This window comes from Tachysurus vachellii, chromosome 26 (genome assembly GCF_030014155.1).
Source record: "Tachysurus vachellii isolate PV-2020 chromosome 26, HZAU_Pvac_v1, whole genome shotgun sequence".
NCBI lineage: Eukaryota > Metazoa > Chordata > Actinopteri > Siluriformes > Bagridae > Tachysurus > Tachysurus vachellii.
The window spans coordinates 11784395-11856483 of record NC_083485.1 but is presented as its reverse complement, the minus strand read 5'-3'; the positions used below and the strand labels follow the sequence as shown (position 1 = coordinate 11856483).

General features: G+C 38.6%; 5 protein-coding genes across 9 annotated transcripts in view; 3 read left to right on the top strand and 2 right to left on the bottom strand.

The window, feature by feature from the left end:
* Nucleotides 1–11009, top strand: part of flrt1a (fibronectin leucine rich transmembrane protein 1a) — a 58368-nt gene extending 47359 nt beyond the window's left edge. For both annotated transcript variants that reach the window (XM_060863649.1, XM_060863648.1), the window contains exon 3: nt 6811–11009. In XM_060863649.1, coding sequence (XP_060719632.1) covers nt 6961–9054 — 2094 coding nt within the window. In that variant the 5' untranslated portion in view covers nt 6811–6960 and the 3' untranslated portion in view covers nt 9055–11009. The remainder of the gene's footprint in view (nt 1–6810) is intronic.
* A 17573-nt stretch (nt 11010–28582) lies between these two features.
* On the top strand, nt 28583–41516 carry stip1 (stress-induced phosphoprotein 1). The gene is made up of 14 exons (XM_060862950.1): nt 28583–28708; nt 32694–32903; nt 33867–34008; nt 34511–34652; nt 35067–35232; nt 36225–36351; nt 37242–37344; nt 37601–37721; nt 37877–37973; nt 38614–38738; nt 38849–38885; nt 39075–39178; nt 39556–39728; nt 40347–41516. The coding sequence occupies exons 1-14, from the start codon at nt 28700–28702 to the stop codon at nt 40417–40419; spliced, it is 1629 nt and encodes a 542-aa protein (XP_060718933.1). The 5' UTR covers nt 28583–28699; the 3' UTR covers nt 40420–41516.
* Nucleotides 41517–44606: 3090 nt separating this feature from the next.
* On the top strand, nt 44607–54316 carry im:7154036 (fermitin family homolog 3). Its single transcript, XM_060863191.1, has 15 exons — nt 44607–44756; nt 45568–45692; nt 46106–46339; nt 46476–46592; nt 48530–48698; nt 49787–49889; nt 50006–50113; nt 50630–50758; nt 51578–51624; nt 51968–52092; nt 52472–52578; nt 52950–53165; nt 53334–53458; nt 53543–53684; nt 53814–54316. Exons 2-15 carry the CDS (start codon nt 45569–45571, stop codon nt 53991–53993), a joined length of 1926 nt encoding a protein of 641 aa, XP_060719174.1. The 5' UTR covers nt 44607–44756; nt 45568; the 3' UTR covers nt 53994–54316.
* A 1694-nt stretch (nt 54317–56010) lies between these two features.
* Nucleotides 56011–66714, bottom strand: kat5b (K(lysine) acetyltransferase 5b). 4 transcript variants are annotated; one of them, XM_060862812.1, is made up of 15 exons: nt 66644–66714; nt 66465–66531; nt 65059–65127; nt 63880–64016; nt 63504–63572; nt 62662–62832; nt 61880–61951; nt 60674–60736; nt 60037–60285; nt 59525–59614; nt 59087–59227; nt 58762–58855; nt 58418–58577; nt 58231–58312; nt 56011–57197 (listed from the first exon to the last, which is right to left on the bottom strand). In XM_060862812.1, exons 1-15 carry the CDS (start codon nt 66665–66667, stop codon nt 57063–57065), a joined length of 1623 nt encoding a protein of 540 aa, XP_060718795.1. In that variant the 5' UTR covers nt 66668–66714; the 3' UTR covers nt 56011–57062. The 4 variants fall into 4 exon arrangements, with proteins under 4 accessions (XP_060718795.1, XP_060718796.1, XP_060718797.1 ...); XM_060862813.1 differs by having other exon boundaries at nt 61880–61948; XM_060862814.1 differs by lacking the exon at nt 60674–60736.
* Nucleotides 66715–69765: 3051 nt separating this feature from the next.
* On the bottom strand, nt 69766–71178 carry LOC132841016 (insulinoma-associated protein 1-like). Its single transcript, XM_060863174.1, has one exon. The coding sequence runs from the start codon at nt 70959–70961 to the stop codon at nt 69798–69800; it is 1164 nt and encodes a 387-aa protein (XP_060719157.1). The 5' UTR covers nt 70962–71178; the 3' UTR covers nt 69766–69797.
* Nucleotides 71179–72089: the final 911 nt, after the last annotated feature.

Genomic DNA, 72089 nt, shown 5'->3' with positions numbered 1-72089 from the left:
TCTGTCATCTCTCGTCGCATCTGAATAATAACACTCCAGGACATTAACGAAACAGCGTTTGAATTTTAATTTGAAAGAATGAATATTACTATGTATTTGAATGCTATATTATGGGGCTTGTATTGCTCTTCCAGTGCCTTCAGAAATCCCTTGAAACCACCAGAACCTCCAGGTGTAACTCAATATAGTGTAGATATGAACTAAGCTGAATAATTCATGTGCAGCTTGCATAATGAGGGCATTTAATAATTGATCACAACTAATAATGCATTTAATAATCATTTCTACAGAAAATATCACAGATTAGGAACCAATACGAGTGTTTACAATTAAATTCTAATTCGTAGCGGATACAACCATTTAAAGTCGGGTTTTTATTAAACAAAGAACAAAACCCTTAAATACTCCCTAATATCCGTTCCTTAAAATGAAGTGGTACCGCTTTTTTATTCACTAGATTAGTCATTATAATATATTTAGTACTATAGTTATAGTATACATTAATATAGTTATATAAGCTTTTGCCTGCAAGTTTGGCTGTTACTTATTAGTTTTTGTGTTTAACTGTGTAGCTCCTCAGCCACTGAAGCTAATTTACGTGTGTGTGTGTGTGTGTCATTTACAGGATAGGTAGGACATACATCTGCTAGTTCATGTACAGCAATAATCATGTAGGACAACTCACAGGCACACACACACAGGCACACCTGTAAATCCCTCTTCTCTTATTTCTTTCTTTCTTTCTTTCTTTCTTTGTGCTTTGTACGTGTTCTGTGGGTCTGTGTGTATGTGCGTGTCTGTGTTTAACGTTCTTTCTGTGTGTGTCTGTGTGTGTTAGTGTGTCTGTGTGTTAGTGTGTTAGTGTGTCTGTGTGTTAGTGTGTCTGTGTGTCTGTGTGTATGTGCGTGTCTGTGTGTTTGACTTTCTTTATCTGTGTGTTAGTGTGTCTGTGTGTATGTGCATGACTGTTACTGTGTGTGTGTCTGTGTGTTAGTGTGTCTGTGTGTATGTGCATGACTGTTACTGTGTGTGTGTCTGTGTGTGTTAGTGTGTCTGTGTGTATGTGCGTGACTGTTACTGTGTGTGTGTCTGTGTATATGTGAGTGTCTGTGTGTTTGACTGTCTTTCTGTGTGTGTGTCTGTGTGAGTGTATGTGTCTGTATGTTTGACTGTCTTTCTGTGTGTGTGTCTGTGTGTGTCTGTGTGTGTTAGTGTGTCTGTGTGTAGTCATAACATGGGGTGAGATCGTACCAAAACCAAACTGTAAGACAGTGTGTGCACAAGAAGACAATCTTCACTTATCTCCAATATAATAGTGAGAGGTTTTATGAGGTGCACCCACATGTCTGCTTAATGAACTGCTCCTTGTCATTGCCCAATGTTACCCTCATCCGGTGAGAGGTGTTTTTAAGCCCTGAACCTCAGCCTCATGTCCGGTGAGGGTGACGATTCTGTGAGCTTCACTGTTTAATAAGCTCTGTATAAGGAAATGCAGATGTAGGAAAGTCTCCCTTGTGCTGCAGAATGCGACCAACATCAATACCGTTAGAAAGAAATCACAGCTGTTGATTCCCTGGGACATCAGTTTAGCCTGTGAGTAAGTGAGTAAACAATCTGAACCTTCTCAAGTGGCTGAAAGGAGCATTCGATCAAATCCCCAAACCGACGACCAACTAACATTACAGCGAGAAATGAATGAATAAATGATAATTCTGTAATCAGCAAAGCAGCTACAGAGAACTTGAACTAAATGGGTTTTTTGGAAACATCATTTTTATGTCACTGTAGATCACAAACTAATGTTACTCAGAGTGCACTTTGTCATACGATTAATTAAACATCATCGCTCAGTTAGCCAGTGAGACACTCTGACAGGTCGCGAGGGATAGGAATATAATTTGCCCGTGGCAGAGAGTAGCAACTAAACAGAACAGCTTGGCTAATCTGTACGAGTTTGTATGAGAAATGATTGTATTATCGATCATACAGCATGAGTTTATGCTAGAAAGAAATAATCAATAATTACCTACTGGCTACTCTGCTGTGTGGAAAGTATATTTTATTTGTACTCCAAGTGTAGTGATTTTTTCTAGGATTTAAAAAAAATGTAAAATTATTCATATGAAGTGGACATATAGCCGGACATGTCTACTGTACAGCTTTGGAGATCTTTAGATATTTCAATTTTGGTGTCATTTGTTTGTTTGTACATTTGTTTATTTTCTGGTTTATTTGTATGCGCACGCCAAACACAATCCTCGTTCCCTCATCTCCGGCAACGCAACAGCAAAAATACCGCCTTGGGCCCTGCCACACCACTGGGACTGTGTATTTCTTTGAATTTGTTTATTTGTTCTGATTTAAATTTGAAGTGAGTAATGAGTCTAGAGAAATGAATTGAATAAAGTTAAACAATTTATTTGCCTAGCTTTAAAAAAAAATCCTATTAAAAAAATGTTGCACCGTAGAATGCTAAAGAAGCGTGACTCCTGGATTAAATCCGTTTGAACCTAAAGTTGTTTGAAAGAAAGGCTAAAGCGACGTGATTAAGAGATGCCGAGGGAAGGAGGAACCGAGGAAAGATGAGCGGAGATGTGTATAATTTATCTCGAATGTGAAATTTGCTCGGGTGCCGCATGACTGTCGGAGTCGCCCCACTTAATGACAGTGACAGATTAATCACATTGGAGACTGATGCAGCATTTGAGGACACTGCAGTTACATCCTGAGAGCAGAAACCATGCAGTCCATTAAAGTATAGGATCCACATCATGAACGAATATTTATCGCAATTTGCAGAGACAAAGAAATGATTCCAGAATAAAAAAATGGGTTACCCTACAAGCTCTCTGGAGGAGACCAAGTTGGAACCTAGTTGTAATGGAAGCCTGCTGTTCTGCATAATAGCTTTAAGCGACTTTCAAACCAAAGATACGTTTATACATGAGTACATATATAAACTTTGTTGTCATCCTTCAGCTGCTCCCTGTTCAGAGTCGCCAAAGCGGAACCAAATATTTGGTTTTGCCTAAGGTTTTACGTTGGATGCACAGAGAGTTGGATGAACTGGAGCCAGTTTGACTAATTAACACTGCATTATTTGGTACTTTTGATGGTTGACTGTAACTGACATCACTTCCACTTCCCCATTGTGTACGCCAACGTAAAAGGGAATTGTGATTCCTATTATAAGTTTATTAAATCTTATTAAATTCGTAAATATAAGTTTAGAATTTTAATTAATTCCTGTATGTTCGCTGGTTAAAATAAAAGCACAAGCGTATACTTACATTTTGAGTGGTTTTTTGTTTTTGTTTTTTTTTTGGTTGGTTGATTTTTTTTTTTTTCAATGTAGGACGTTTGCTCATGCACACGAGGTAAAAAAAAGCCACAAGATTTTAAACCAAGGCCATGAAGTCATAATGTGTGTGTGCAGACTGTAGGCTATTTTATTTTTTGTTGAGTTGTTGATTTACCGTTCAGTGGGGCAACAGGTTTGGAGATGAGATCTTTTCATATCAGAAAAATGATTTCCATCATATTTCACCAAGTGTGTGTTCTTCATCTCATTCCTATTTGATTACTCTCACATATTATATAGTATAGTGTTTCTTGTTTGGTTGTTTGCTTGTTTCTGTGAGGCGTCCTGTAATTTCGCTGTGCTTTGGGAGCTCAAGAGTCGGGTCTGTCTGGTCGTTCGTGCTCTAAGGATTAATATTTAATCTTCAATTTGGTGAGGAGGGACATTGATTCAAATGAATTCCATGGCATCAGGTTTTCATGCACAAAACAGGCTCTTTCATGGACCAACAGGGATTCGGTTAGTAAATGCTGGACAGGGAGAAAGAGGAAGTAAAGCATGAACTGGGGCGCAATAGAGAGTAAGTAACTTTTATTACTGTTTAATGTTTAAAAAGCTTTCGTTTTGCTCGTTTTGTTTGAAAGCTCATTTTAAGGAAAGAGTTTTTGTTGTTTCATAATTTTTTAGAAATGTCTTTAAGAGAAACATATTACATTTATGTAAAATAGTTTTGGATAATTAAAGTTTATATCCTCTATTAAGAAACGTTTTGGAAACCAAAACATCTGATGTGTTGAACTCGGTTTCATTTCTGTTTGGACAGAGAATTGTTTATAACGAAGAAAAATCTTGTGGTTGATGATGTGGTCTTTTTTGTAAGATGTACAACATTTATGAAAGGAGTCTCCAGTGTCAGAACTTTGTAACATTCACAGGTTTTGTGCCAAACAGAGAACATTTACACTTTCCAAGACATGACAAAATGATGTTTTTTGTCTTTCATTAACTTCAGGAAAGAGAAGAAAATAGACTGTTGAGGAATTTAAGACACCTTCTGTTCTGACAAAAATAAAATTCTTGCAGTCATGCATCACAGTTAAGCTTCATTGACTTGAATTATTCAACTCCTGGATGGCAACCAAATAACCGAATTAGGCAGAAAATGAAAAGGAACAAAGAGACGGGCAGACGGACAGGCAGATGGACAGATAGATGATTCATCCGAGAATGACCGCTAACTTTCTTCAACTAGGTTCATGCTTCCTTTCCTTTTTCCTCCCACCATCTCATATTCTCACTGTATCACTTTTTTTCTCACATCCATCTCTTTTGTACCACAGTCCCTTGTGTGTTTTGATCAGCCTGCATCTTTCCATTGTGCATATATAAAAAGTTGTTATTTATGGACATGCATCAGCAGAAAGCAGCCTACTTGGCTTTATCTTCTGTTCACCATCAAATATGGCCATATCTTCCCATGCACCACTGTTCCCTTTCCGATAAACCGTTATTTTTATTTCATACACTCACGCGTGACACCTGGCAGCACCAGATATGGGTTTTATTGTAATGCGGTGAATTTTATGAGGGAGTGATAACAGGGCTGTGGATATGCTCTGTCTCTCTTGCTCAAGCCTGTCCCAGGGTCCCTGGATGTAAATTGATATAGGCCCAAGCTGCCCTCACACTGCCTGGATTATTGGAGGAGCATCGCATGGTGGGGATGCTCAGGCGACAGGCCGTCTGTACAACCCCTATTTCAGCTTGTCCCCAAGTGATTCATGCCTACTGCATTTCTCACACACCTGTCCATGTGTGAGATCCTTCAGTGATCGAATCTGGCTCTTCACTGTCGTGTAATAGAGTATACACATGCATTTACTTCATCACAACAGTAAATGCAATTTCTTTGACAAGATCCAAGGGTAGTTGTAGACGCAGTTGATTATTCAGAACACATTTTTATCAAATTTATGCTCTACATTTGTAGACTTTTTTCATGGGACTGGTACTTTTGACTCTTTTTACTCCCATAGTTGTAAATGTCTGTGCATGCCCAAAGGTGCATGGCCACTATAAAGCCAACAGGAAAACAATAAACTAGATTTGTTTTTATTGTATTGATCTATTGTTGGAAAATTACATAGAGACAACTTTTTTTCGTGCAATGCTGCAATACCTTTATTGTAAGAGTGTAACCGTCAGTGACAGCTTGTCGTGGTATTGAAAGGGAGGGCTAAACGTTTTACTACCTATCAGTAACTCAGCTTTACAATTATGAATCCATTACGGTTGAGCCTTATAGCTGAAGGTCTCACAGGCATAAAACTCTTACACCTACGCATAGAAACACTCACTGAAAGACAGGCAGCACTGTGATTGCTTTTTTTTTAGGGGAAGTGTTTTCAAGTCTGTAATTATGTTTTATCTCATCTGAATAACAATCATGGTAAATAGAGAAGCTGTCACTGGCCATTAGACAGTTCTTTCACTCAAATCACACTTCATATAGTTGCCATAGCTGTGTAAAATTTGTTTGTAGTTTGTAGGCATTTATAATAATAAAAAACTATCCACCTTTAGGTTTACTTTACTTTTAAGTTTTAAAGATTAAAACATATTTTTAGCAAGTTTTACCAAGTGTAATTATCTACGTGATTGTTAATAATAGGCTGTATGAATCCACAGTATGAGCTAGAATGAAATCAGCTCCAGCCTCTACTTCATACAATTCTATTTATTCTTTCGTACAACTATTACAGTAACTAAAATGGATGTCAAAAATGTATTGTTATTTTTTATGTTTAGTATATATTCTTTAAAATAAACAGATAGAGGACTTCCATGCAAACACAACATAAAAATTAACCTATTTAAGCTATATCTTTAATATTATTAATAGTTTTCCTACGAGCACCTGTTTAATCATTACGATCTCAACTCCCTATGCTCTGCAATCCCACACATGTTTCTCTGTTAATCACTCTCTCTATACCTCTCTCTCTGGAAACTTTTTTAGTTGTATAGTAGAGAAGAGACCCAAACACCCTACGGTCATCAGCGGATTCGTTGTACGCGGCCTTATCGCCTACCCTAAACACACAAACACGTACAGTACAAAACAAAGAGGTGCAAAACCACACATCCACACTCTCTAAAATATTGTTTACAAATGTGTTGTTATTGTTTACAAAGTAAAGTAAACTTGCTTTCAGAGTGAAAGGAATTTCAAATTCGTTGCTAGTCATTTGTAATCCGTAGTCATTTGTTACCTACAAAGATGACGTCATTGCATTTTAAAGGCATCAAATTTTGTTCTGTTGAGTAAATTCAGCATTTGTGCATAATTCAGTTATTAATAATTGTTTTTGATCTGTTACAGATTTAATTGAAAAACATATGCAGCATGTGGCACTTTAGGTTTTCATTGGAAAATCAGAGAGATCTTAGGTACTTATTAATTAAGTAGGTTTTAATTAATTCAAGCTTATTTCTCTCTCTTTCCTCAGGCTGGCTACCTTAGCCCTACTGTGGCCAAGCAGTAAACTTCTCTGAAGTTTATAAGGAGACCTACATTCTGGGTATCTGTGAAGTAGCTACACAGAAGATAAGGGCACTATATCAAGAAAACAAAAGAGGAAAGCTTAGACTTTGGAATCATGGCTCATGAAGTCATGGCTGAGATTCGTGATTGGCTCTTTCTTCTCCTGCTGTGCCTCACACTGTTGGCCGAGGTGCTGCAGTGTGCTGCAACTGCCTCACTGGGAATGGATGCAGAGGGGGATGTAGTGTGTCCCTCCGTGTGCCGCTGTGATGAAGACTTTATTTACTGCAATGACCGTGGTCTGAGTGCTATCCCACCACTCCCCCCATCTGCCTCCATTCTTTATCTTCAGAATAATCAGATAGATAATGCAGGACTTCCTACTTCCTTGGAGTACCTCACTACTGTGGAGGTTATATATCTCTATGATAATGAGCTGGATGACTTTCCCATGTATTTACCACCATCGTTACGAGAACTTCATCTCCAAGACAACAACATTCGGGTCTTACCAAGGGCTGCATTAGCCAGATTGCCTCTCCTGGAGAAGCTGCATTTGGATGACAACTCAGTGTCTACAGTTAGTATAGAAGACCAGGCTTTTGCTGACAATCCTCGTCTACGTCTGCTCTTCCTTTCCAGAAACCACCTTTCCAGTATTCCCTCAGGACTTCCAGCCTCTCTAGAGGAGCTCCGGTTAGATGATAATCGTATCTCAACTATTCCCACACATGCCTTCCGTGGTTTGTCTTCTCTGCGCCGTCTTGTCTTGGACGGTAACCTTCTGGCTAATCAGCGGATTGCAGATGACACCTTCTCACGCCTCTCAAACCTCACTGAACTGTCTTTGGTACGGAACTCCCTTCAAACTCCACCTCTCAATTTGCCTAGTGCACACCTACAAAGACTCTCTTTCCAGGACAATGCCCTGATCCACATGCCACGGGGATCCCTTGATGGCATGCGTAGTCTTCAGAGGCTGGACCTGTCCGGGAACAACCTGACCACACTTCCCAGGGGTTTGTTCCGGGACTTGGAGAGCCTGGGGCAGTTGCTTGTGCGCGGCAACCCCTGGCATTGTGGATGCAACCTGCGCTGGCTGTACGATTGGCTGGAAGCCAAAGGAAACACTATTACAGTCCGAGGACTGACTTGCCAGTCTCCAGAGAGAGTTCGTGACATGCCACTAAGGGACCTTACTAGCCAAATGGATGACTGTGAATTGGCAGCTGCTGGAGGTGGGGGAATAGGTGGAGTGGGTTTGCCTGGAGGGGGAGGTACTACTGGCAATAGAATGGGTGGTGCTGGAGTAACATTCACAACTAGTTTCCCTCCACAAGGATCTCTGTTCACTCTGCGGTCCAAGCGCCCAGGTCTGGGGCTCCCAGATAAAGGCTTAGACTACACACTGGGCAGCAGTGGTGTGGGCAAGAACCTGGCCTTGAATGTAAAGTCACTATCACAAGATAGCATCAGAGTTACATGGAGTGTGGCTCAAACATCTTCTTCTTTCAGGCTTAGTTGGCTCCGCCTAGGGACTAGTGCTGCAATGGGTTCCATTACTGAGACTTTAGTGAGGGGTGACCGAAGAGAGTATCTCCTTACTGCCCTTCAACCGGCATCCAGCTACATCATCTGTATGGTGCCCCTAGTCTCTGGCACTGGGAACAAAGCCGGAATGTCAGGAGGAAACACAGACACGGATGAGGCTCCAGTGTGTGCAAAGGCTGAGACATCTGATCCCAACCTGTCCGATGTTGATCAAGGGGATGATCGGGGCTCAGAGCAAATCAACTCACTTCCACTTGCTGGAATTATTGGAGGAGCCACTGCAATAGTCTCTCTTACCCTTATTCTTGGAATATTCTGCTGGTATGCCCATCGCGCCAAACGTTTTTCCTCAAGAGATCACTACAACCGCAGTAGCTCACGAAAAAGCAAGCATTATGACGACTACGTTGAATCAGGCACTAAAAAAGATAACACCATTTTGGAGATCCGAGGACCTGGATTCCAGATGACACCAATGGCTGCCAGAGAGACACTGCAACCCAAGCCAGTACAGGAAGACTACATAATACATACTATCTTCCCTTCCAATGGCACAGGTCTATACAAACCACCCCATCCCACAACTAATGCAGGCTATGGCACAAACCGTGGCTATAGAGAAGGAGGTATTCCAGATATAGATTACTCTTACACGTGATAAGCCTGATTTAGGGAACACTATTAAAGTATGGTACTGGATAGATGCACATTTTTTATCTGCATGGGGTCTACAGAACCCCGTTGTGCCTTCTGTCTCCATTCCAACCTAGCCTGCTGCTCATGGCACCAAGGAAGTTCTAAATTGGCCCAAATGCCTACTAAGAAATCATTTTCTATGTTTGGCACCAGGAAATGGCTATACCATTTTAAGCAGTGATTCCAACTGCCATTTCCACTCCCACCGCTATAACCTGGTGTGTCCTCAGCACTACTGCTTTATCTCTGGCTCCCTCAATGAGGTGGACTCAAGAGCAGTACAAACTGTATTTTACACAGAAATTCATTCTATTTAGAGCTCAAGTCATATGTGATATGGATAAATGGCACTTACTAAAAAAAGAACAAATTTGTATTTAAACTTTCATCTCCTGTGACTCTGATTAGTAGCTGCCCAACTGCTTCATAGTGTTGCTCCTGACATGTTGTGGAGGAGTACAGTACTGGATAGAGTGGCTAGAAAGAGAGAGAACACCATGGTTGAAAAGGATTTCTCAAAATCAATTGTTGTACAGGGAATCAAATAATATCTTGGCAGTGCAGCTCTTCGAGGACTAAAAGCTTGCTGAAGAAAACATGGGCTAACGTTTTGGTTCCCGTTTTTGTAAGTGACTTTGGACTTGGACATCTGGTGTCGGATTTAATGAGAGAGTTTTTGGAGTTACAAACAGTTGGTTGTGAATAGTGATGCACACTGGGTTTAAACACCTCAAAATGATCTTAATATGGTTGCAAGTTTCTTGCTGTCCAGTTCCTTTTATCATGGAGCTGCGGGGAAATGTGATCTGTAAGGTTCAATTAGACGGACAGATTTATTTAAAAAGAAAATTGCAACACTATTATTAATGTTAATAACACAGGCAAGGTGTGTAGATATCTGAATCCAACACAAAGACTTTTTGGAAGTGAAAGTATAAAAACATTGTGTTCCAGACTTGTTATGTATTTTTTCTATAAGTTTATTTATCCCATACTGCTGTCTTTTTTCTTGGTTTATATCTGTTCTATGGTTTAAATAATCTGTTTAGATAGAACTCGGTCAGTCCTGCTGCTGGTGACATTAAAACACTGTGGTTTTGCCTAGCCCTGTAACTCATGTAATGATTAAGGATTATTTTGTTATTATATCACTTTAAACTCTCCATCTGATGAGTTATAACCTATACTTTACTGTTGGTTTAGTCAAATCCTCCCCGAAGTCTGCCAGTGACTCCTTCAGACGACCCCTAAAAATAAATTAGTATTGATAATATTTCTGTTAATGAAAAAGCACTATGATGCCCCCCAACTCTTAACTATTCTCTTGATCTGAGGTCAGTTTTAATGTATTTAATCAGTGAAGGGAAGCTAATTTTATCTCAGCACAAAGAAGCCACCTCTAACCAATAACCTATCTCCTGGAAATGGAGTCCATTCAGTGACTGGTGGGTACATGAGCAGGACATCTGGGCAGCTGACACTTTCCTGTGTGATTACTCACAATAATTCATTTGGCTCTCCACACCCAGCTGTAGCAGATAAGGCTGCTATCTACTCCAAATAGATATAGCTGTAAATTAGAGGTAGGGTTGACTGAAATGAAAGATAGTGAAGAAAAAGCATACAAACCGCAACACTGTGGACCTACACTGTGGGAGAACATGGCACTTGTTGCATGACTCTGAGAGACAGGTATTATTATTTATTTTTCTGTTTCTTTCTTTCTTTTCTGTTTTTCACAATTTTTTTTCATGGTTGTAAGGGAATTAGGAAATGTACGAGTGGGTGATAATCATTTTTACATAGTAAAATAGCTTGACTTCAGGCATTCATAGATCCTATGTTTCTACGTTAAAACACATTACCATCACAATTCCTTTCCCTTCCTTTCCTTTCCTTTCTTTCCTTTTTCTTTCCTTTCCTTTCATTTCCTTTTCTTTCCTTACAATTTTCCCTTTCCTTTCCTTTCCTTTCCTTTCCTTTCTTTCCATTTTTTTCCATTCCATTATTTTCCTTTCCTTTCCTTTTGTACTTTATCTCAGTATCTCCTTGTCCTTTACCATTTCCGTTGTATTCCTTTCCTTTCCTTTCCTTTCCTTTCCTTTCCTTTCCTTTCCTTTCCTTTCCTTTCCTTTCCTTTCCTATCCTTTTCCTTTTCCTTTTCCTTTCCTTTCCTTTCTTTTCCTTTCCTATCATTCCCTTCCTTTCCCTTCCCTTCCCTTCCTTTCCCTTCCCTTCCCTTGCTTTCCCTTCCCTTCCCTTCCTTTCCCTTTCTGCTATGTCCTTTTTCTTTTTAGGATTTTAACATTTATTGTTTAAAACATGGAAGCAGATTAAATTTACGTATCAAGTATATCTGAATTGTCTGTGATTGTATTCGACATTACAACCTACTAGAATAGTCTTTTTTCGTGAAAAATGAAAATTGAACACGGTCCTTTGAAATTACAGGCATGATCTCCCTGTTTTCAAGCCTTTGTCAGATCATGCTATGTGTGGTTACTACTAATCCCATTCATGACTCCTATTTATAAAAAAAAAACGCAGCTTTGTTTAACAAAAGACTGTTCAGTATTTTTAACGATTACCGTTATAAAAATCTTCTCAGCAGTTATGTGGAGTATAAAATAAAGATATTCAGAGGCTTTCATAGCAATCCCACTGGTGAGAGCAGAACAACAAGCTTTGGTTCTGACTAAAATCCTTATCTCAGAGAACCTCCCTTGCACATGAAAAAGGTGCCATTCAAATATCTCACCTTTCCTTCCACACACACTTTCTTATAGTTGAAAGTCTCTTTGATGTATTACTGTAACATTCCTTCCCTTTGACATTGCAGAACAGGGCACAAGGGTTTCAACATGTTTTCATATGTTTGTTTTGTAACATTTGTGAGGACACATACGGTATGTTGTGTCTATGTGGGATTGAGGTGTTTGAATAGTACGGGGTCAGTCGTGGGTTTTCTTTTGTCTTTTTTTTTTTAAACCATCTGCAGATTCTGCACCTCCTGCCGACACGGACCAGCAGTTGTTCCACCTGCAACCCGTTTGCACAGATGTCTCCCTACATACACACACACATACACACAATGCCAAACTCAGCTATAGCCACACACATTCATATTGCTTCTGTCTCAATCTTGAGACCATGCCCTCACTTCCATACACTCTAAAAATAACACTGTTTCCCTTGTTTACGCTCATGGTGTAATGCCACAGTTCCATTGCATTGCAAAAGCATTTAGCTGAAGTCTCATTTTTCTCTTTTCCTGTTCATATCCTTTTATTTTGATTTATATATACATATGTTTTTTTTTCCCCTTAATATTGGTCTGTCCTTATTTATCTCTATCAGTCTGTCTCTGTTTCTGGAACGTTCCCTCAGGTGCTGCCATCAGCCCGTTCTGATCATCATCCCTTCAGTGCTATAATCATCACACTCTCTCAGCCTTGTGGATGAAGAGTTATAGCGCTTTCAATCTGTCTAAGTGATGTAGCCTGCCTGTAATGACATCATACCGATGGAGGCTACAGCACTTACGCAGAGTTTGACGAGCCGTCATAAGGACGTCATATCACACGCTTCAAGGTCTGGTTTAATTCACAATGGTACAAAAAAACATTTTACAGCCACTAGAGTCAGTCTAGCTGTGAAACCACTACACACTATATTACCCAGCACTACTATTGATACCAAAGTGCTTGCGTGGCGAAGGTGCCGTTTTATCAAACCTGCGAAACAGCTGTTTAGTCAAAATAGCTACTCTGTAATGCAACACCATTTTGTGCAAGGAATGCAGTCCATCACTGGGACATAAGGAGTGAAGATGCAATGCCTTCTGCTAGTAAATATATATAAAAAAAAAACATAATCGTTAAATGCAATGAAATGAAACCAATCATTTGGGAATGACTAGGCAAGGTTTCTTTTTTGTTGGACCTGCCACTGGACATTTTAGAAATCGTTCACTATAGCAACCATAGCAAACAAAGGGAATTTAAGAAGCATCAGAGCTACATGTGCTAGTTTGTTCCTAACAAATTTTCTGAATAATCTCCTTTACTGTAGCTTCTTGTTTTCTAAGTTTATGGATGGAAGACTAGTTCACATCCTTGGTGTATACCAATACCTCTCGAACAATATGAGTCAGTCAAGTGAGTGCCTCGAAAGTACAGCAAAAAGAGGTATTAGAGGGTTTTCTGTCAAAGAAAATTTTTTTTTGCTATATATAATGTCAATGCCAAATGATACAAATGAGGAGCACTCAGTGTCGGCACATTACATATATTGATTTTTGCAAATAGGATTATCCAAAATGACCCACAGTTGAGGCTAATAAAAAAAAACAACCAAAACTTCATAGCTGGCATGTGAATGGTGGCTTAACTCTTGAGGCTTTAGGCTACTCATTGTGAGGTTATGACTTCAAATCCCAGCCCTGCCAAGCTGCCACTGCTGCCCTTGAGCAAAGTGCTTAACCCACAACTGCTCAGTTCAATTGTAAGATATTTTGGATGAAAGCAGCAGTACAGTGGCCTCCATTGTTGTCATGGGAATTGAAGTCAAAACCTTCTGGCAGTATTTTAGAAACTTAAACACTAACCAGATCCAAGAGCGTCTTTGGAATGAAGAGATTATGTGTTTAAAATCGGAGGTTTTGGAGCATTAATCTTGCTGCAGGAGGTTCTTACAGTACATTCATGCGGCCAAGCAAGCAGTCAGATATGAAGCTTGCAAGACAAATACAGACATCTTCAATGTGAATGTGCACAGCTGGGCTATACATTTACATTCGTCTTTAGTCGATGCCTGGTCAGGGTTGTGGTAGTTTAATTTGCTAGTTTGTTTATATTTTGGAACGTAGAGCTAGAGTAATTCTAAAGCATCCTGGAGAGTTACAGTACAAACAAGATGAATAACCTCACAAGCCGGTTTGAGAAAATCAGTCGTGTGCACATTTCTAGTTTCATTTCTGATCTAGAGCGATGTATCTGAGGTCAGACCATGCTGACAATGATCGTGTTTTTTTTTGTTTTGTTTTTTAACATATTCCTATTATTTTTAGGGGCATAGTGCTGGTTCATATTTATTTAAAAATAAAAGAATATATAAAAAGACCCTTTCAGTTTAAGTCACATCCACATAGAAGTATACAGATAGTGGCATTATGTCACACCGCTACTCTGTTCCCACCGCCCCTTTGTTAGATAAATGAATAAATCCTAGGTTTTCACAAGACCTATATGTTGAGGCTTGATGAACTGGTCTGCTGCTGTCACTATGTTTCCTATACATGGCATGTCCTGTGGGAGGCTTTAAGAACCACTGTCTCATCACTGTCTTTGAAGAATGACTAGACACAGCAAAATGTATGCTGCAGGATATAATATACCAGTTATTTTAGTTTATTTGCCCCATTCCTAAAAATACAGTGCAACATGGACTGTTAAGTGTAATTGGATTTGTTTTTTTGTCTACCTTGCCAGAAAGAAAGAGATAAGTAGCTAAAAATATATAAATATATATATATATATATATATATATAGATTCCCCTCTACCATTCTTTTTGTACATTGCTGCTTTTGAAAACAGGGCTCTCTTCTTTTCCTCTGTTGGACTGGCTGATTTATGACTCAAAGAGAAAGGAAAAAAAGACTATTTTGTATAAAGTATGTTTTTTTTTCTATGTGATTAAAAAGAGATGTACTGAAACCAGCTCTGTGTTTTTTTTGTGATGTCTTTGAACGTGTAATTGCGGAGAGGTGCGTGTTAGTTTATTCATTCAGTGTGTTAATTTCAATGCTGTTTTGTTAGATATGCTTCTGTCTCTTTCTCTTCCACACTCAGTTCATGCATTCCCTGTTCTCTGATGCACGCTGCCACCAACATACACAACACGGAGCGACGACTGGTACGGAGAATAAAGGATTTTAAATTTGTTTTTAATTATTTATCATGACCATGTCATGGACCACAGTGACACAATGTTTGAACACTAAAATGAAAAATCCTTTTAGAAAAATGAGGTAAGTGGATATATAATAACCTGTATGTCGAGACGCATCTAAAATCTTTCATCCTGACATATTTATCTTGCTCTTACTCATCCTATAGCTCACACACATACACAGGTTTGTCTTGCTATCAATGTAAGGACCTTCAGCTGACGTAATTATTACTGCCGCTAATTAATACTATGCACCTAAGAATAAAAAATGAGGGGGAAAAAATAAACTATAGATATTTTAAATTAATAAATAAATAAATATTTGTATTTTTTATTTTATTTTATAGATTTTCTCATTTTGATCGGCTGAATGTTCCCACAAATTCAGGATTGTCAGATATTATGTAACTTCCAAGGGCATGAGTTGTGGACCCCATTAATATATAATAACATGAACCCCTCACACTTACACACGAACAGATTCAGTCTCACGCTAGATGCCACATTCCCATATTGTACACTACCCTCACCATGTACTCTCAATCCAATTTCTGCTTTTACAGCTCCCTTTGCTGATTCCTGCATGCAGGGGGGAAGAGAGGGAGGGGGAGAGAGAGGGAGACGTGAATATGAGAGTTGCTGTGGACGATGGCGAAAAACCAACATAGAACAAAAAAACAGGTTTAGAATTACATCAAGCAACACTTTAGGCTAGTAAGAGCGATGTTTCTGTCTATCTGTGCACCTGGGTTCTCTCTGAACAGAAGGACAGAGAGAGAGAGAGCGAGAGAATTATTATTCTGAGTCAACAGCCTCCTGGTCCATAGGGAAATAATCTGCTGAAAAATAATTCTTTTAGTCAACACATTTGGCTGTTCAGAAATGTGTTTCTCACCTCAGTGGAGGAAAAGCTCGCGTCATTGTTTCCACACAATCTCTCGTGTTTTAATGGCAGACTGCCTCATTCTGTCTCTAGCTCAGGCTTGATGCAGTGTTCCTTCCTGAACACAGCCATTCAGGTGTGTAAATACCAAAAATGACTGATTAAAATGCATCTTTAGAGGATAAATACATATGCAAACCAATCATTCTTGGCTGATTTCCATCGGCAAAACACACACACATACACACACACACACACACACACACACACACACACACACACACACACACCTCATCTGGAACGTGTATACTCACTTTCTCATCCACTGAGTGGATCTGTGTCTGAGTCGGGTTTCAGAGGGAGGTGATGTGTGTGAAGACAGAGTGTTCAACTCTGCAGTATGTGTAGCCTGTACAGATCAATTGAGACTAAAGATGCAACAAGACGAGCAAAATCCAACAAACAAAAGGTACAAATTTGGTGGAATTTTGTTTGTGTTTGGGTTTATTGCCATATCAGCTTCACAGGATTCAGCTTCATAGGATATTTCATTGCAGATACATATTACACATCAAACAATTTCAACTAAACAATATAAAATAATAGCTAGAATGTAATAAATTAAAACATTTTGTAAACTTGCCTTGACCAAAAAAAACTCAATTTTGTACATACATATTATAGATTTCAAAATGTATTAAAATTTTTATTTAAAAAACATGCTGTGATTAACCTCTAATAAAACAAACAATAAATACACATTGTTTTACAGACTTGTTTTACAAACCCTGCAGCAGATTTTGATTATATTCAACAGATGTTTGATTTGCCAGATGTCCAAAAAGCCTATAAAATAACATAAATGTTTGACCTTGTGATACACTTTGAGATTACAGACAGAAAAAACTCCTCTGTACTGGTGTATTTTACTCAAAAGGCTATAGCTAGCAATATAGTGGTAGGAATAAAGAAACATCAGATAAGTGTACAGTTACGTCTCCTACTGTACCACTTTAGAGTAGGATGAGGAGAAAAGGTTTTGCCTGCAAGCTATTCTTGGTTTGAGAGATGGAGCTTGGGAATTTCAAGTTTTGTATATTGGGAGTTTGTTGGCAGTCTATGTGGCTCTTAGCATCTCTGTGGTGGTTGTTAGCAAGCTTCAAATCATCAAACAAAAACAGTAAAATAAAAATGCACACAAAAACTAGTTAGTTATATGAACATATTGGTTCTATTAACTTATCTGGCCCCTAAATGACTGTGAACTCTGACACCTTTCCCTAATGGGATCATTTTGTAGTAAAATTAGTTGATATATGAAATGCAGCTTAAAATAATAATACATAGGACTTAAATTTTAGATGTTAATGGGACAGAAGCAGCTGTGCAACTGGTTCATTCATTCATTCTCTACCGCTTATCCGAACTACCTCGGGTCACGGGGAGCCTGTGCATCTCAGGCGTCATTGGGCATCAAGGCAGGATACACCCTGGACGGAGTGCCAACCCATCGCAGGGCACACACACACTCTCATTCACTCACGCACTCACACACTACGGACAATTTTCCAGAGATGCCAATCAACCTACCATGCATGTCTTTGGACCGGGGGAAGAAACCGGAGGCACCGGAGGCACACAAGGCGGAGGTGGGAATCGAACCCCCAACCCTGGAGGTGTGAGGCGAACGTGCTAACCAATAAGCCACCGTGCCCCCGTGCAACTGGTTAACAATGCAAATTCCCATTTTGGTGTTTTTTTACATTTATTACATTTACATTTACTACGGCATTTGGCAGACGCCCTTATCCAGAGCGGCTTACATTTTTATGTCACTTTAAACAGCTTAGCAATTAAAGGTCAAGGGCCTTAATCAGGGGCCCAGCAATGGTACCTGGCACCTTAACCATTAGGCTAGCACATCATGCTAAACCACATGTGCTGTTTTAACTCGTGTTGTGTAACTCAACAGCAGTCCGTGACACAAACCAGTTTATCACAGTGAAATTTTATAGAACTATATCAGAATTGCACTGGAAAATTTACCATCAATTATAGCATAGGCTTGGGTATGGAATAAATAAAATATAGATATGTAGTCTGCTTAAAATTCGCAATCTTAATCCATCAACAATTTCAAAGCTGCTTTTTGCTGCAGGTCAGAATTACATCAGAATTAAACTTGAACCAAATGTCATATGGAAGACTGTATGATACTCATTAATGACACTGGATGACTGGGACGGTATTTTCCAAATATGATGACTTTCATTACAATGAATAGAATTTCACTAGTATTTTTTTCTACAGCGGTATCCATTGTCTTTGACAGGGAGTGTACCTGAAATGTAGAGATGAGAGGATAGGTGAAAAAGAAGAAAAGATGAGAAGGAAGGAGAGGTTTAAAAAGAATAGTTTACTCAACCTCCCCATACCCCCTTTACACCCCCCTGTATCAGTTATTGATTAGCCTAAAGTGCAGTCGAGGTCAATAGTCACGCATCCGACTTTTTTCCATCCCTGGTTGATTGGCCTTCCATTTGTCTCTGTCTCCATTGCCCATCCCCCATCGCCATCCCCATTCTCTCCGTCCACGCTCTCTCTGTCTGCCCGCATGTCCTTCATTCGACACTCGTAAATCAATCAATCAATCCAATTTTTGTGTCGGGAGCCGGTGTGAGCATGGTTGCCTGAAGCGACGCCCTGCAGAATGCAGTGAGCGATAAGGAGGAGGGGAGGCAGAGACAGTCAGAAAGAAAGACAAGTGAAAATTGTGCTTAATCTCCATTCAAATCTTATTAAGATAAAGGATTGAATAATGAGACATTGTATTATTTGATTAGTGCGTTTCAAAGTCACTGATTAGGTGTGGAGAACCAGAGTTAGGGCCAGCAAAATAAGGTGCAAGTTCCTAACCATAGCAAATAGGGCACCTTCTCTCTCTCTCTCTCTCTCTCTCTCTCTCTCATTCTCTCTCTCTTTTAATCTCTCTCTCTCTCTCTCTCTCTCTCTCTCTCTCATTCTCTCTCTCTTTTGATCTCTCTCTCTCTCTCTCTCTCTCTCATTCTCTCTCTCTTTTACTCTCTCTCTCTCTCTCTCTCTCTCTCTCTCTCTCTGTCTCTATGTATGTGTGTGTTTCTCTCTCTCTCTCTCTATGTCTGTGTGTGTTTCTCTCTCTCTCTCTCTCTCTCATTCTATCGCTCTTTTACTCTCTCTCTTTCGCTCTCTCTCTCTCTCTCTCTCTCTCTCTCTCTCTCTCTCTCTCTCTCTCTCTCTCTCTCTCTCATTTAGTGTGTGTGTGTGTGTGTTTGTGCTTCACTGCATGATGAGGTCAGTAGCATTTTGTTGTGCTGTTTAGAGAGAACATTAGAAAATCGAAGTGACCGATGTGGCACCCTGCACCAGTCCAGAACAGGACAGAACAGGACAGAACAGGACAGCGAGAGGCACAGGAGGTAGAAGAAGATATAAGCAAATCTGTCATTAAAACACACACACACACACACACACAGTTTGATAATATGACCTGTAGTAAATTCATATCAAAGCAAGACGCCTAGCTGCACTTTGACATGCTCAGGAGTGGCCTATTATTTCCTTTTGCCACTAAAGGTGGCTGACAACAAAATTCTAGCACTGCCAGAAATTTTAGATTAAAATCTCAGTGTGACAGATTTCTATGACACTCACCATCCTATAGGAGGGCGGCATCGAATGAAACAAAAATACGATAGTGACAATGGCAAAAAGCAAACAAAACATGATAATGCCCAAAAGAAATCATTCTTACCTGAAGCTCACATAAAATAAATCTGGCATGACATACGCTGAATTAACTAGAATCTAGACATTATTGCCAGAAGATCTTATAATTCTTGCATCACTTTACATGAACACACACTTTGCTGCAATTGTATAATGGGGGGGAAAAAAACAAAAAACAAATGTATCTGCTACTAACAAAGCTACATTTTTATAAATTCAGAGTAATCAAGGCAACAGAAAGATTTTAGCACTAAGACCTGAAAACATTCATTTCTGCAGCAATATTCCGCTACAATTTTTGCATGCTTATTATACTTTGAATCCTTGTATCTGACTCTTTCTACTCTTTGCTGATATCATTTCATCGCTAATCATATTTACATAGTCTAAGAAGGTGATGAAACCTTTAGCGGTGTAGCTAATACCTTTGCTAGGAATTACGTCTGTGTTTGCTAAGAGTTTCAGCGAAGATAGGTGAAAAGAAAAGGTTGAAATTACTGCACTATCTGCTCTGAAGCTTGATTGGTTTTGTATTATTGTATAACTGAGTTGGATTATAGTGAGTTATTGTACAGCTTCAAGGTCTAATATCAGATGTAACTGAAGCCTATTTAGAGACATTAGGCCTAGTATCTGAGCTCATATTTACTGCTCTTTGAATCGGTTTCATACACAAGTACTGAGAAAGTCTCTGTGAATTTAGCACTGTGTTAGCAACACAGCAGCTCAATTCCATGATGCAATGTGGTGTGATGTCAATTCCCAAGTCCTATAAGCTCACATACACACACACACACACACACACACACACACACACACACACACACACACACTTCCCGTCTCTGTTTTGTAAAAGCTATCAGAGTTTCCCATATAGCTGTGATCTAGCACTAATGCTTTCAACCTTACCTCTCTCTCTCTCCCTCTCTCTCTCTCTGCTGTGATTTACTGTTCACTCTTTCCTTAGTGCACGTGGACTATTCATTACACAAGCCACTGGTTTAATCCCCACACACACACTCCCCACACGGCCAGCGCTGTCCTCTGATCAATACAGCCAGAATAAATCAATCGATGGCCCTGCCACACCAATACACTCTCTTTCGTCTTTCCTCCTTTTTTCTAGCTTTTATTTCTCTCCATGCCACGCTCCCTAACTCTTTCAGTTTTTTCTTTCAACTCTTTGTTCCTTTACTCCCTACCCATCAGTTGACATTAATGCTTGTATTCTCTCCCTCACATAAACTTACTTCTCACACACATAAAACACTAATGATGTGAATGCAGGAATTTTGTCTCGCTTTTTTATATGTGAGGCAAAGCGGAAAATATGAAGATTCCAGTAAAATGGTGGGTGCGACTGCGTTTAATATTTGCGTGAGAGGTAAAATGAACAATGTAAAAGCATATTATTTTCAAATGAGAACTAAATTAGTGAATGTATTAATAGCAAAATAACTTTCTTGTAAGAGGTAAATTAGTGAATGTAAGAGCATTACTTTTTCATGTAAGAAGTAAATTATTGAATGTATTGGATGTAAGAGCATTATATTCTTTTGTAAATGGTAAATTAGTGAATGTACTGAATGTAAGAGCATTAAATTCTCTTGTAAAATGTAAATTAGTGAATGTAAGAGCATTTTATATTTCATGTCTGACAAAAATGGGCAAACGTAAGAGTTTTTTCATGCCAAAGGTAAAGTGGCAAAGCAGTTTATTTTAGCGTAAGAGCTAAAATGCAAAACGTTAGTATGTTTAAGAAGCCAAATGGTGAATGTTATCCCATTCACACAAAGGGTAAAATTGTAAATGTAAAAGCATTTTATATTCTCATGCAAGAGGTAATCTTAAGGGAATTCTGTTTTTATGTGAGAGATAAAACTATGAATGCAAAAGCATTTTATTTTCATGTTTGACCTGAAAGTCTGTTTTTCTTCTGAAACAAGAGTTTTTTCATGCAAGAGAAAAATGTAAAAGCAGTTTATTTTAGTGTGAGAGCTAAAATGCAAAATGTATGAATGTTTAAGAGGTAGGTTTAAGCTTAAGGGCATTTTGTTTTAATGTGAGAGTTAAAATGGTGAATGCAAGAGCATTTTATTTTTTGTGTGAGACTTAAAATAGTAAATGTAAGAACATTTTAGTTTCATGCAGTAGGTCATATGGTGAGTGTACGACTGCTGCATTTGCATACGGGAGGTAAAATAGTGAATGTAAGAGCATTTTATTTGCATGCGAGAGGTAAGATGGTGAATGGAAATGCAATTTACTTTTGTACATGAGGAAAAATGGTGGTTGTACAGTAGAAGTATTTTATTTTCATGCAAGAGGTAAAATAGTTACCGTAAAAGCATTTATGCTTATGTAGTAAGTGGCAAATATTAAAGGTATAGCCTGGAAGCATGTTTTGATAATCTGTTAATGATCGGTTAAAAATCTGATACATTTTTTAATATAATGGTTTTATATAAACTAATCTAAAAACTTTCTCTTATATATTACTCTTCTACAATGATACAATGGTCAGCGATTTTTTTTTTTCATATACAAAAGACGTGATGGTGAATTTTATGGAACAAATTAAATAGTAATGAGATATGAGATGATTTTATGAATTTAGGCGTCAATGGGTTTATACATTTGCTAATATAAATTCATTCGAAGCTTAGGCAAGAGGTAAAATGGTGACTGTGAGAGGATTTTTGTGCTTGTGTGTGAGGTAAAGTGCTGATTGTGTGAAAGCATTTTGCATGTATATAAGAGATTAAGTTTGAATAATGGCCTAAATGGCACCCCATAATCATCTGCTTTTCTGGCTTTTCATTTTGAAATCGCTCATTCTCTCTCCTCCGTAGCTGTGTTCACTCCCTCTCTTTATCTCATTTGCCAGTTTCATTTCTTTCTCTTCATCCCTCCTGTGTGGCTTCATCTCTTTCCCTGTTGGGAGAACAACTCATCGTCCACCCCCCTCTTTTCCTATTTTACAATTTTTCCAGTGCCACTCCACCTTCCCCCAGTCTTTACTCATTTATCGTTCACCTGCTCCACCCCTCTTTCCCCGTGCCCTCTTCTGCGTGTGGCTCTCGCTCTCTTTTTGGCACTGCCTCCCTCATTTTTCTCCTCATGCTGTCGCTTCTTCTGCAGGCAATCTAGCTGTGCACTGGGCTGTGATAGACTCCCTCTTCCTCTCACACTCTTACACACACACACACTTTCTGTCCAACACTGTGAATGAGCACAGAAGTCATACACATTATCAAACTGTCTTTCTCTCTCACATGCTTTAAGGAACAGAAGCCACTTTGCAGACACAAGTATATGTTTGCTGATGAAATATCACTTGCTACTAATGGCTTTTTCCAACAGATTAATCGTCTGTACACATTTTTTTTAAGTTCAGTGGGTTTTAGCAGTGCAGTTTCTTGTCACTCAGCATTACAACCATTCATAAATACACCCAGGCACTTACCCATGCCTTAAATAGCTTTTTACATAACCATCAGTGTGTTTGTCAAAACAGTTGGTGGACTCATTAGGGTTACACCGGCATGCTAGTGTTGATACTAATGACTGGTGATGGGACAGACAGATCGGAGCTCCCTATACTCCTTGTTTTCCCTCAACACTCCTCGGGTTCCCAGTGCTGCGATCCTGGAGCTGTCAGTTTGAAGCAAAGCAGAGCGGAGAGGTGGCATAACCAAAACACACACACTATATTTTCTACTGCACAGTCAAAAACAAGGACTGGCCTAAACAGGAACCAATGATACTAGAAATTCTTGCTTATTTTCTATCAACTACGGTGCCGTCTGGAATAGTTACTGCGACAACGATTAAAATAAATGGTATATAAATACGTGTAACCATTTACTGTAGTTAACCCGCACATATAGCACAGCACTTTAATCAGGGGTTGAATCATTTCCACAGCCAGCTGTAATTTAAATCACAGGTTTATATTAATACGTTCATTTCTATAGTAACAAGGATTTGAATGGTGGCAGATCCACATAATCTGAAGCTAATAAATAAGATTTTATTAGAATCAAATGTCCATTGGTTAATAAGGTGAAGCTTTCTGTAAAGAGATACATGTTTATTTTACATTTATAGTAGGAGCCCCCCGTGACAGTGCTTCTTTTTTTTCTGACATGGGTCATGAGTCTTTTAAATTGGGATTTAACAAGACAAGCTGGATTATTTGTCTTCTCAAAAATAAGAGAAAAAAGCGAGGCTGGTAAGGGAATAACTGTCTGTAGCTACTAAAGCATGGGTCATTTCAAGAGCTGTCTACAACATTAGAGAGCTAGAAATTGAGAAAAATAAGATCATTTTTTGTAATAGTTGGAATATTGATTTGAAAGAAGAGGAAAATGTTGGAAAATAATCAACTTCATGGTGGCGACGATGAGTACGCCATGCATAAGGCTGAATTACACAATCAGACTGTTGTTTCTTTTCTTATACTGTAAGAGCATGACCTGTCGTGGTTTATTCTGAACAAAACAGCTACAGTAAAAGATTCGCTTGATTTTTAAATAAGATCACAACATGAAAAAGTTTGCACAAAATTCATATCAATGTAATTTAAAACCTTTTTAATGTTGTGACATCATTCCATCAAAGGAAAACTGAGTCAGTTATTTTGTGCATTTCTTGGAGAATTTCTCTTTCAAAGAACAAGTGAAGCAAGCTGCTCTTTATTCTTTTTGTTCTGTGTGTTTTTCATGTCCGTCTGCATGATCTTCTACTTGCTACAGAGAGGTCCAGAAGTCTGACGCTGGTGCACTGGTGAAAATGTTATCAGTTATGCAGTCTTTTCTAATTGAACACAATGAGTTTGATTTTATTTAGTTTGTTCCCTGTTTCCTTTAGTGACAGTAAGCACTTCAGCTGGTGTGGACTTCACAAGTTTGTGTAAAACCTTCTGATCAATTTTGATCAAACCCTTCAGTGTTGTCCGAAGACGTGCTTCAAAAGAAGAGATGGAAATTCTGACCTTTTGTACAAAGCAGGTACCATGGTCAATATCACAGGTATGCTTGCATTTAAATGGGGACGTAGATATAGTGAAGAATCTTATTAAATATCTTATCTTATCTTATTAAATATTAAATATTCAAGATATTGAAAAGGGTTTAGTATGTTTGCCTTGGACCTTTCCCGCCTGTACTCTGTACATGGAGTTTGCATGTGCCCTCTGTGGATCTGGGTTTCCTCTATGTACTCTGGTTTTCTCCCCCAGTCCAAAGACAAGCATTGTAGGCTGATTGGCATCACTAAATTGCCTGAAGTGTGTGAATGGTTGTGTGAGTGTGTGTGAGTGTGTGTGTGTGTGTGTGTGTGTCTGTGTGTGTGTCTGTGTGTGTGTGTATGTGTGTGTGTGTGTATGTGTGTGTGTGTGTGTGTGTGTGTGTGTGTGTGTGTGTGTGTGTGTGTGTGTGTGTGTGCGTGTGTGTGATCCATCTTCATCCACAGTGTCCCCCATTTTCTGAGTCCTCCAGGTTTCCTGCGACCCTGTGTATGATGGATGGATGGACGGATGGATGGATAAAACATTCAGCAAATTAAAAAATTCTAAAACATTCTTTATATTTCCACTGTATGCATAACCACCAAACAAAAACAGATTTGTTGGCCAAGCCCACAAGTACATTCACCGATCTGGAACAGGTACAAAAAAATATAAACTTGGAACCTTCCTTAAGGGAATAGAACCATAGTGCAAAACGCTCGAGTGTTAAAAACACCAGTATTAAATGAAGCAAGCGGAAATTTAATTACTGTACGGGAGAAACATTTAAGGAACACACACTCATTTGACTGTCTCTGCGTGCAGAGCTTCCTTCCTTTAACCTTTTCATTGCTGCTCAGTATTTAGTAGCATCACATGAGAAATGATGTCACCAATGCACAACCTTCAGAGTGCAGGTACTTACTCAGGGCATGGATAGTTCATTATTCAGATTAGTAAATGAACCATGTCTTTTGACCTGTAAAAAAGTGCTATTATTATGTAATTAAAACCAGGTCCCGAGCATGTAAATTGATAATTAATAAAGAAAATCATAAATGATTACTGAAACGATGTGAAGATCACATTAGCATGATGTGGTTTTGATTCAGTATGCATTCAGCTGGATTTTATTATTGCATATGAAATGGCTGAAGCATGACAGGTTATGAATATACATAGCCATACATTACATATACTGCAGAGGTATATATCATAATGAAAGATGTCAAGCCATGACTCACATGCTCATGCACACACACACACAGACACACACACACACACATACATACAGAAGAAAAATCCTATATAATGTCTTTGTGTCATTTTTTTTTGTGCAAAATTATAGGGGAAAAAACAGTGTGTTAGTAAGCTATGACGACTCACCAGAGCAGCTTCAGTGCACCTTGACATTGATTCTACAAGTCTGTCAGGAACTGCACTGGAGTGATAAACACTGTTCTTCCAAAAGCTATTCCCTCAACTGGTGTTTTGATGATGGTAGTGGAGGCTGCTCTCTGACATACAACTCCACAATCTCCCATAGGTCTTCAATTGGATTGAGATCTGCTGATGTCTGAAGGCCATAGTATATGATTTGCATCATTTTTATCCTCATCAACCCATTCAGTTAACTTTTCCCCTGTGGATGTGGATGGAAGAGGAAAGAAGTGTTTCATTGTGGAATATATATATATATATATATATATATATATATATATATATATATATATATATATATATATATATATATATATATATATATAATTTATTTATTTTATTTTATTTATTTTCTTTTTTAATTTTCGTGGACTAACGTAGCCGTTGTATAGTCAAGCGAAACATTTGGCGTCTTCCATGTCATTAATTTTCATCATAAGGCTAGAAAACATGCTGAATACATCCAACAAAGACACTATTGTGTTTGAACAGACAGTCAGACAAAAGAAATCAATTCTAAAATGGATCTTGAGAATAAAAAAGCTTCCAGTATGTAAGCAAACATCGCCCTCTTCTGTTTGATGAAGGAAGCTACAATGGATGGATGAATTAATGAATGAATGAATGAATGAATGAATGAATGAATGAATGAATGAATGAATGAACAATGTAGGAATCATTGAAAGGCAAGGCATTTAAATGAATGAATGGCTACCTGAGAGAACTTATAGAACAAAAAAGTCCATTTATAGAAATCTGGGACTGATTGGAAATGTGGTTATAAATAATTCACCATAAACAAGGTCCCCACTAGTACTGTGTCAGTTCATCTGTTTTAGGCTATATGGCACAAAGGTGTAGTCATGCTGTTTAATCATAATACTTTTATATATTTGATCTTTTATATAATGTGAGTCTGACACAGAACAGATTGAGAGAGAGAGAGAGAGAGAGAGAGAGAGAGAGAGAGAGAGAGAGAGAGAGAGAGAGATGACAGGGATTTTGGCAAGTGAGTGTGGTATTGATTGCAGCTGTCGCTGCTTCGTGAAGTGTAAGAGCTTTTGAGTGAGAGCTGCTCCTCAATCAGACCATCTTAACAACTACAGCACTGTGTGTGTGTGTGTGTGTGTGTGTGTGTGTGTGTGTGTGTGTGAGAGAGAGAGAGAGAGAGAGAGAGAGAGAGAGAGAGAGAGAGAGAGAGATAAGACAGAGGATCAGTAATTTTAATCAGTGAGACCACAGACACAGCAGTATGAAAATGTGAGCAGAATAAGAAGTTTTAAATCTGCGTTCTTAGCTGAAGCAATGCCCTTAAAACCACTGCAAAGATAAAACTCTCATTTGAATAGTCTGGAAATTGCCTGTGTTTCTGTCTTGAGTCCTAATGCTCGTCTGCAACATACGAACTGAGACAAGAAAGCAAGTGCTATAAAGAATATACACTATATAGACAAAAGTGTATGGACATCTGAGTATGGTAGTGTTAGTATAGATTATTATTCAAATACAATGGACATTCATACTGAGTCCTTTCCCTCTTTTGCTGCTGTAACAGCTTCTGGTAATCTGAGAAGATGTGGTTGGTGTGTTGCTATGAGGATTTGCAGGCCATCTTTGAAACTATATATAGTCCACTAAGGGGGAAAACAGTTCATTTTACATTTCATTTTACAGTTTAGCAGATGAAGGCTAGGGGTCTTGCTCAACGTACCTATAGTGGGAGCTGAGCAGGACCAGGACCAGGACCTGAACTCACAGCTACCACTTTGTCAGATATAGTAGAGATCAGAAGGTCATGGGTTCTAATCCCAGGTCCACCAAGCTGCCACTGCTGGGCCCCTGAGAGAGGCCCTTAACCCTCAATTGCTCAGTTGTATAAATTGAAATAAAAATGTAAGTCACTCTGGATAAGTGTGTCTGCTAAATGACACAAATGTAAATAAGTATTTGATTATTGTTATAATTATAATGATTTTCCTCATTAATAAAGTGACCAATAATAAATTATCTCTACAATTAGATACAGTGTTTACATTCTCTTATGAGATTAAGGGGTGTGTTTTTATGTGTTTTTATGTTTTTTTTTAAACATTGTTAAAAGGTATGTATTTATAAAACGATTCTCAACCTTTCTGGAGTTTTCTTAATAATTGTTCTGCTCAGTGGCAGCGGACTGACTTTTGATTCGTTGACACGTCACCACGTGCTGTGCTTTAACCAATGAGAGAAGAGTGCGCGACATAAGCTCTGAGAACGCTTTGACTTTTTCTCTATGAAGGGTACTGGTTGCCACGGTGTAAAGTTTCACGCTTAATTTCTGTGTAAAATCCAAACTTCGTACTGCGGCTTTATTATAAATAAGAGCAACATGTAACAATTTTAGAATCGGTAGGTTAAATTAAAGCGTTGCGTTGAAATAAAGTAACACATAAACGAGACAGATTCGATAGTGTAGAAAACATATTTAATATAAACATGGCAACCCGTTGATATTATGAAAAGGGCCGGGCATCACTGCTGTCGTCTCACAGTAGTTTCTGGAACCTCATGGTTACACTATGGAGAAAGTGAGTATCGCGAATTCGCCTTATTTACTACAATATAAAACGCGTTATTAATAGACAAATGCACGGATTATATCCTTATACGAACCTATTGGTTAACTAGTTGTTAATTATTTGTATTATGTGTCAACTGGCTAGCTTGTTAAACCCCATTGCATTGCAGTAGTGCTCATTGTTAGCCATGATGCTATCCTGCTAGCTAGAATACTAACTAGCTAGCACGAGTACCGTTTAAAATGACAGACGTAAAGGTGACCGATTGATTTATTGACAATTTTCTTTCATTTAATTTCGCGTGGACTGCGAATGATAAACGTGCGATCGCTCTGGCGTGTAAAAGTACATAGCGTTAGCTCCATAGCTAGTTTAGCTGACTAGCTAACTTGCTAACTAGCTACGCGTTCACCGGAGAGAGATACAGGACTGAGAAAACGCAAAGTTATCATCTCGTTCTCAGAGATTTATCATCGCATGCTCAGAGATTTGTGTTCAGATCTGTACGTATGTTTATAACGCGTGTACGAGTGTGAATTTCTACAATCATTGCAGCCACGAGCTCGTCATTTGCTCTTAGATTGAGCTGGAACTTTCTAGAAAGTTCAGTTAACAGCCAGGTGCTGAGTTTGGTGTGTAGTGTCGTGTTCAGGAGGGACTGAGTGAGTGACATGGTGTTCTGTTATCTAACAAGATCTTAAAGAAGTTGTTTGATTTCTAAACGACCTGTTTTTTGTTTTTGTTTTTTTAACAGCTAAATATTCAGCTAGCTAGTTTATAAAAGGTTTGTAGTAGTTTACCAACATAAGGATGCTGTAGTTTAATTCAATTTGATTTAAATCAAATGTATTTGTATACAGAACATAAACATAGAACAAAAGGTTGTTATAAAGAATAATATAATACAGAAAATCAAAATATTATTATTTTGTATCCCCAATGAGCAAGTCTGAGGTGACTCAGGTGACTGTGGGGAGGAAAAAAACTCCATTAGATGGTAAAGGAAGAAACCTTGAGAGGAACCAAACTCAAAGGGGAACCTCATCATCATATGGGTGACACCGGAGGGTGTGATTTATAAATATACAGTCTGATTAGATGTTGTACTGATGAGGAGATTGTTGTCCTCAAAGACCACATGGAGTTGCGTCTACTCTTTAGTATCTTAGAGTCTGACTGGAGCTGGTAGATCTCTAGATGTCTCGGAATCCTCACAGAGTTGACTTCGTCTCAGTGGAGGTCCAAAATCTTCATGGCACGGAAGACACTCGGAGCTGGTACAATTTCTGGATGCCTCGGGACGGGTGGAAAGAGAGAAGCAGTGGAGAGGGATTAACGTAGCTGCTGTTTATGATAGTAGCAAACACTAGATGACAATCGCAGGCTTTAAAAAAAAAAGGAAAAGATTTTTTGTTTTTATCTAGATGTTTAATTTGTATGGCTTGCTTGCTAGAATGTGGCTGTTGTCTGCTATCAGCTGTCAATGACATTTCTGACACACATGGAGGAACAGGTGTAGTCCTGTACTTGACACTCAAAAGAAAGGGTTTACACTTATTTTAGCTTGTTTTCTTAAAGCATATGTGTCATTATTTATATAAACCAGGAATGCCAACAACCTTCTGTTGGCACTGTATGCACTTTTATTTATTTAACGTTTGTGGAGTGCGACAATTAACATCAGCCGATATGGCTTCAAAATTACATAAAAAGGAAGGTAAATAAATTTGTAATTCATAGACGTTTTGGAGTCTTTGGTGTTAACTCGGAACCCCACCTTTTAGGGTTGTTTGTTTTGTGGTGTAACAGGGTGAGCTGCCTCAATCACTGAATGTGCAAGTAATATGAATGTATTAATACATTACCAAATAAACACCAGGGAGGAAGCAAAGAAACGGCCCCAAACCACGCTACGATATTTTAGAGACCTTTCTTTGTACTTGATAGATTTGCTGAAACGGGATGCTGTCATAAGATAAACATAATGATTTGTAGTTTATTAATAGATCATTGGATACTTCAGAATCAGGTTTATTGGTGCACACAAGGAATTTGGTTCCAGCTGTTTGTGACTCTCTAAAAAGTACAGACATAAATAACACTATACAAGACAATACAGACGATGTGAGACAATACAGACAGTACGAGTATTAAATATGAATACAGAATATGACTGATCAGTTATGTACATAAAGTAAGAGAAAGTACATGGTAGTGCAAATAACAGTATTGTGCAATATTATGCTTTTGTACAATATACAGCAGCAGTAGTGTGTGTAACGTATACGGATGATGTGATGACTGACCGTTCTGATAACACAGTACTTACATACATAACACAATACATATGAAGCAGGGAATATAATTATGGTGAGTTGTTAATCAGGGTGATTGCCTGGGGTAAGAAACTGTTCCTGTGTCTGGCAGTTTTTGTAAGCAAAGTTCTGTAGTGCCTGCCAGAAGAGAGGAGCTGAAAGAGGTTGTGTTCAGGGTGTGAAGGGTTAGTAGTGATGGAACAAGTCCTTGGAAGTCTGCAGGGGGGCACCAATTATTTTTGTCTGCTGTTTTAACTGTTTGTGGCAGTCTGTTTTGTTGCTGCTCCAAACCAGATGGTGATGAATGTGTACAGGACAGATTCAATGACTGCAGTGTAGAACAGCATCAACAGCTCCTGTGGCAGACCATACTCCTTTAATTGAAGTAGAAAGTACATCCTCTGCTGGGCCTTTTTGTTAATGGAGTTTATGTTGCACTCCCATTTCAGGTCTTGGAAAATGGTTGTGCCCAGAAACTGGAAGGACTCCACAGAAGCACAGGGCTGTTGGATGTTGTGAGGGGGTTGTGTTGAGGGTTTTTTCCTAAAGTCCACGATCATCTCCACAGTTTTGAGGGTGTTTAACCTTTTATTTTTTTCCGATAGCTCCGTTACGAGATCTCAGTGTATGTGGAAGCCTGAGAGAAGTAATCCTCTGTCTGGGATTGAGTGACGGAGCCAAGTTTCAGTAAAACAGAGAGAAGCTGAGCATGCAAAATCTTTGTTCCGTTAAAAAAAAGAATCAGTTTGTCCATTTTGTTTGGCGACGAGCGGTGGTTTGCCAGGTGAATCGATGGGAGCATAGCTTTAAATCCCCTCTGTCGTAGCTTCACTTCACTTTCCTCGCCGGCATCTCCTCCATGTACCATAGAGAGCAGCTGCTCCTCTAATAGGAGTTCCAAAAAACTTTTGTTTTTTTTTTTTTTAAAGAAAGGAGAGAGAACATTTTACCGAACATCCAGTGTTATTTAACATGAAGTTCATATGTAATGTGAACAATTAAGTTAAGACATGCAACAATTATTTTCTATCATTATATCTGATTCAATTCAAATGAGGTTGTACAGGTGAGTTGTTGTACAATGTTATTATGACTTTTTGTTGTATGGTAGAGACGGGTTGCCCGTTATAGAGAGAAGTTTGCAGCTCCTCGCTGTAACAGTCACTTAGTAACAGTCAGAGCTTAAGGCTGTAAGTTTGAAGACTTCATTGTTTCTCAGCAACATGACGTCAAGTTAGTATGTGACAACAGGAACCAACTTAAATATAACTAGAACCTGGTCGTTAGTTATGTAACTATATATGAAAATGGAGTGTAATTCTTTAATACATTCCAATTGTAATGTTTGGGATATGAATATATGCTGTATAATAAAAGGGAAAAGTAACACAGTAAAGAGATGCTGTTATAGAGAAATAATAAACTTGCACCACCATGATTATTTTACTCCAGCAGCATGCCACCTCTTGGTGTATTCTTTACTTTACTTTACTAATATTTTTCAAAGGCTTATTTCCATGCTTTTTTTTTTAAATTATAATAATTTAATCATATTTGCCTCCACAGTTGAAATATTTTTAGAAGGCAAGCTTCTAAATCACCCACAGAGTGCCGTGCACTCAGTCAATCTTTACTTGTTTTCGAAATGCCCCACTATACATATGTCTTTCCACCCTCAGGTATCTCAGCTGAAAGACCAGGGTAATAAAGCGCTGAGCGCAGGGCAGTTTGATGAAGCAGTGCGCTGCTACACCGAGGCTCTCGCATTGGACCCAAACAACCATGTCCTCTTCAGCAACCGATCTGCTGCTTACGCGAAGAAAGCAGATTATGAGAATGCCCTGAAGGACGCGTGCCAGACCATTAAGATCAAGCCAGACTGGGGCAAGGTAAATGATGCTATTAGTGCATTTGGGGGGTTCTTTAGCACTCTTTTTTTTTTTTTTTTTTTTTCTTTTTTTTCCTATCAGCTCTCAGAGCTTAGTGACGGAAAAGCACAGTAGCTTCGTTGTTGCTTTCCTGAGGATTTAATTCCTCAACACAGTTAACATCCAGTGATCCGTTAGTGAGCTGGATAGAGAGGAAACCTACAGCTCTTTAATAATTTTCTCCTAGAGACTGAAGACTGTATAGTCTTTTACTAACCTTATTGGGGTTTTAAATACAAAAACGATATTATATTTTAAAAATTGTCATCATTTTAAAAACGCACACAGAACACAATTCCTGGTTTTACTACTTTGTGTTTTGCAATACGCTGCTAGTTAAAAATGTAAAAAGAACCGTGACGTTTTAATTTTCTGGTAAATGTCTGATCTGGATTGCGTGAGTGAATGAGAGTGTGTGTGTGCCCTGCGATGGGTTGGCACTCCGTCCAGGGTGTATCCTGCCTTGATGCCCGATGATGCCTGAGATAGGCACAGGCTCCCCGTGACCCGAGGTAGTTCGGATAAGCGGTAGAAAATGAATGAATGAATGTCTGATCTGGATCACTTTAATTAAACACCTTGTAGCACACAGCATGTGCACCGTTAACAAAGAACTCATTTAGAGTCCCATTAAAATCTGAGCGTGGGCAATAATTCTACCCTTAAATGCAAAACTTTAGACTTTTGATCGGTAACTTGTTTAATTCAGTCGTTATTGAATTGTAGCAGGTCAACTGTAATCAAGCTTCTACATGATGGCCAATCATTTAGTGATAAAATGTGATGTCATTTATAAATATTGATTTCCTTAATCTTGTCCTCATGGCACAATAACCTTGAGGCTATGAGGACAAAATATGAAATCGTCAGTTTCTTTTTAACACACACAAAAAGAGAGAACCACACATGATGTATTTATTTCAGGGTTACTCACGAAAGGCTGCAGCTTTGGAGTTTCTGGGAAAGTTTGAAGATGCCAAATCAACCTATCAGGAAGGTCTCCGGCAAGAGCCGTCCAACCAGCAGCTAAAAGAAGGGCTTCAGAATATCGAGGCACGACTAGCAGGTACACACACACACACACACACACACTTACGGGACTGTAATACTGCCGTACTTTACTTTACTTACATGCCACATTCAAATAAATGGCAGATTTGTGGATTTTACGGTGTACTCATACGTAGTTGTGGTTTTGATATGGAAGAGTTGGCACAGCTCTCTCATCGTTCAAGTGAAAATGACTCCTTTGTTGCTAGGCAACTGGGAGGCATAAATCCTCAATTTGGCTAATCATTTAACTGCCAGCTGTTAACCTTTTTATAATGTTTGTAGATTTCTTTTTTTTTTTTCAACGCACAATGATGTTGGGAACTAGACAAAACCATGACAAATCAACCTTTCCGTCAGACGTGTTCCGGCAGATTAAGACTGAATGAATATAATTGTGCTACGCTAGCATCAGTGACTAGCCCAAATTTTCAACACCATATTGAGAAATACATTAAAAAAAATCTATCAGAAAGGTATTCATTTATAACAAGTTGTATATTTGTCCCCAAACATAGAGAAGAAGATGATGAACCCCTTCTCAATCCCTAACTTGTACGAGAAGTTAGAGGCGGACTCCCGAACCCGATCCCTCCTGTCCGATCCCAGCTACAGAGAGCTGCTCGAACAGCTCCGTCAGAAACCATCCGAACTCGGCACGTAAGTGTTCACTCGCTCTGGTGTAATACCCCTCTCTCTGACAAGTTTGACCTGCCAGATCGGGGTAACTGTCTCTCCTGACAGCTCTTCAGGCTACGTTGGAAACGTGAGGGCTGTCTTTCTATCCCCCCCCCTCCCCCCCACCTCATTCTTTCCCTCGTCTTTTTCCAGACACCGCTATCTGTCTAGCTGTCAGTCCCAGAAGCCTACACTTTGGTGCTATCTGCCTTAATTACTCTCCTTTCTAGCTACACATTCAGTTCCCGCTGCCTGTCTGGCTTATCCGCTTACTTCCTTTTAACTTTTCTACACGCCGTCCTATCCGATTTTCCTCAATCGTTCTCCCCCTTTTGACTCAAGTATCTGTGTGACAGGATCATATTTTTTGACTTCTCTGTCTATATTTCACTGTAGGAGGTTGCAGGACCCACGTGTGATGACAACCCTTTCGGTGCTGCTTGGATTCGATCTAGCCGGCATGGAGGACGACGAGGAGCCGACTCCTCCCCCTCCACCTAAACCCAAAGAGACAGCCCCGCCCCCTCCCAAAGAAGAAGATCTGCCAGAGAACAAGAAATTGGTACAAACTCTTAAATATTACATGAAATGTGATGTTTTTGTGCATACAATTTCCCCCCATGTAATTAACAACAAACCTCTCCTTGTGTGCGGTGAGGATTTCCACCATCTGTGCTGTTGGCTAGCCAGTTCTCATTTCTCACTAGTAAACACACAGGTGCCAACGTCTGCAGTTTCGCTGTAGCATTTTACAATTTTTGACCGAATGGGACACCTGAAAACTAGCGTCTTTTCTAGTTGCGTGTTTGCTTACAGTAGCTAAAGCAAGGATAAGAGCAAATATGAAAAACTGGAGCAGGTGAATGCCCAGTATACATCAGGGGTGTCCAACCAGTCAGAGACCAAGAGCCACATTTATTACTGTGTTACTGCAAAGAGCCGCATTATACACATGGTCACACATGATCATCACCTTTTTTCCCTGCCATTTTGAGAGCGAACTTGACACAAATTGTTTACTCAACTGATTTTGCTCCTAATGGGAAACTTTGAGGTATTTTCATCCCACTCACATGCGCGTTTGACAAAAATATCGTATTGAACTCAAGCGAAGCGAACACGCACATTAAAAAGACACAAATACAAACTTCGATATGAACGTAAGAGCCGCATGAAACCGGGCAAAGAGGCGCATGCAGCTCGGCCACCCCTGGTATACATGATCTCTAATACCCCAATCCACACTACAGTTTTTATCCTACTTTAGCTTGCTAGACTGGTCTTGTTAGAACTATTGGCACCTTTACAAAGACTTGCGATACCAGACTGAGGAAAATTGGAGAAAAATATCAGGCAAAATCTTTGTCTAGATAACTGCAGGGGGAAAAGAACATATTAGTGCTTTTCAAGTTTGACCGTTTTGCCCTGGTTGCTACACTGACGTGGGCTATTTCTCTAATTGTCGGATTGGCAACATGTCATTTCTCATCAGGAACTTTCCTTTGGGTGCAGCCTTGACAAAGCTAATGTTTAGAGCCTTGATCTCTCTTACAGGCATTGAAGGAGAAGGAACTCGGCAATGCAGCGTATAAAAAGAAGGACTTTGAGACTGCACTCAAACACTATGAAGAGGCGTGCAAGCATGACCCCACCAGCATGACCTATCTGTCCAATCAGGCTGGTAAATCATCCTCCTTGTCATTGAATTGTCCTTACAACATAAATGGTTACACACCACGTATTTTATTGCCATAATTTTCTTGCCCCAGTTAAGAATTTTAAAGCTACCGTAAGCCCGATCTCACAGATTTAGCCTGTCATGCCTCAGCAGTTAAAGTTGCGAGGATTGCTAGAGCTATTATTGGATTATACATACTCAATAAATATGAACATATTTAAACGCCTAAATGTAAATTCCATGGTTAATTTGGCAAAGCAGGAGAAGCATGATTAAATCATAATGTGGCTGTTCTAATGGAGTTGTTTAGCAAATTGCACGGGGCTAAACAAGTCAACGATGGTGTTTATTTAATCGTGTTTATACCGTGGTCGCCTACGCCGTTTGGCCCTGCTTACCGCACACCATCAGGATTGAGCAAAAGGTTATAAAATCCTAATCGTTATTCATTAATGTAAATGACTTTGTACATCATTGTTTTTGCCCGCCATCTCTGGATATTTGAGTCATTTAACGTGCATGCACACGCACAGATGAACCAATTAGATCGGAAAACGCATAAAGCTGTAAAAGTCCAGCCGTAGATTTTACTTGCAAATGTGTGATGTAAGGAAAAAGTACACTGGTTTCCATGTAATGCTTTGTCCAATTCAGAGACAATTTATCCAAACTCAGAATTCTGACTTTTTCTCTCATTGCCATAATCAGTGAAATTGAATGAGGTCGTTAAAGTGCCTTTTTTTGTGATTTTATAAAATCTGCTTCTGTGGTATTAATATTTTACAACAAGACTTTATTAGATCCATTATCTAAAAAGTTAAGTATGAAATTTTATTGCAGCTTTATCTGAGTTTAGCCGAGCTTCTATTCTGTTCCTCTTCTTTTTATTTCAGCCGTTTTCTTCGAGAAGCGAGAGTTCGACAAGTGTAGAGAGCTCTGCGAGAAAGCCATCGAGGTGGGACGAGAAAATCGTGAGGACTACAGACAAGTCGCCAAGTAAATGTTTACTTTGCGTCTCTCTCGAACTCCAGTGCTAAATTCGAGTGAGCTGTTATGTAATTCCAGTGTTCTTTCCCAGACACATCTTCACGTTCTACCCACACAGATATGCCTCATCAACAATAGCCTACTTGTGTTAAATCAATATTTTGAGAACTAAATGAACCATTCCTGTTACACTGGCAGTAAATCCCATAATTCCCACACACTATTGCACAAGTATTTTAAATTTTATCACGGTCATCTCTCTCAGAGCCTACGCCAGGATTGGGAACTCTTTCTTCGTACAGGAGCGGTATAAGGAGGCCATTCAGTTCTTTAACAAAAGTCTGACTGAGCATCGCACCCCTGAGGTGCTGAAGAAGTGTCAGCAGGTGGGTTTTGTGAAGTGATTACACAACCAGAAAATACTGATAGGACTTACTCAAAAAAAAAAGAGCCTTATAATGGGCAGCAATCTTTCAGGACCATCTGACAATAAAGACGAGGAGGCATAATTAATTGAATCGACTGCGTCCTACTTCAACAGGCAGAGAAGATCGTTAAGGAGCAGGAGAAACTGGCTTATGTCAACCCAGACCTGGCACTAGAGGAGAAGAACAAGGGCAACGAGGCTTTTCAGAAAGGTGTGCGCACACACGAGCTGGAAATTCGGGTTTATTTTATCTTTATTCCAAGCTTATGAAGGAGCATCTTCATTTAGATGTAATTTGGGGATGTGGTAGCCTAGTGGTTAAGGTGCTAGACTACCAATCGGAAGGTTGTGAGTTTGTCACGTGACATACAGCTAAGTTTGGTGACCCATACTCAGAATTCGGTCTCTGCATTTAACCCATCCAACACACACACCGTGAACACACACACCCGGGGAGCAGTTGGGGGGAGTTCGGTGCCTTGCTCAAGGGCACCTCAGTCGTGGTATTGCCAGCCCGAGACTCGAACCCACAACCTTAGGGTTAGGAGCCCGACTCTCTAACAATTAGGCCACAACTTCCCCCACGTCCACCAGGTTGCCACTGCTGGGCACTTGAGCAAGGCCCTTAACCCTCAATTTCTCAGTTGTATAAAATGAGCTAAAATGTAAGTCGCTCTGGATAAGGGCGTCTGCTAAATGCTAGAAATGTACATTTTAATTTGCATTTAATGGTAAATCATCCTGATTCTAGGTGAGGATGTATAATAAAGTCAATAAACCTGCTTTTTCAAAATTTAAATTTGAGATTAAAATTCTGCGTCCCTGCCTGTGTCCCCGTCTGTGTGGTATAGGTGACTACCCCCTGGCCATGAAGCACTACACTGAAGCCATAAAGAGAAACCCTAAAGATGCCAAGCTCTTCAGCAACAGAGCAGCCTGTTACACCAAATTACTGGAGTTCCAACTGGCCCTCAAGGTACATTTTACAGGATAAAGCACTAATCCTCTTAAAACTCTCTTCACCAATTGCGCCCATGTACACATTTAGATCTTTAGGGACTTGAAGTACTTGTTTGTCTCCTACAGGATTGTGAGGAGTGCATCAGCCTGGAACCCACCTTCAGTAAGTTTACATCTTTACACACGTTTCAGTGATTACATGGATGACAGGAAATTGTCATTCCTTCACTGTAAATATAGCTATGATCAGATAAACTAACACTAACTCTGCTTCACATTTGATGATTTGTCATCTTCATTTTGTCTGTTTCATTGAATAGATGTTTATTTGTGGTTTTGTGGTTGTGTGTAGTTAAAGGATACACACGCAAAGCAGCAGCACTGGAGGCAATGAAGGACTACTCTAAAGCCATGGATGTCTATCAGAAGGCTTTGGAGCTGGATGCAAACTCCAAGGTAGAAAATCAGAAATATTTTAAAAATTGATTTAAAAAAAAAAAAAGCGTATAGTCACTTCATTTTTTTTCACTAGTAGCAGTGAGTACTTGGCTGTAGCAGTTTCAGTATGTAACCCAGGACAAGATAGTCTGCTGGCTTTACAAAGAATGGCAGCTGCCAAAATCACACTAGAATGGGCTGCTGATAAATGTGCAGCTTTATGTGAGGATGGTTGCCTTTTCAGTGTGAATAAACACATGAAGGATTTAAATGATGAGCTGCAATTTCCTCTTGAATGAGTCAACTCTGTCACTGCATATTAGGAACAAGCTGGTACTTTGTCTTAGGTTCTGATTTAATGGTGTGTGTGTGTGTGTGTGTGTGTGTGCGTGCAGGAAGCCACAGAGGGGCTGCAGCGCTGCATGGTGAGTCAGACCATGAGGAATGATAACCCAGAGGACGTGAAGCGACGGGCCATGGCTGATCCAGAGGTCCATCAGATCATGAGTGATCCTGCCATGCGCATGATCCTAGAGCAGATGCAGAAAGACCCACAGGCTCTCAGCGAGTAAGACACACCATACATATGCATACTAATATATATATATATATATATATATATATATATATATATATATACACACACACACACACACACACACACACACACACACATACAGACTGTCTATAGAAAGAATATTATCAGTTTTATTTATTTATTTTTTACTTTTGCTTAGTCTTATTTTGAATAGCAGATCTTTACTAATTAATATTCCAGGGCAGTTTTGCCCTAGTGCAGCCACAGCCTAGTGTTTTATTAGAAATGCTTGGCCACGATGATGAATTTAATTTCCTTAAAACAACTTTTCCTTTTTTGTGCATCAGTGCAGAGTTGTTCGAGGGACTCGATCATATTTTTTTTTTTTTTTTTTTTATCTCTAATTGTTTCTTGTCTGTAAAGGATATAAGGATATTGTCAGTATTACCTACATAGTCCTACTGCTTTATGCTGTGCTGTATGTGTATATAAAGATGGTTGTGTGTTCTATATATGGTTTGTATGTTTTTTGCCTCCTGTTCCTGTACAGTCAGTATTTCACCTCATTATAGATGTGTATGCTGATTTACTATGGCATGATAAGCAGCACACGCCTTACACTTGTTTCCTGTCTCCCCCTCACTGCAGCCACCTGAAGAACCCAGTTATCGCTCAGAAGATTCAGAAACTCATAGACATCGGACTAATAGCCATCCGGTGATCAGAAGAACAGAGGAGAAACAGGGCTACCACCATCCAGATTAACACCACCACAAGACCTCAGAGGAAAGAAGACTCCATTCCAAAAAAAAAAAAAAAAAGTTTGCTCTGCAAATTGTACAATCGCCCTCATTACGTCAAATGTTTTAAGTGTAAGACCTTAGTTTTTCATTAAATATTATGTGAAACACAAAATGCAGTGCTAGATTTGTTACTCAGCACTCCAATACAGGTGATGTTTGTTTCAAGTCTTGCTTCTAATCATTACAAGTCTCGTCTGTCAAACGGCATTTTAATATCCTTTATGAGTTCCGTACAACCACTGAGATTCAGATCATCATCATATTGTGAGGTTTGCTGCAAATCACATCTTAGCAAGTAAACAATTATTTTTTTATTTTCATAATTATCTAGTATTTCCTATTACTTCTCACAAAAAATATGGTTTCTATCTATCAGAGTAAGAGTGCTTGTCTATGATCAGGTCTTATTTACAGGGATAAATCTTATTTATATCTTACTAGATTATTTACAGGGAATCTAGTGCTCACTTGCAGTAGTGACGAAACGAGTTCTGGTCCTTGTTCTGGTTCTCTGGATGTGGTCGAAACTGTGAAATGGCACACAAGTTTGCCTGCTATTAAGTCCACTTGCAGTATGTCTAGCAATTTAATGTAAATTAAAATGCTTGTTTCACAAACGCTGTCCTTTCTTAAAGGCTTTGATGCAGTATGTAAGAGATTTATAAGGGGTTTTAAAAGAAAGTCCTGGTCCTAGGTTCGCACTCTTGATTTGCTATAGCTGAAAATCCCAACTGTTCATATTCAGCCATGAAGCAGCCTTGTTCATGTCTGTACACTATACAAGGCTGGGTGGTTGTTGAAGTGTTTCACATTTTGTTACCAGTTCGCATCTTCATCATTTCCCAAATGTAACATCAAGGTCTTGGTGCCTGCAAGTCTGCAAACCTTTCACTGCTGTCTCTGTCTCTCATCTGTGCTTCAATACAAGCCATAATCTGACATATGGATGTCTTTGACTGTATTCATGCTCAGTGTTTTCTTTCCCCACCACTTCAATAAACTTCTACATACCACACCATCTTGTACACATCCATTTGAGTTGCTCATTATACAGTTGTTCGAGCAGGGAATAAATGAACTGCCATTCAACTTCAAAACCTCTGATTAAATCCTAACAGAACAGAGGCCTGTATGTTGTAATACATATGCAGATAACTAGTTTAGTATATGTAGATACAAAGCACTTAACAAAACTGAGTCCTATTTTAATTATATAAGTAAATCAATGTACTGCTAAAACAATGTAACTGCAAGTGCTTTTGATCGTTGTGTATCTGTTCTGGTAATGACGTGACAAACTAAAATGTCAATGCTAAAATGTACATCGTAATTGTTCTGAAAAATATATATGAATGTGTTTGTAAATCAATCGATGGTTTGTCTGTTTTGGATCTGCAACACCGGTATCCAACACCAGAAAGCAGTGCTTATGAAACATGGTACGTTAAACAAACCGTAGCGTTTAATACCACATAACGAGCAAAAATGCTGGCTAACTGGTCACCTTACTTTTATATTCAGCACCATGAGATCACAGACGTTGCATTTACCATCAACCTTAAGTGTACCGTGTCGAGGCGAAGATTCTAATGATTGATCTGATTGAAGAACAGATTTCAAAGTGATCATCTTTTATCCAGATGACCTCTCAAATTATCAAAATTTAAAATATTTTAAAATATCAAAAACTCAAAGCAGCCGGCTTCAATGGATTGGAGTGTCAGTTCAAATCCAAATAAAATTTCCAGTCAAACTGGGATTTAGTTCCATGGCATGGCATGGATTCCATGTTGGGAAACTGTGAGTATGGGCTCAGGTGGCTTAGTGGTTAGCATGTTCACCTCACACCTCCAGGGTCGGGGTTCGATTCCCACCTCCACCTTGTGTGTGTGGAGTTTGCATGTTCTCCCCGTTCCTCGGGGGTTTCCTCCAGGTACTCCAGTTTCCTCCCCTGGTCCAAAGACATGCATGGTAGGTTGATTGGCATCTCTGGAAAATTGTCCCTAGTGTGTGATTGCATGAGTGAGTGTGTGTGCCCTGCGATGGGTTGGCACTCCGTCCAGGGTGTAGAAGATTGATGAATGAACATCATACGATTAACAACTCCTACAGTAACCACATTTTAGTTTGCAAATATTTACAACATTTACTACAATTAGTTTGCAAATATCCATGAAGCCAGTCAGAAAGTGTCTTATTACGGCTTCTTATACATGACAGTAGCAAGATTTCTGAAATCTGCGGTTGACAGCTCACTGATACTAAGCCCTTAGACCTCTAATCACTTCACAGTAGGAATGACCTTGTTCAAGTTTTCAGCACTTCAGCAGAAGTTGGATAACTGATCGAAAAGATATGATCAAAAGTCCCTGAAGAGCTCCGAAAAAAGATGTTTATTGATTTTGTTTCCAGTCTTTTTCGTCAGATCAAAGATCAGGTACTCGAACAGACGTTTGTTGCTATTTCTTTATCCTGACATCACTGCAACTTACACAATGACCAAAAATGCAATAGGATGCACCTATGCTGGAATTTTGTCCTTCTTGCCTGAAATTCTAAATATTTTTTAGTTTCTTTTAAATAATATATGAAATACTCATATGTCCAACACGTCCAACATTCAACAATTCAACAATTCATATGTGCTTTAGCAGAAAGATCGACAAGATAATTTATTACACTGTACATCTCAAAGTTTGAGTAATCCACAATATTCATGGTGTTCTGAATAAGAATGAGCTAAACAGATCATTTCACCACAATGAACCTTAAGCTTTATGAGGTGCAGTATTCAAGGGCCGGTAGTTTTTAATATCAACATCTGTCATGCCCTGCGATGGGTTGGCACTCCGTCCAGGGTGTATCCTGCCTTGATGCCCGATGACGCCTGAGATAGGCACAGGCTCCCCGTGACCCGAGGTAGTTCGGATAAGCGGTAGAAGATGAATGAATGAATGAATGAATGAATGAATGAATCTGTCATGTTAATAAAAACAACAAAAAATCTAAGATATTTAAATAATAAAATATAAGATATCAAATTATATATATATATATATATATATATATATATATATATATATATATATATATATATATATATATATATATATATAAAGTCTCTAATGTTTAACTGAAGATCGTTCCATCCATCTTCTCAGTCGCCATCTTCTTAATTCCTTTCTTAGTCAAATGGTCCTGATTCATAATCATTTTTATAACCTGGAATTATATTCACTTGTTTTGTTCACTAGGTCGATTAGACCATCGAAATACATCACAATTTGTTATTTGTACCGTTTATGATACTCCACACACTGAGAGATTTGCAGGGAATCAAAATGGCGGACAGTAGCATACACACATCTTAGTGAAGTCATTGAACACACGACTTAATACACAGAATGTACAGTAACCAAGTACAATTACTGAGGTAATTTACACCTCTATTTCTATTCACTTTCCAGTGTAAACTAACACCCATCTATTCCTATGCTATGCCCAGGGCTATGCTATGCCCAGGAGATTGGATTATTTCTAAATAGCACCACAGATGAGATGCTTTCTGGAAATGCTGACAGAATGATCACAGATCATTTCAATCCAATTCATGCTGAAAATGTCCATACACACATGCTATTAAGTCTTATCCATCATTCATGAACTTGCCTGAGTTTTTTGTTGTAGTTCACACTTTGTCCGGTAGGGGGACATATCGTCTGCCTCTCATTGATCCTTCATAGATTTTATGCAGCACTTCACAACTCACAATGCACTTGTATGTTACAGGAAATAGTTTAGAGATGAAATGAAATAATCTTGTCATTATTTCATTACAGCAACAGCACTAGTGTGTGTGAGAAAGTGTGTGTGTGTGTGTGTGTGTGTGTGTGTGTTTGTGTGTGTGTGTTTAAAATTAAATAGTAGTTTACTAACTGGCTTAGATTATTTTTTCTTGCATTCTTCCTACCCTCTTTTGTGCATTCATTAATTTTTTTACTGCTTCTTCAAAACAGGAAAAGAAACTGTTCTGTGAACAGACTGCTTAAGAAATAAACTAAAAGAGGAACAGTTTGCACAGTGAAACATCTGGTGTGTGTGTGTGTGTGTGTGTGTGTGTGTGTGACAGTGTAGGAAAGAGAATGACATAGAGACAAGAGGAAGTAGCAGAAGAGAGAGTCAGACTGTGGAAGACAGAGTGTCAAAGACCAAGGGCGTAGTCTGTAAAATACAATTTTCAAGTACCACAAACAAGGTAAGAGAAAAAACTGAGTTAAAAGGGAGGGACAGCAGGCTGAGAGTGTGCAAATCTGTGTGTGTGTGTGTGTGTGTCTGTGTGTGTTTGGTATTGTTGAAAGTAGGGGGAAATTATTTAGGCCTTGATTATCTCATGGCCAAGCACGTTCTCTTAGTACAAGTCAAATGGGGTTCATTTCAACACACTAAGAAAAGAATGAGCTTTGACTCGATCTAATACTTTAAATCTGATGATACTCTGTAAAACGTGCGTTGATCTTGTGGTTTTGATTTCTTTCCTGCAAAACATAACAAACGAGAAAACATTTAGCTTAGATGTTGTTTGTAGATTGAGTCAAGCTGAGACTTCTGTTTGAATATTATTTATTAAGTAGTGATTAAACAGATTATTAAGCAAATTGTACTACAGTATTAAACAAATTGTACTACAGTATTAAACAAATTGTACTACAGTATTAAACAAATTGTACTACAGTATTAAACAAATTGTACTACGAATGATTGCTCAGAAGGTGCTGATGCATTTTCTGTAATTCAAGTCACAGTTGTGTATTAATGAGCTCATAACTCAACTTCCAGGTTAGAGACACAGAGACTGGTGAAAGAGCCACTGTTTATAGATGCTGTAATGTAATAATAGAAATTAACATGTTTTTAAGGGCGTTCTTCGATATCAGGTCACATCACACCGACCATCGTTGAATATTTTCCTATACCAGCACTTCACATTGTGATTCAGTCCTTAAAAATGCTTTACTTTCTGTTTTGGTGTGTTTTCTGTGCTTTTCTTGCATGGTGATGCCTCTCAGCATGGCACTGTGGGATCTGTCCATCACAGTAGAGGAACTGGGACCAGAAGCACCACCTCTTAAAATCAACGTCACATCTGACCTCCATATCGGAGGTGTCATTCTTAAAATTGTGGACAAAACACGTGAGGATTATTTTAAAGCACATTTTTACAACAGAAATATGAGTTGTTGTTCTGCTGTCATGTCATGTTTTTAATCGGTCCAATTAATCGCTGAGCGTAATAGTGTCAACAGCGTGATACAGTCAGCTGCAGAATTATAAGTATTATAATTTGTAAATTTTCATCCATTTTCATGAAAGGTGCCAATAATTCTGGTGTTAACTAAAACTCGTGGCAGAAAAAGTCACTGCAGCTTGTTTTCATAATTCACCATTTTATACTCTTCTGCTTGTGGATGAAAGATTGAGTTCAAATCCAGGAAGCTTCTTTTATGCCTTAGATTAGATTCTTGCTTAAATCCAATTTTATGTAGATGTTTTTAATACACTGTGGGGCACTAAGACCTTTGTGTATTGTTCTTTGCTGTGCTGTAGAGATTAAGAAGGACTGGTCGGATCATGCGCTTTGGTGGGAGCAGAAGCAGCAGTGGTTGCTGAGGCCGACGTGGACGCTGGATAAGTACGGGATCCACGCTGATGCTCGTCTCTGCCTCACATCTCAGCACAAGCCCCTGAGGTTGTGCTTGCCCAATGGACTCACCCTCAGGCTCCCTGTTTGCTTCTCCGGCCCCATGTTCCGCAGTGTGATGGGCATCTGCAAGCTGCTCAGTAAGTGTGTTGGTGTGGATAAGGATGAACATGAAGTAAATTAAAAATACAGGGTTTTTCTCTTTTTTTTTCATTAGTATGCAGGACATCTCAGGTTTTCTTTTTCTCCTTTTTCTTCTCCTTATCGTTGCTGCAGATATTCGTCATCCAGAGGAGTTGTCACTTCTTAAGCCGACAGAAGAGAAGAAGAAAAAGAAGCAGAAGGGTGAGGAAGAGCAGGTGTATGACATCTCTTCTGCACCATTGCCTACAGGTATCTATCTATCTATCTATCTATCTATCTATCTATCTATCTATCTGTCTGTCTGTCTGTCTGTCTGTCTGTCTGTCTGTCTGTCTCTCTCTCTATCTATCTATCTATCTATCTATCTATCTATCTATCTATCTATCTATCTATCTGTCTGTCTGTCTGTCTGTCTGTCTGTCTCTCTGTCTGACTCTCTATCTGTCTGTCTGTCTGTCTCTATCTATCTATCTATCTATCTATCTATCTATCTATCTATCTATCTATCTATCTATCTATCTGTCTGTCTGTCTGTCTGTCTGTCTGTCTCTCTATCTATCTATCTATCTATCTATCTATCTATCTATCTATCTATCTATCTGTCTGTCTGTCTGTCTGTCTGTCTGTCTGTCTGTCTGTCTGTTTGTCTGTCTGCCTGCCTGTCTATCTATCTATCTATCTATCTATCTATCTATCTATCTATCTATCTATCTATCTATCTATCTATCTATCTATCTATCTGTTTGTCTGTCTGCCTGTCTGTCTGTCTGCCTGTCTGTCTGTCCGTTGGTCCATTGGTCCATTGGTCTGTCTATCTAAAGAGACATTAAAATGACGAATCAATAATCATTTTATCATTTTATTTTATGAAAACTTTTTTGACCAGCATAAATACATCTTTTTTTTATTTCGGTTGTTAAATCAAAATCTACTTATAAATAAAGTTTTGTACATTGAAATGAAAGCACTTGCTTGTCCCAGTTACATCTAGAAGAAAGCTACACAGTGCCAGCCATAAACAGTAAAAATACAAGACATCTAATGATCCTGAATAGCTTCTTATATTGCTGCTTTTTAAAATCGAATACTTTTAAAGTGGAGTTAGGGATTGCTACAGAAAACCTGTAGTGATCTCTGAAATCTGTCCTTGGGGTGTACAAACCTTTGCAGTCAGCTGTACAACCATCTCAGGATGCACACTATATCAAACCTTCTGCCAGATGGCTAACAACAACAGAAGACATTCAAAGCAGTCTGATCATTCACTTCAGACCTCAACATGTCTGTCTGCAGAACTGCTGCTCACTGGATACTTTCACTTATTTGATTATTCCACTGTTCTGTGTAAAATCTATAAACTGCTTTGTGTGAAAAATCCCAGCAGATCAGCAGTTCCTACATATTAAAACCAGTCCTATGACACTGACAACTACGTCATGGTCAAAGTCACTGATTGAGTGTTTGATGTGAATGTTAACTAAATCTCTCTGACATGTATCTAAATGATTATATGCACTGTGTTGTATTACTATATCACTCCTTGGCACTGTACCTTCGCTTCCTCAGCTCGACTCGACCGGTCCCACCATATCTCAGGGTTAGATGTAGGTATACATCAAGACTCATCTCTGTTTTGGCACAGAGGTGGTGGAATGAACTTCCTCTAAATGTCCGAACAGTCCGAGTCACTGGCTATCTTCAACGCCGGGTGAAGAACCTACCTGATCTTGCGACACTTAAACTAGCACTTCTTCCTCTTTATGTTTAGGTGTTTTAAAAAAAGCCCTGAACAGACTATTGTTAGTTTGAAGGTATCTTAAGTCTGTAACCTAGTGAACCAGTGTTAATGTATTTATCCATAGAGACTTAAAAGCACTTTTACATAACTACACAGATGTACAGTTGGTGAACAGGGTGGTCGGTGAGTGGCGAGAGAGAAAAAAGAGAGAGAGAGAATTCAGAGTGTAATGACATTATATAATAGTTATACATATTAATAATATATGTTATTACACATTTTTTTTAAATGAATTATCTTTAAAAGTTAACCCGTGTGTATTCTGCATGTATATACCGGTGTGTTTATGTAATAATTTTGACTACACACAAATTAAGTCCTTTATACTGAAGGGGAGGTGTTTAGAGCTGTGTGAAAGTGAACTGAATTTCTGTTTGTGACTTTGCAGGTTCTATTTTAAAGCTGGCCAACGGCATGCCTGTGTTCTTCGCTGAATCTCCTCAGGCAGAGGAAGTGTATAAGATGATTTCAGTAAGTCAGCCCGCTCCAGCCCCTGAGACCATCGCAAAAATGTACAGACCAAGCAGCAAGTTGGACAAAGCGCAGATTAACAGCAGGTTGGCAAAAAAATATAAAATAATGGATTTATGAAATCACACTTTCTAATATTTAGGTTTCAGTGTTGTACACATTGACATTGATGGTCCAAGCTATAGATAATAGCAAGCTAACACCAACCATGAACATTAAATAACACAAAATGTACAAGAGTGTGGAAAATGTACAACACAAAATGTAAAAAATGTTTTTAAAGTGATGTGACATACGGCTAAGTACGGTGACCCATACTCAGAATTCGTTCTCTGCATTTAAACCATCCAAAGTGCACAGCAGTGAACACACACACACACTGTGAACACACACCTGGAGAAGTGGGCAGCCATTTATGCTTCAACGCCGGGGGAGCAGCTGGGGGGGTTCGGTGCCTTGCTCAAGGGCACCTCAGTTGTGGTATTGCCGGCCCGAGACTCGAACCCACAACCTTAGGGTTAGGAGTCAAATTCTCTAACCATTAGGCCACGACTTCCCCTGTATTATTATTATTGGTTTTTTTTTTTTAAATGACTTTTTAAAAAAAGTTTTTTTGAATGACTCATTATACTTCTTAAACTCTTAGTGGAATAATTTCTAGTGATTTAAGTGTTGTTATATAAAATATGTCCTTTCCATTATGCATTGCACTAATTCTTCAAGAATCCAAGCATTCTACAATTACGGCATTTAGCAGATGCTTTTACCCAGATCTCATCTTATACGATTGAGCAATTGAGAGTTAAGGGCTTTGCTCAGAGGCCCAGCAGTGGTAGCTTGTTGGACCTGGGATTTAAATTCACAACCTTTTGATTGGTAGTCAAACAACTTATACACTAGGCCACAACCTTCACTTATCAGAATAAATGATGATGATGCAAATTCCTGAATGATGACGATGATGATGAAGTCAAGAGAACTGCTTGCAAGTTAAAAGCTTGAATTATCTTACCAACTTAGATCCTATGAATACATTGTGCCTATGAACTTGTCAGCACTTCATAGATTTAATTCTTTTTCTGATGGATATTTCCTCTGCTTTTTTTTAAAACTTTGTCATTCGTTCATCATTTTGATTATTAGCATAAACATCGTGCTGTCTTTCCCTTCTCAGGTGGCTCGATTCATCTCGTTCTCTCATGCAGCAGGGAGTCAAAGAAGACGAAAAACTACACTTGCGCTTCAAATACTACACTTTCTATGACTTGGCGCCGCAGGTGCTATTAAAAGAAAAACCAACCCTGTTTGAATGGCACTTTAAGCTTGTATTTTGGCTCGACAGCTCACGCTAATGACTGCTATTTCTGTGCGTGGTCTGTATTTCTGTATGCAGTTGGACGCTGTGCGTTTGACTCAACTGTATGAACAAGCCAGATGGGCCATTTTGCTGGAGGAGATCGACTGCACAGAGGAAGAAATGATGCTTTTTGCTGCCTTACAAGTAGGAGAAAAAAAATACAATTCCTCAAACTTTAATAGCGGGACGATTTTAAATCAGAGAATGGACTTTAAAATACACAATAATTATATGATCAGTCCAAACAATGACCGTACTGGGTGTGTTTGTGTGAACGCACATAGATATGATGTATAAGTAGTCTATGCTACTCCTCGTATGCTACACGTTTTATTTATGTTTGTTTATTGTTATTTGTGAGAGGATTTTACATGAACAGCTGGATCTTATTTTAAAACAGTCAACATTTTATAAAAGCTTATGCTTAGCTTACAATGATTATGTTTCTCAGTTTGGCACCGCTAAGTACAAAAGTACAGTAGAAGTAGAGTAGGAGATCATTGCTAAGTAATTAGCTACAGTGCTTTCATACACTACACATTTTTACCATCATGTCAGAGGAAATTTAGGAGGCTTATTTGCACTGTCAGTGTGACTTTAATGGATTTGTGTGTGTGTGTGTGTGTGTGTGTGTGTGTGTGTGTGTGTTTACTCGTCTAGTACCACATAGGGAAAGCTTCCCAGTCCGAGCAGTTGGTTGAGTCTTGTCCTGCCATGGATGACCTGGACTCGGCTCTGCAGTGTTTGGAGGTCAAGCTGGAAGTAGAAAGCAGTGCAGAAGAGATGCTGGTACATATAAACTACACCACTGCAATGGGTTTAACCCTTGTATGTTGTTCGGGTCTGTAGGACCCATATTCATAAACATCAATAGTTTTGAAAAACTTTGCTTCCTTGTAAATTTGTTGATTTTTTTTCCACTCATAACTTGATTAAATTTGATTTTCTTTTTTTATTACATTTCATTAAAAAACAACAAAAGACGAGTAGCACTTTAATTAAAAAATGTGATGTATTAAAGGTAAAGTGCAAATATTAACCATATATGCTGTTTATATTGCTTGTAATTGGGATGAAGTAAACATCTGTAGAGTATTTTAACCTAAAATTTTTGATTGTGTTGAATTAAAAAGCCAAAAATGCAGCGGGTCGACCAGACCCACGATCACTGGCTGAGTAACAAAAATACGAACAACATACAAGGGTTAAACGTGTGCATACATGAAATCGATGATATTATCAAATCAGTGGACAAGTGCTGTTATTTCCAATTAAATAAGCTAATTCAGTGTAATAAACCTGGCTAAAACAGTGTGGTGTGTTAAAGCAGCAGGTGTGAAACAGCACAAGATTGTACTTCGTTTGTCTCTTTTTAACAGAGGACTTCCTGTGTATTTCTTTGTCATGCTTGTTGCCGAGCGCTTGTTGATAAGCATCTAAAATTTAAAGCATTATCTTCAACCAGTACAGTTCAACATCTCTCACTGAAAGCCAACAGCGTCCTGGCTCATTTTATATCTTTGTAAAACGATAAGCGTTTTTCAACATGTTTAACTGTGAGTGTGAAAAGTGGGTCACCTTATTTATCAGATCTTTGTGTCCATGCAGGATACTATGACAGCACCAGAGCTGCACGACTATCTAAAGCTTTTCAGGTGAGATAAAGCCACGTTTTTAATTGGGGAACCATGTATCAGCTTCAACTACAGAGCACAGACGAATATGTGCATAAAAATGATTTAGTCATTATATAGTAATAATGATGATACATGCAGCAGAATTTCACGTGCATGGCATTAAAATACATAATAGACATTTTACAATTGACAATAATTGTTTAGTTGTTGTTCAGTTGTTACTCCTAAACTGTATTGTTTTTTAAGGTGTGTTGTTACAGGTGAGACAAATGTAAAGTCTAAACCATCTTGAGCATTTTTTACCCATTAATATCAAGCCTTGCCTATTAGACAGTATCATGCAGTGTTTGTTTTTCTCTAGACCAAAGAAACAGACGTTAAAGAAGTACAAGCAGTTTTGGTTTACCTTCAAGGACACGTCTATTTTGTACTATAAGAGTAAGGAGGAAAGCTGTAAAGAACCAATACAGCAGATGAACCTTAAAGGTAAGAGGTGTTTGTGATAGTAGACACACACACACACACACACACACACATTTCTCTTACTGTCTTTGTGAGCACCTTCCTCTGTGACCAGCCAAATGTCTCCACAAGGACAAAACTACAAGATATTCCTGTCTTGTCTGGTCAGGTGGTTGGTCAGTTGGTTTTTATGTATGCACGCATATAAATTCATACCCACATACATACACACAATCACACACACAAATGTGATATATATAGTGACATTGCAATGTACACTCTGAGATATAAGTCAACAATGGCAGTGTCTTGTGTAGAACACACACATACAAGCACCTTCATGGTTAAAACTGTAAGATTCTGGGGTGATTTGCTTCCCATCCTGATAAAGCCTCTTCCTTAGGATGTGAGGTGGCTCCTGATGTGAGCGTAGCTGCCCAGAAGTTCTGCATCAAACTGCTGGTTCCTGAACCGGAGGGCATGAACGAAGTCTATCTGCGCTGTGAAAACGTGAGTGTGACATTGTTCTACAAATGACTGTCTGTTCACTTTGTGCTGATGTATTACAAACCATAAGTGGAACATACTTGGATGGATGGATCACAAAATTCAGCAATAGTGTGGTATAAAACAGCTGAAGAGAGGAATTAAAAAAAAGCTGTTTTGGCATTATTTTAGTAAAACCAGACCAAAATATTTTTGCGGGAAAATCTGTCAGCAGAAAATCTGCTCATTATGAAAGTCTATATGGAAATGTTAAATAAATACAGAAGCTACCAGGAGCCTACTTCCTCGTGTTTAATATGTCAGCAAGCAAACCTGCTATGCTGATAGCATTTTCCACTTCTTGTAATAGCTACATTGTGTGTATCTCTGTGCAGGAGCAGCAGTACAGCAAATGGATGGCCGCGTGCCGTTTGGCATCTAAGGGAAAGACCCTGGCTGACAGCTCTTTCTCTAGTGAGGTCCAGAACATTCAGTCGTTCCTGGCCATGCAGAGGACCACGCCAGGAAACAAGACAGCCCCGAGCGATGAGAGCATCAACACACACAGCCTCGTCTCACCACGCTACCAGAAGAAGTACAAGCCCAAGCAGGTAACACAGCATAGTCTTTTTTGCATAGACTCATTGGTTTGTTTTTCATTGGGTACTTGTCACCATTTCAATTGCATTTTTTGCTTCCCTTCTTCACGTCCTACCTTTTTTTTGGATATTGAATTTGTTGACATTTTTTCTCGACCCTGTTTCTCTCTCTTTTTCTAGCTGACTCCTCGTATTCTGGAGGCCTATCAGAACGTGGCACAGCTCTCATTAACGGATGCTGTCCAGAAGTTTCTGCAGATCTGGCAAGCTTTGCCTGACTTTGGGCTCTCTTATTTTGTAGTCAGGTAAGCCAAGTCAAGAACCTCATTAGAGTTAAAACAAGAGGATGGAGTCAGTTTGGCAGTCTTCTTGTTTTTTTTTTTCTGCAGGTTTAAAGGGTGCCGTAAAGATGAGTTGCTGGGTATCGCCAATAACCGCCTGATCCGCATCGACCTCAGCATAGACGAAGTGGTGAAGACTTGGAGGTACAACACCATGAGACAGTGGAACGTTAACTGGGACATTAAACAGGTGCGCTGTTCTCTCGCCGACATCCTCAAAAGAAAGTTCTCTCCAAGTGTTTCTTTTTCTCACTATGTAATAAATCTCCACTCCCAAAAAAAGGCTTCACTCTTCACGTAACTCTTTGTTCTGTTTCAGGTCGCCATCGAGTTCAACGGCAACGTGAACGTGGCCTTCAGCTGCGTGACGGCAGATTGTAAGATCGTACACGAGTACATCGGCGGATACATCTTCATGTCCACGAGAAACCGGGAGCAAAATGAAATTCTGAACGAGGAGCTCTTTCACAAACTGACAGGAGGCCATGACGCTCTTTGAGAGAGTAAAACAGACACAGTAAAAATCGGAGACTTCAGATAACATCAAAGAAACTGCGTTCTTCCCTGGAAACAGGCCAACGCACGGCCTTAGTTTTAAAGCAAGGAAACATACACTGAGATTCATCATCTGCATCTAAAAGCTTTCTTTTTTTCTGACCCACTAATGCAGCAACACTATTGTTCCTTGTTTGGATATACAAGTTAATACCTGCAGAAAATATATATATATATTATTCTGTCTTTTTGAGGGTCACTTTTTTGTCATCGGTCCTGTAGCTGTTGAAATTAGTTATACTTAAATAAAACTAATAAAACTATAAACCTGGATCAGTTTCTATTTAGTAATATCCTGTCTCAAGATTAACATCTTCTTAAAGAAAAAAAAACAAAACAATAAAACTGTAGTCTAAAAAAAGTGATCGACACAAAAGATCAGTTAGAGTAAGTGAGATTTTTTCAGCTCTGAGTGAACGTGTGAACAGGAACATGCTGTGGTGAAAATGTTGTTTGTTCAGGAAACCACAACGCATAGCAGCACATCCAGGTGCATTAAAATAACACTGCGCCCCCTTGTGTGTTCGTGCAGAGATCATATTTATACTCGCCGGCCGACATCTATATACACGTACGTACGTCTATACGTCTTTATCCAATCACGAGGTAGCAGCAGTGAATGAAATCTTGCTCTGCAGGTTCCGTCCATGTGTTAGAATAATGAATACATATTAATTAAACCCTGATTGAAAGATTTTCCAGAACTTTTATCTGGACTTGTTTTTGATCGTTGGTTTGTCTTACTGATGCTGAATATTTTACGGGATACAAGTACTTGTGTTTTTTTTTTTACTTGTGAATAATTTTGCAAGCTATTATGGTTTCAAAAATATCTGTAGATTTACGATGATTTACATATAAAACACACGATATTTTTCATCCCAATTAAATCCATTTCAGTTCCAGGTCACATCAGTACAAGTTAAAGGAAATTATAGCGGTACGACGTGATGCTCGCCGAAGCAAACCACAGTTATTACACACTGAAGTTGATTATTTTCCAATAACCACGTCTCTTAAAGTGTGGATTAATTCATCCTACATCACAGCAGTAAAGAGCTCCATGTTGGTAATCTACCATAAACCCGTAGCCGTTAATTCTAACGAGTTCTTAAACGTAACTCGTTTTTTGACTGTACTGTTGATCGTACTCTTTCAAACAGACGAACTACACGAAGAGAATTCCCGAAAACATTTTCAACAAACAGATTGTTTTACTTGGCAACAGATACGTTCGTCTGAGAAACTAAAAGCTTGCGCTGTGTCAATGCCAGTAAGGAAGTGTATTAAACAAACTCAGTATGTGATCAGTAACATATGTTATTGGGAAGAAACAAACAAAACAGAGATGTTGAACAACCCATTTCAAGTACTTCAATTTACTAAATAGTTATAGAGCTGCAATAGTCAGTTGTTTTTTTTTTTAATTCCTTAGTTCTTCAAATAACTATGTAATGTATATAGAATATCATATTTAAAGACTATTACCCTGTGGCCTCAACAGTGTAGTTGAGAAAATCCGATTCAAAAACAGACATCCGGTACAGAAAGCATGTTTGTCTTTGGATCCATCATCCTGAGAGAGTCATTTAATAGACACGAGCCGCAATAGACGCTGGGGACGGAGCTTCATGAGCCTGAGCAGAAATCAGAAATCACGAGACCTAATCTTGGAGGGAGGAAAACAAAAAAAAAGTGCTAACCTCATCTAATGCACCTTTAACAGAATTAAAAAACTGTATATGTACAGTATGTGTGAAAGAACAGAAAAAAGAACCATATGAGTCACTAGCACAATGTTTGTTATTGCAGAACGACACAGACGACATCAAGAATGACTCGTAACCTCGAACGGGAGCTGCTAAAGATGAAAGCTTCATACTGAATGAATGAGATTCAGAGGTATTTCACGTGTGAGAACATTACAGATACATGAAGTGAAATGACTATTACACACCGAATTAAAGTGGTTCCACCTTGTGGCATTTAATAAAGACTGTAAATAGAAATTACATGACACTTATGGGAGTGAACTGTGTAAATAGGTGAGAACTGAATAGTTGCCACCGACTGATGCCACTACGTAAAAAAAACTGATCAGGAATAACTCCTTGTCATCGATATAGTTAATATTACTGGGGAAGAAACACTAATAGAAATCTTTCATGTTACAGATCTCTAATCATGGATGAGATTTTACAGAAAATAGTCTTTACCTTAAATTAAAATACTATGCCACGAGTGTTTCACGGTTTACATTCAGTTCTTTTTAAACATTTAAAAAAAAAAAAAAAAAAAAAAAAGATTGACAGCTGTACACGAATCCAAATTTACATTCTTCTAACAGTTCGACATGGCTTATTTTTTTTACGGACATCCCCATGCAGTTTTTATTAAAATTCCCCCACAGAGATGCAATACCAAGTTTAAAAACATCCTTTACAAAAAAAAAAAAAAAAAAAAAAAAAAAAAAAAGAGAGAAAATGGTGTATATTATGTACAAATACCAAAGAACAAACATGAGGGTAGCTTTAGCGTGATGTTGCTTGTGCGTAGAATCCACAGGGAGGTGGATGTGCTGGTCTGTGATAGAGTTACAGAGTCACTTGATCTGACAAGAGCGAGGGAGACGAAGAGTTTTTTTTCCTGTGAAATGATTTGTCGAGACCCGAAGCGAGGATGAATAACAGGACCGATCGTTAAGACAAGTGATGAAGATCGAAAGAGAAGGTGGATGAATCTGAAGAAGTTCCGAAAAGCAAATCCACTTTCTTTGCTCAAACACCAATTTGAGAAAGAATCATAAATGGGTGCACGAGGACAAATCTGATGACTGATGGTCACATAAGTATGAGCGCTACAATAAAGGGCAGTAACAAATTTTTTTTGCTTTTTTTTTTTTTTTAAGTCATCTATGATCAGGACCAAAAATTGACTCAAGGCTTGGAATGTAGTCTATTAAACTTTGTTGTTCTCCAAGCTTCAGTCCCAGAGGTCGCGATGTAGTACATCTTTACCACTTGCCCCTCTTGCTCCAGTCTTTTGGTGTAAAATGCAGGCATTTAGGGTCGATACGGAGGTGTCGTTTCTGCATGGCGCGTTCGTGACCTTCTACGATGTCCTCCGAGAGTGTGAGAATGTACTGCCCCTGAAGAAGAGTTCAGAGAAGAGCCGGTGTGTTAATTCAATTTGATTTAATGGATGGAGATTTAGATCCCTAATGAACAAGCTAGACATGACAGTGGCAAGGAGAAGCACCCTGAGAGAACATGAGAAAGAAACGTAAGACTAAGTGACTTTTTACACCTGGTCATTTCATGCGTTTTCTGTGATCAGATAGCTATCCGATCGTACAAAGACCAGGTCTAAATGCCCTCCGAGACGTTTTCGAGACGGATATAATCCGATTGTTCAAACCCCTTCAGGAGGAGGTCTGGGACGCATTTCAGATGAAACTGGACAGGTGTAAATGAATGTGGTTGTTCAAGACACATACGTCAGCGCTATACTCCTCCTAAACAGAAATACGTCACTCGCAAGTGATCTTTCACCCAGGTGTCTGATTGGGTCTTAAATGCACTGCTGCCCCAGAGAAAATGCAGCAAACAGTAAATGCTGTTTTTTGTAGCATAACCGTCGTAACCAATTTTCCGCTTCTTTTTTATTGCATTCTGAAAACCGCACACACCAAAGCGTGTTTCATTTGTTATCCCGGAAATGAGGTCAAATACAGTATATGTGCATTTTGGGCGGGAGTAGAAAGATCGGATTGATATCCGATTCGCCAAGACGCATTTATTGGCCTAATGTAAATGGAACAGTTTTAACAAATCAGATAGCTATCGGATCAGAGACAACACATGAAGTGACCAGGTGTAAAAAGGCCCTTAGTGACTCGAAAGCAGACCAACATTACTCTTCTACACATAAACACTTCTATACAAATACTACAAAAGGAAACTAGGTTATGAATAATGAATAAGAGTCACGAGATGCACACAGGACAGTTTTTTCACTGGGTGCTTTTCTATTTAAACAGTGAGTATCGACTAAACAGTGAATAATGAGAAACAAAATGTTTATGGCTGTATTATCTACTCAATGTAAATAAGGAGACAAACCAGCAGGTGTTTTGTGTCAGATGATATTGTAAAGATTTTTAAATGAGTGTTAATGATTACCTTGTAGTAATTGATGAGGTTGAGGTACTGTAGGGTTGATATTACATCCTCTTTCTTTACGCTGGTTATCTCGCTAATTTCACTATGAACAAAGTAAAGACGACGCGTCACTCTTTACGTAAGCCGAGGGGTTTAGTATGATCTGGTTCTCAAAATGTATAGCAAATAGAGGAAAAACAGGGCTTACTTGATGGTGATTTGTGGTCTTTCTCCATTATCCGATTTAAGGTCCATGAGGATCTCGAGAATGGTCTGAGACCAATAAGAGCGATAAGATAGCAGGCCCAGATCAGACAGGGGCTTCTCCGGGGTCCCCGTCTTACCTTCAACCTTAGAAAGCTCATAACCTGGGAAACAGACAGACAGGACATGTGGGCAATTTCATATATCTCATGTACATGCTGACAGAGGAGACTAAAGACACTGAATAAGATGTGTTAGATTGCAGAGAAATAAATTATGGAATGTAATAAAGACTAGAACTGTAGGAGTAACTGATGGCACGACAGGCACTTGAATTGTGAAACTTACTGAACTCAATCAGCAGTTTGCCGTAGCCTCTTCTCTGATATGGTGGTAAAGTCAGAATACAGGCCACATTATAATCCTCGGTCGACTCTTTTTCCTTTAAATATTAAAAGAAAAATCACTATCACACAACAGCTCTCAAAGACATGCATCCTCCAAGACACAAAGACAATCTACTTCATCTTTTTTTTTTTTTAAACGGTGCTCATGCTTGGTCAGTTTAACACACTTGGTGGAAACGTCGGTGTCCTTTTGCGTGCACGTGTGCTCACAATTAGCTAGCATCACTGTGACTGTGCGGTAATTATAATCAGCATTTTTAGCTTACCTTAGAAAAGTAGCCAACGATATGGAAGCCCTTGGAGTCATATTCAGTCATTACATAGAAGAGGAAGGGGTCTGTGTCGTAGTACAGGGTTTTGTGGTCCAGAAAGCATTTTGCCAGTAAACATAAGTTCTGCGAATATGTCTACAAAGCGAGAGACAAGGGAATACAATAATTATAAAATAAAAAACAACTATGAAGCAACGAGTTTGGAAATCACAAAATTGCTTGGTTGGTGATTAAGACCCAAGTCATGTGAATATTGTCATCGACGTCTGTTTTAATATCAACAACCGATATGACTGAACAAATCTGGACTGATCAAGAGTAAACCAGACGGCAGCAGTTTATGCTGGATTCAATTTGGTTTGGCTGAGAAAATCTGTCAGTCTTATGTTTCACTTAGTGAGATATTACAAGGCGTCGAAGAAATACAATTACCTTGTTTTTCCTGCCGTCAATCTCAAAAAACGAGATCGTCCCTTTGCGGTAGATTTCATTTCCTGGAGGATGTCGGAGATTGCATTTCGTCTGCTCGCGACAAAAGCACATTAATTACATTATTTACCCAATGACTATGTAAGAAACCACCGACTCAATGTCACGCTAAACCTGAGTAAATAGTCAAGTAAAATAAAGAGTTAAAAGAATTTCTCTGACTAAAACTACACAAGTTAAAGCCATATAATTAGAATCCAAGTTCTACTACAAACTACACACGTAAAGGAAATGGCTCTCGGTCTCAACAGCAGAATATATTCAGGACCTTACAATAATAATAATATATAATAAACACTGTTGCGTTGTGGCTTGTGAAGTAAATCTAGAAAGCTAAACATGCTTGCAATTTATTTTAATATAAACAAATGTTGAAACATTTTAGCACACAGAAAGAACAAGAGCGACAGCAAGACTAAACCCCTCATCGATAAATATTTGGTGTATAAACATACCAAATGCCTCTGCAGACACTTTAGGCTCTTGAGGTACTTGAGGCAGAACTCGCAGAGGTAGAGGATGGGCAGCGTGGTCAGCTCCTGCGGGTACGGTGAAAAGTACCAGGGCTTGAGTCGATGGCGGCCCAACTCGATGCAGTCGATGTTCTTCATGCGTGTGATTATATCATCGTGGCTGCGGTCAGAGACCAGACTCCCGGTCATGCGAGGAGCGGTGGGGATACCGTCCGAACTGTCCTGCGAGTCCTGACATGGCACAGTGTGACCACATCACATATTAATACTTAATACACCGTAGGAAACCTGACTCAAAACTCTAAACTCAGATTTAACTCAGAGGCTTAACTCTAAATATCCGACCTGTAGGTTCATGACACAGTTTGACCTGAATAAAATCCTTTAGGGTTCTCAGAAACTTTACTTAAAACGAGTAAACTGTTTATTTCCTGTTAGCTCTTGAACATGTTAACCCTTAAAGTGAAAACGTTTCATTGTGAAAATCCTAAATTCAAGGTTGATGACAGTCAAACGAGCCCCTGATGTTAGTGGATCCATCATGTTATTACAGAGCCCTGTTCAATACCCTCTGACTACCACACAGCAAAACAGACAATGATAAATAAATGAGACGGACCTCTCCTGGCGGCAGAAAGACACTGGCACTGCGAGGGCTGTTAAACTGGAATACCTTTATCATCTATTAGAAAAACACAAGGGGTTGCAAAAGGCTTCGGGACACTTGCATTTGAAACAGGAGGAAGAAAGGTTAGAGCATGACAGATTGAACTCTTAAGAGAAACCTCCTGCATTTTCTGTTTATTAACCTTAGTCCTTAGCACATGTGTAGCACGTGTATGTGAATGACCACAGATAAACTCTCTACACACTTCCCCGTAAGGAGAAAAGTCCTGTTTACTCAAAACTCAATGAGTTCTTATACTTTGTAAATAACCGTTTCATAAATGTATGAATCCTTTATTTAAAAAAAATTTGTAAATGAATCACAAATCAGTATTTATTCTACTAGATGACTTTTTTCTGCATTACCAGTGCAGTAACAACCATGTGAGCATAAATAACAGGATTTACTTTGTCTTTTAATGCTCCGGTGTTAGAAAAAAATAAGATAAGATGCCACAGGAACAGATTTAGTTATCATCTAGGTCACTTTAAGGCCTTTGTGAACATAGAATCTGAATCACAGATTCACAGAATCAAATATGTGAATTGAGAGTCAACTTTTTGTCCTTGGTACTGGAAAATGTGCGAATGTGTGAATTTCCTTAATCGGCCTTATGCTTATTAATTATTAGCTTGAAATTTGTTTGGGGAAAAAAAAAACCTGGAAAATTCCTGTAAAATAGAAAAGATAATTTTTTGGGCTTTATTCTGAATTGATTCCTTTGTATGTCTGAGTTGAGTCACGGACTCACTTGCTAGATCTAGGTGGGTTTTACAGAGCATGGACACGAGCAGCTTAACAGTGTGTTTAAGCCTCTCCTGGTGCTCGAGTGTCTACTCAACTGTCTAATCTAAACCTAAACTGCATCTGTTCATGGTTATCCTGATGATTTTATAACGTTTAAACGTTGAGTATAAAAACCAGTGTTGCCAGATGGATGAACATACATATAGAACAAGATATGACAATGTAATACTCTCTATGTTTTAGGTGGGAATAAATAAAAAAAAAAAACATACAGGAATATGAAATATGTTTCTGATCAAAAATAAACACGGCATGCAAACATATGTTATTGGAAAATAAGGAATTAATTTAAGAGTTATGTTTGATGAGGAAATAAGAATGGAAGTAAAAAAGGCTGAAGTCCTGCTTTACCTCATCGGTGCCACAGTTTTTCCTTTTCCTTCCAGGCTGAGACGGAAGGATACGACGCGCTGTGCCATTCTGCTACAAAAGACAAAGCACAGACACACTCACTTTCTTCTTCATTGTTTTTTTTAAAAAAAGCATTTCTCTTCATTTGAAATAAGTGATAGTGAAAACTGCAATATGTCACGTCAAAGGTTATGTAAGGGTCCGGACACACTACTCATTTCAACACAACACAGACAACACAGGAGTGAGTGGATGCTGAAGTAGAGTCAGAGTGAAGGGGTAAACTGAGAGAGAGACAGACACAGAGAGAGACAGACACAGAGAGAGACAGACAGACAGACAGACAGACAGACAGACAGACAGAGAGAGAGAGAGAGAGAGAGAGAGAGAGAGTGACAGAGAAAGAGACAGACAGACAGACAGACAGACAGAGAGAGAGAGAGAGAGAGAGAGAGAGACAGAGAGAGAGAGAGAAAGACAGAGAGAGAGAGAGACAGAGAGAGAGAGAGAAAGACGGACAGAGAGAGAGACAGACAGAGAGACAGAGAGAGAGACAGACAGAGAGAGACAGAGAGAAAGACAGACAGAGAGAGACAGACAGACAGAGAGAGAGAGAGAGAGAGAGAGAGAGAGAGAGAGAGAGAGAGAGAGACAGACAGACAGACAGACAGACAGACAGACAGACAGACAGACAGACAGAGAGAGAGAGAGAGAGAGAGAGAGAGAGAGAGAGAGAGAGAGAGAGAGAGAGAGAGAGAGAGTGCATATGAGCAGAGAGTTACCGTGGTGAGGGACGTGAGGTGCTCGTGCTCATCTCTGGATTTGGTGGTGAAGGTTTCCCGGACTGTGGGAAACACAGACGCCTGTGAGACCTCTGTTGAACTCGGGAGTGAAGGCACTGATGTTGCGACAGAAACTTGTGACGCTAAGGAGACCGACTCTGCTTTCCTCTTCTGTAAGCAAAGCAGAAATAAGATCATAAGAATAGCTCCTTGAACATAAAATGCTGTATCTTTACCCATAGGTGGTTCTACAAAGTATTATCCTAAGGGATAAATACTTTTTTTTTTTAATTGTTTAACACAATTTAAATGATAAACACATTTGTTTAAAACTTGATTTATTACTTGTGTAACGCTACAACATACGAAAAATGTTCAATACTATGTGTGTGTACGATATCTAAGATTAGCATATTAACATTTACTCGATATGATAGAGAAAACATCCATTTTCATGCTGGGTTAGTTTTAATACTGTTTAATACTGTTTTTCCCCCCAGTTTTTTCATGTTTTTATTATTTATTCTAGTTCATATTTTTTATTATAAAGAATTTATTCATAGCCGTAGCCCCGATCCGGACCCTTCAGACACCACTTGTGATCACCAACTCAACAGCAATGATGAAACTACATAAAACACTTTTACACGTGATCCCAAATAAAACAAGGCCAAAGTCACCATGTGAGATTAATGACTTCCCACCAACATCATGTGTTAAGAGATAAGAAAATATTTCATCAGGATTGTTTTTATTGCACCATGTTATATTGAGCCCATTCCTATTTCTCACATTAATTGAAAAGGATGTTTTAGTGTAGAATGGGCAAGGTTTGGCTGTACCGGTGTGGGAAGGGTTTTGCCTCTGGAAGGTGCTGAAGCAGTTTGAACGGTGAGATCTAGACTCTTCCTCTGAATTTGAACAGAAAGGAAGAGAGCACAGTTAAAGGGTACAAATCATGTTTATTCTTCTTTGATAATCTGATATTTTTGTAAATTGCTTAAATGCATTTGCCTCCACAGAGACCAAGACAGGAAAACACTGGCAACTGGACAATGTAACATACCAAAAAGTATTTTGGTGACTACAATTTGACGACTTCATTTTAAGATCAGAAGCCAACATGTAGCCCCAAAGCTGGCCCCAAGTTAGTGGTGCTCAAAAAGTGGTTACAAAAAAAAAAGTGGGTTAGCAGTGATCTAATACGATGTCGCTTACCACGTCTCGCTCTGGCGAGCTGGGCCGAGAGCCAGATAGGCCGTTCTTTGTGGGTGTCTTTGCCTCCTTCTTAGGAAACTGAAGCTTTTTCATGTCCAGCCTTTCTGGAGTGACCCACTCATCCAACCGCTTGTTAACTTAAAACAGATAATGTGCATCAGCTATCACTGACAGGGCATCTGAGATTTACTCTGTGATATTCATATAACACTTTAACTGACAATTTACCTGCAATAACATTCGATTAGATTAGATTCAACTTTATTGTCATTACACATGTACAAGTACAAGGCCACGAAATGCAGTTTAGGTCTAACCAGAGTGCAATATCAGCAAGTGCAGGATATACAGTTTTTACTAGACTTAGATAAGTTAAATAAAATGGTAATATGAAGTGATTTACAGATGTGTGTGTACTATGAACATAATATACAGATGGCTATAATTATAACTGAAATTTACAGAAGGATGTAACAAAATATATGGCTATTGCTATAAACAGTAATTTACAGATGTGTGTGTGCTATGAATATAATATACAGGTGAATATATATGTGCTATGAACATAATATACAGATAAATATGTACTATGAACATAATATGCAGATGGCTACTAGTATAAACTGAAATATACAGAATGGTATGTGCTATAAACAAAATATATGGCTATTAGTATAATATATTGCTGTTACTATAAACAGAAATCAGGTGGGTATATACAATGATAAGGCAATGGTGAGCAGCAATGCAAAAAAAGAGAGCAAGTGTGCAAGTGAGCATAGTTTGTGTAATAGTCCATTAGTGCAATAACGTCCATAACATCAGCGCATAACAGACGTTTTTCCAGTATGAAATATGTAGAATCTCGGTTTTTGTGTGATTTCAGAAGAATTTTAAGATGACATGTTCTGGATGTCAGACACTCTAATGATAAAACCTGCTAATAAAGTTTTATGTCTTAGACCTGAGCTCGCTATAATTGAAAGCCTGCAAATCTTAACTCATGAACCATAAAATTCTATAACAGTGTGCAACGTCTGTCTAACAGCAAAATCAGGCCGAATAGCATACGCTGTATATTTGCCTTTACTGTCTGTAAAGGGAAGCACTGTACTGGAAACACCTCCAACCATAGTTAGTCAAATATGTTATATAGAAATGCTTTTTAAATGTACTTACAGTCAATGTAGTGAACATAGTAGAGCTTTTTCCCAGGGACCTCTTTGACGCTGAGAATTTCCGCCAATGCTAAAAAGGAATCGGATTTGACAGCATCAGTTCAGAATCAGAATCAGAGATGGGATTATCAAAAAATAAATAAATAATTTAAAAAAAAATTTGGGATTTTAAATACTGAACAATCTTGAATGATTTTGATGGGTATCAGCAGTTACTAGATAGCTTATAGCAAGAAGAAAGCAGATTAATGATTGTCATCAGTGCCTGTTATACTGCTAATATGGATCACTGCGCGCTTTAGAAAAGCAACAACAAATGATGGCAAAGTAGTACAACAATGCAACAGAAAAGAAATAAAAGGATTTCTTAGGTGCGACTTAAGAATATTTGAATGGCCTACATTTGTTAATGTGCATGCTGCACTTTTATTGACCGACTGTTACATCCTAAGTGTCTGAAGGAGCGATACAGACGCTCTTTTCTCCCTGCTGCTATCAGACTTTACAATCAAGGCTGCTCCCAGTGAACCAAAATTACACACTAGATTACTGTTTAACTTCAATTATAACAATAACAATGTATTTTAAACATGTACAATAACAGAAATTTAAAAAAAAAAAACAAGCAATATTACCTGTGTGCAATATGTCTGTTAGCGTAACTACTTACTCGTGGTTTCTTTTCTTCTTCTCTGCATTTATACATTGTGTGGTGTATATACTGAATATTATATTATGTCTCTATTCTTTTATATATTTGCATTTCTTTCTCTTTGCTGCTGTAACAGAGAAATTTCCCCATTGTGGGACGAATAAAGGTATATCTTATCTTAATTAAACATTCATTCTTAACCATGGCAGCTTGTCAATGCTATAGTTTGAATCCACAACCTTCTGACACATAGTCCACAGCCTTAAACAGTGAATATCTCTCACTCTCTTTATTAACCAGACATAAAGAATGTACAATAGCTGTATTGCATGTATTCATTTTGAATTAATCAACATCGTAGATTTTTCTAGCGTTAACCATATATGCGTGTATACTGAAAAGAAAAAAAACGGAAATGATTTTCTTTAAATAACAATTACATTGAAATACTTTATTTTTCCCCAATTCAACAAAAGGTATGTTCAAAGTTAATAGTAAACAACAGTAACATGAAATAACTATGATCATAAAGATAATGTTCATTAACGGCTTTTACTTTCTCATGTCAGGAATCCTAAAAGAATATTGGCACCTCGTACAGATTGTATTTTGGGTCTAAATCTGTTTAAGGTACGCGATACAGGTGTTTTGTTTACATTCACAGCCGCTTGTGTCTGCTTCACTGTGCGCCGCCATGACAGTTGCTTTATTATGCAGCTAGCCTGTTAGCATCCATGCTAACAGACAGTACTTACGCCATTCGTCTTCATTTTCTTGATTTTTTCTGAGCACGGGAAGACGACAGCCTTCTACAAGTTCCGGCTATAAAGAAATAACATGTTCAAACGTAAATCCGACTTACCATAATTAAGTATTGATCTAATTAACGCCACCAATTCAGCTAAATAAAAACAGGGATTCATCGAACACTCACCGCCGAGTCCGCCATTTTGGTCATCAGTGTGAACCTACACGCGCAAAGAATTGTGGGAAGTCAGTCTGAAGCCAAGAAGCAGCTAATGCTAGAAATATTTTCTGAAGCAACAAACATAAATATACACAAACAAGTGAATTAAAGAGCTGAATTAAATTAACCCTTGTACTTTAATTTAACTCCAAACACTTAGATTATCTTATAATTATATCTCTGTGCTTATGTTTAATTGGATGCAGAGAATTGAATGAAACATTTCCTCATTTCTTTTCTACATTGCTATGACAATGTAAACATTTATTTGTAGACACAGGAGACAAATGCAGGGCTCTCAAGTTTTGAAGACAGGCAAGAGTGACATCTCAATTTTACATAATTTCCCTTAAAGAGTGATATATTAGAAGGGTCATGTGAGATATTATAAAAGGTCCCATAAACATTCCCTATCCTAACCTGTCAAAATCCCTTTCTGTATTAGAAAATTGTACATAATATTTTTGAGGGTTTATGTACCCCACTGTTTCCACTTCTCAGGTCCCGAGCTTTGATCTGGAGCTTGGGTTACGTTTTTTTGTGGAGTTTTAGTACATATCTTTCCCTTTTCCTTCCTATATTCCTGTCTCTTGAACAGTGTTTGAATGATACACTCCATGGTTTTGACCAGGTTAAATCGGTTACTTGTCATTAAAAATGAATGGAACAATTCATTTAGATGTATAAAAAGACTTTTAAGACTTTTTTTAAAGACAAATTAAGACTTTTTTGAGGGGAAAAGTAAGCACATTCTGTATGAAATCATGATGAACATCTTTAATTATTTGTAACTTTTTTATTATTTTGAAGAAGAACGGGGCATGGAAGCCGTTATTATCGCCACATATACATTACAGCATAGTGGAATTCTTTTCTTCACATACCCCAACTGAGGAGGTTGGGGTCAGAGTGCAGGGGCAGCTATGATACAGTGCCCCTGGAGCAGGAGGGTTGAGGGCCTTGCTCAAGGTCCCAGCAGTGGCAGCTTGGCTGTGCTGGGCCTTGAACCCCGATCCTCTGATCAATATTCAAAATACTAAGTTATGTCACTTTTATTTAATTATTAGTCTTTTCTCTTGTTGAACAACTATGTGTATATATATATATGTCTATGTCTACATATACTATATATATATATATATATATATATATATATATATATATATATATATGTATATATATATATGTATATATATATATATATATATAATAAATATCTGGGGAAGTGCATTTTGAGTGGAAAAGGTGGGCCTTTTTTTAAAGAAGGTCCATAGGTTGTGTCTCAGTTATAGAAGGACTAATGCATGCTTGACCCTGGCTGTGGAACAGTGGCCAGCATTCAGCTCCTGCTAGTGCCCCTACTCAAGCCTCAATTCCTCCAAGAGGGTCATAAAAAGTGTTGGGATTTTTAAACACACATACACATGATAGAGCCCTAAACTCTCAAAAAAGTACCATTCTTTTCCCTTAGGGTGAACATTATGCACCATTAATATGCATCTTTCACCTGGATATAGTGTAAAAATAATACAAATAAATTATGATACGTATATGTGTTCTCTTGAGGGTATCACTCCACTGACAGGGAAATGTACAATTTACTTACATTACTTACAATTTACACGTACAAACAGTGTGAGCTACTGAATAACCACTCTAGTAGAATATCCTTCCTTTAAGTCTTATTTGTTGCATGTAATTTTTTATAATAAAATCTAAATCATAGCATATTAAGGTCTGTAGTTTTTTTGCAAATTAATTATTTGTGACACAAATGGAATTGGTTATACTGATTATATGCATTGTTTATCTAACTTGTCTATGTATCTAGACTAAGATATATCCAAGCTGTAACATGCCATATTATGATATTCCACTAAACAGTTCAAATCATTAGATTTGATTTACGATTAGATAACAAAGTAGGCTACCATTATGGATAAGGTGCTGTGTATTTTTGCGGCAAGGGCATATAAAATTGCATTAGCTGCAATGATTTGCCTTTTCGCTACCAAAGTTAAAAATCAAGTTTATCATCATTTAAAGACAAAGATAAGTTTTCCATACTACAAACTAATGATGGACACTGATAAAGCAATAAAACTCATTTTATTATTATTATTATTATTATTATTATTATTATTATTATTATTATTGTTGTTGTTGTTGTTGTTGGTAGTAGTAGTAGAAGTAGTAGTAGTTGGCAATCAACGTAATGAACGTTAGAGCATTTTGTGTTTCAGTAACATCACCTTTTTGCTTATGATCAAGTTATTTGAGTTTCTTGTACGTTTGGATTTTTTTGTATTTTGCTTCTAAAAATTTTAGTCTTTGTTTTTGTTGTTGTATAGTATCTTTTTGCAAGTGTTCTTGTGTTCTTGTTAGAACAGAAGTAGTGCTGAGATGTGTTTTTGGTGTTTGCTAGTTTTAGACAAAGGTATGAGAAGCTTTGAAAAAGTGAACTTGGTAATCACTCATGTTTGATAGCCTCAAATTTCCTGAATGTGACCTGTTTTAACTGCTAGTTAACATAAAATACTAAAGATATATGACCTGGTTCTTCTCTAGCGTCTTCTGTCCTCTCTCTTAGCTTAGACATGTAGTAAGACCGGATGAATAGAATTCTCCAGGCTATATAATCCAGACCAGTGAAATAAACATCTGATTTTATCTTCTGATTTGAAATGTAACAAAACTTGATGACAACATTTAAAACAAATCTCGTTAAATTAATGTTTGACTACCACACCATGCGACTTACAGGTGAATAGAATTTTATTGTTTAGAAAAGTATAATTCATTTGTTTAACAACAATGTCAACCTGATTCAGATGTGTTCAAGAAAATGATCAAATGTAGGCACCCCACAATAATTTAAAAAAAACTAAACAAAAAAAAAACACCAAGTACAAATATCAAATAAATACATTTAATAAATAAACCAATAAATAAATGATATATAAATAAATAAATACAACTTTATCCAAAACACAGATGTACAATGTCTATAAACTACAACTTTTTTTTTCATGAGTCAACTCACATCTTGTATTAATAAAATAAATTACATTTTTTTTGTTTTTTCGGATTAATCACAGTTCACGAGTTCAATCATCTGTGCTTAAATGTTGTGTGCGAGTAAAATCATTTGTCTGCTTTCTGTCGGATGATGTTTGTTGATGTGCCTCGTCAGCCCTGGTGAGGAGAAGAAATTTTCTGCACAGAACCGACACGGAAACACGTCGGGCGTTTTAGTAGCTCGCGCTGTACTCGGAGGTTTCCGGGAAAATTCCCGAGACTCTTCCTTTGACAGGACGATAGACTCGGTCAGCCTTGAGAGGTTGAGATCTTGTCGTAAACCTGCAGCTTTCCGTTCATGAAGAGCGAGGTGTTTCCTCAGGTAAGCCTGTCGCCGGAACTTTTTGGCGCACTGAGCGCAACTGAACAGCGCTTCATCCTCAGAGCCGGAGTCGGAGTTCTCAGACTGAGTCGTGGCGCTCGATCCGTTCATCGTACTTGGTTGATTTTCTTCTCCTTTGGGTTTATGCCAGCGCCGATGAGACGCCAGGTTTGCCGGGCAGCTGAAGGTTTTGTCGCACTCGGTGCAGCGGTACTCGACGCGCACAATACGCGAGCACTTGTGGTGCGCCAGACTAAGAGGGTCCGAGTATCTCTCTTTACACAGCTGGCAGATGAACTCACCTAGATGTCTACTCGCTCTCTGCTTCGAGTCTTCAACAGGATCTTCCTTAATGCGCAGACCTAGAACAGGAGAGGTGGTAACTTCGTCTCGACTAACCGCTTTTCTCTCTTGAGAAGGTTTGTGCTTTTTGGATTGGTTGCTTTTGGAGTTTGATCTCGGTGCGGGTCGTTTTGCAGAGTTAGTGATGGAGTCGACTTTTGTGCTTGTTTCAGGAAGACTCGGTGATACCGGAGATCCGTTAACCGCAAAGCCACCGAGAACTGGCTCGAGGAAAAGCTCAGGCCGACTTACTAAATCAGCAGAACCCTGATCATTGTGGTGTGTTGATGGATATTGGTCTGCGTAACCCTCGGCGTCTGGACGAGTCGGACTGAGCGATGGAGAGCAGAATGATTCAGGCAAACCTCCCAAACACATTCGGTTCAGAGTCCGTTGAACAATGACGGAGGGAAGAGATTCACCGCGGAAATAGTGAAGGCCTGGACTCGGGAGAACATTCGGAGTCGACTCATCCTGGTCCCGCACTCTGTAGGATACAGCTCCGACCTTTTTGGAGCGTTTTATTAGGAAACCCTTTGGCATGGTGCGGTTGACGTCCAGTTAAAGTAGCTGTGTGTCGATTTGCTGAAACGTCTCAGGGTTAAGAAAGAGCAAGTTGCATTCCCTGAAGTCCTTCCTCGAGACTTTTCTGAATGGATGCTCGCCGTTTCGCCCTTTTTAAAGCCACCGGGCGCGTATTGTGCGTCAGTTAGGACGCAGATGGCTGCAATCCAGACGTCAATAGCAGGACCTGGCAACATGATCCACCCTGGGGTCTCAGAGAAGAGGAGCGGCAGATGTCAGCTTCCCCTCCTCCCTCCCTTTTTTACCCCTCCTTCTCGGAGCCATACACTTTGTCCCCCCGCCACACACACACACACACACACACACACACACATACGGCCACCACCCCACCCCCGACCACTTGCCCCGTCCTTGACGGTCCCTTACCATTATGTAGATCAGGCACTGCCACACTCCAAGATTATACAACTTTTTTATTCAACGCTCCCCTCTGGGAACCTATTCAACGTACACGTGCCGAGTCCCTGCGTCCATTTATCTTCACAGAGGAATGTGTATGTGTGTGTGTGTGTGTGTGTATGTGGGTGTGTGTGTGTGTCTGTGTGTGTGTGCGCGTGTGTGTGTGTTTGTGTTCGTGTGTGTAAATAACAGCAGCGTAAATAACATTTAAAAAGGCCATTTGTAATATTCAATATTGAATATTATCAATTAATATCAATATGAACTATATTAAATGAGTCTCATAAACTATAATATTAATTACATTTTTATACGATTAAATTATAGATGATTGTGTTTTTATAATATAATAATAATATTATATAATTCACTTAATACTTCTTGGAAGAATACAAACAAATTTGTATGGATAATAGTCCAAATAAAATTCTAGATTTTCATTTATCTAACCAAAAAAGAACTAGAGGAAACTTAAATACTTAAATAAATAGTTATTATATTATTATGTAATATAATATTAGATAGAAATCAAACGAAATTTTATTAATAGTGACATAAATCTTTCCAGTTAAACCAGTATAATCTTAATAATACTTATAAGTACACACACATTATTATAATACTTATAAGTATTATTAAGATTATACTGGTTTAACGGGAAAGATACTGTAGCAACATCCTAAAATT

Excerpts from the sequence above, each read along its gene's own strand:
- kat5b (XM_060862812.1), bottom strand. The coding sequence starts at position 66,667 with ATGACCAAAATGGCGGACTCGGCG. Across the intron at positions 61,952-62,661 it reads ACCTCACGTCCCTCACCACG|CAGAATGGCACAGCGCGTCG; the intron begins GTAACTCTCTGC and ends TGTCTTTTGTAG. Across the intron at positions 59,228-59,524 it reads TTGACGGCAGGAAAAACAAG|ACATATTCGCAGAACTTATG; the intron begins GTAATTGTATTT and ends CTCGCTTTGTAG.
- LOC132841016 (XM_060863174.1), bottom strand. The coding sequence starts at position 70,961 with ATGCCAAAGGGTTTCCTAATAAAACGCTCCAAAAAGGTCGGAGCTGTA.
- stip1 (XM_060862950.1), top strand. Across the intron at positions 37,974-38,613 it reads CAACGAGGCTTTTCAGAAAG|GTGACTACCCCCTGGCCATG; the intron begins GTGTGCGCACAC and ends TGTGTGGTATAG. Across the intron at positions 38,886-39,074 it reads CAGCCTGGAACCCACCTTCA|TTAAAGGATACACACGCAAA; the intron begins GTAAGTTTACAT and ends GGTTGTGTGTAG.
- im:7154036 (XM_060863191.1), top strand. The coding sequence starts at position 45,569 with ATGGCACTGTGGGATCTGTCCATCACAGTAGAGGAACTGGGACCAGAA. Across the intron at positions 50,114-50,629 it reads TGCTTTTTGCTGCCTTACAA|TACCACATAGGGAAAGCTTC; the intron begins GTAGGAGAAAAA and ends TTACTCGTCTAG. Across the intron at positions 53,685-53,813 it reads TTAACTGGGACATTAAACAG|GTCGCCATCGAGTTCAACGG; the intron begins GTGCGCTGTTCT and ends GTTCTGTTTCAG.